Source organism: Marmota marmota, unplaced genomic scaffold, assembly GCF_001458135.2.
Source record: "Marmota marmota marmota unplaced genomic scaffold, marMar, whole genome shotgun sequence".
Lineage (NCBI taxonomy): Eukaryota > Metazoa > Chordata > Mammalia > Rodentia > Sciuridae > Marmota > Marmota marmota.
The window spans coordinates 5,446,371-5,515,072 of NW_025999853.1; the positions used below are offsets into that span (position 1 = coordinate 5,446,371).

Here is a 68,702-nt window from a genome sequence, read left to right on the forward strand (position 1 = left end):
GTCAAGGTCTCCCAGGATCCGACTTAAGGCTTCTCTCCAATTTTCCTCTTCCCTGTCTCACCCTCCTCCAGGCACACTGGCCTCTTGCCTTCCACAAACACCATCTCCTTCTCCCCACAGGGTCTTGGCATTTACAATTCCCTCTGCTAAGGGATCGGCATGGCCTCTTCCTCCTCTACCAGGTCTCTGTTCAGAAATCTTCCCGGAGAGCCCTTTCCTGCTGTCTAGTTTCTTTCATCACTTTCACTCCTCTTTCCCCATCCTATTTTCTTCATGACACTTACTGCTCCCTGAAAGTATGATTGTTTATTTTTATTTCTGTGTTCATTTGCTATCTCCCCAGGAAAAGAAAATAAAACATAAACTCCATGAGAGTAGAGACTTTGTTCACTGCTATGTCCACATCTTCAAGAACAGCAGCTGGTATACAGTAGGTGCTCAATAAATATTTGTAGAAGGAAGAAAAAAGTTTAACACTGTCATTCTCCCTCGGGTGAGGTCCCAGCTGTCCTTGGTGGACACTGTCTCAATCATCTTAACAAAGTGTCTGCCCTTGGGAGGGGCTCGGGGAATACACATCCCATGAGTAATTGCCCATGTTCTAGCTACTTCTATGCTGTTTCTTTTTCTCTCTAGATTACAAACTCTCTGAGGCCGGGGACCCCCTACCTTCATTTTATGTCACCTGACATAGAGCTTTGTGCACCACAGACTGTGCATTTGTGGAAGTCTGGGTTTCTAAAGTGAATGGTAAGTGCTGTGCACCTACAATCCATTAAAATTTTTAAATAGCAACTTAACATTTCTACTTTCATTATTGGGTTCATTATAAAGAAGGAACACACACATTAAATAAGAGAATGACCATGTGGGGAAGATTCTGACCCTCATTCTGAATCATTGGATGATTTTATGTCTACAGTATTAGCAACCTGCTATTTGACCGTGCCGCAATAATTTTGTTGAATGCAGAATCAGATCCACTTAGAAGATGATTGGGTTCTTTTTAAAGTGCCACTTTTACCATTTTTACAGGATGCATCTTTGAGCTAGCATTTGGGGACATCTTGTTTCGGAAAGTTGCGTCTTCAGTGAAATACAATAGCTGTAATGAGAAGCACTTTTTGGAATAAGCAAGTGAAAGTGAGAAGAGACTTTATTTTTGATCCAAGGGTCACAAGAGAATGAAATCGTCAAAACACTTTTGGCCCTTGAGAGAGCTAAAGAGCTGAGCTTAAGCTGTTTCATTATAAAGGGAAGCGGAGAGGGGAAGGAAAGGAGGGACAGAATGTTAGTGTGTTATTCGGTTAATTTCCTACAGAAAACTCCAAGCATACGGCACCAGAACCCCTGCCCTGTGGTGCCCATCTGGAGCTGGGCTTCATCTCGTGGGATCAGGGGCCATGCTCGGGCACTGAGATGACCTGGGTTCCTGTTTCATCCAGACATTTGCTTGTTAGGCACAAAGCTCAGGAGAATTTGTATTCTCTCTGATTCTGGGGAAATCAGATTTAGAAACAGGACAAAGAGAGAATTTTCTGGAATCTAATGACTCCCATTATAAGCCAAAGGCAAAAAAAAAAATGTTAGCTCAGGGCCGCAGGATAATAAAGTTGGTCATTAGCAGCTAGGAAATACCATTCCTGCAAACCCTGCTCTGGTGAACCACGTGAAATTGGTTGCAAGATTACAGATTGCCAATTTATCCTGCACTCCCTGATCTGTCGCATAGCGCGAGAGCTGGGTATTGTCACCGGGTGCCTGTTTGGACGAAAACAAAAGGAAGCTGAAGAAAACTGAAAAAAAAATCTGCTAAAATCTGGAAACAATGTAGAAGCGTGGACGTTTTCAAAGGTGATCAGATTCTCAGGGATGGAGCAGGATTTCTCATCCATGAAGGAGTCCCCTCCCCCACTGGAAGGAAGAAAATATTACCCCGCTCAACCAAAGGATCATTTACTATGAGAAACTAAAGCCTTTTTGATAAATGACGATGAATGGCAAAGTATCATGCACAAAGAGAAGTTTCTATCTTTATCTTTCTTGCTGATAATGTTTTTAAGATTAGCATGAAAATACGAACTAGAGTTTAAAATTTGAGAACATGCAGAGCCCAGTTTAAGAAATACTGTGTTGAAGATCTGGCTTCAGTCAACTCCAGCTTTTATCATATGGTCACTGGCTTTTAACTGACACATTTGGTATAAGCCTGAAAATATGTTAACTATTACTTAGAGGTAAAGAGGAAAACGCATGGAAATGTGGTGCATTTCTTTAATATGACTGTGTTTCTATTTCTGTGAGCCGTGAAGCATCAGGTTTTACTTGGGGGCATGCCTTCCCCTCAAGAGTGGATTATTGAGTTAGTATTACAGATAAAAGCCCTTAGTTCATCAGAACACTCAAAGATGCATGTGGTGCTAACTGGACCAAGGGTAAAAGTCTATAAAACTCCAAGGCGTCAAAGCAATGATGTGTTAGAGTTACTGTTACTGATTTATGAGAACAGAGCTTGTCTGTGTTGTTGGTTTTAAGTCATTTTACCAGCACACTCCTCTACACGGAAGGGTTTTTGGAGTCCAGGCTGAGAGGCAGGTAGTAGTTAAGAACATGGGCCTTAGAGTTGGGCAGATCACCATGTAGGATTCTGTGACCCTAGCCCAGTCACTTACCTGAAACCGAGTTTTCTTATTTATGAAGGGAGATAATGATAACCATTTCCTACATTTGCAATGATTAGGCCAAAATGTACATAAATATATATGTAATCAAAACCTCATCTAAAGATAACATGCCACATGGTAGACATGCAGGAGTTGTGTATGTGTTGAACGCTGAATGGGCACTTCCAAAGCAGACAATGTCCTTAGCTCAGTGTCCTCTGCCTCACAGACCTCTGGGCCCATGTCACTTTTTTTTTTTTTTTTAATACCAGGATTGAACCTAGGAGTCTTAGCAACTGAGCCACACCTCCAGCCCTTTTTTATATTTTATTTAGAGACAGGGTCTCACCAAGTTGCTTAGGGCCTCACTAAATTGCTGAGGCTAGCTAGAGATCCTCCTGGGTCAGCCTGCCAAGCCACAGCCCAAGTCACTTCTCATCCAAGGCTGACACTCCTGAGGTCCTGAGGTCTCTAAGCTCTTGGTTGCCTATTTGTGCTGTGCTATTTGATTTTCCGTCTCTCTTCCTCTCCCTCTCTGCTTCCCTCTCTCTTTCTCCTCCATCTCTCTGGTCCTGAACTCTGAGGCCACAGAGGGTCGGGATCGGGAGAGGCAGTTGAGTTCATCTGTAACCTGGGTACATATGGCACAGGCACAACTTGTGACAAAATCAAAACACAGTTTTCTATTTGTCTAACCCTTTTAAAGTGATTCCATGAACAGACTGGTAGTTCCTCAAAAGGTTACACAAATAGTTATCATAAGACCCAGCGATGCCACTCCTAGGTATGTATCAAAGAGAAGTGAAAATACATGACCAAACAAAACCTATATGCCCGAGTTCACAGCAGCCTTGTTCAGAACAGGCAAAAAGTGAAACAATCCAATTGTCCATCAACTGGTAAATAAAAGATAGTATAGCCTTATAACGGAATAGCATTTGGCTAGAAGAAGAAACGAAGCACTGATTCGTGATATAACATGGATAAACCTCGAAAACATTATGATAAGTGAAAAAGCCAGTCACAAAATACCAGATAATGTTCTATTTGTATGAAATGCCCAGAATAAACAAATAGAGACAGGAAGTAGGTTGGTGGTTGCCTAGGGTTGGTCAGTTTGGAGGGAAATTGGAGTGGTACTAATAGGCATGGGATTTATTTGGGGGTGTGTATTGATTGTGACAATGGTTGTACTGGACTTGGGATGAAGAGGAAAAACTCCTTCTTTTCCTCCTGAAGGGACAGAGGGGATTCACACAGCACCTCCCAAAGGAACTCTCCCCCCAGATCTTCTCTGGCATGCTGGCCCCTTTTTATATCTTGGATCTGGATAAGGGATTCAAGGGCTGCCAAGTTGTTCTTAAAGATTTACTTTGTAAATTCTGTGACTGGAATGGGACCCCCTTGGTCCTGAGGCATTTGAATGTCTGGGCACACTAAATATAAGTGCTGTACTTACTTGTCACCTGGCCAGGTCCCTGGCCATCTCTGCTCTCAGGGGACAGTCCTACTCAGCAACCTCTCTTCAAGACCAGTGAGAGACCTAGGAGACCCTGCTACCACCTTCTTGAAGGTTAGTCACAGGGGCACCTGGGCTAACCTGTGTTTTTCACCTGGAGCAATGGTCGGGTGTGAGCAGGCAGATTTACTCCTTGGCTCAGTTGCTAACAGTTAAGAACAGAAGTCCAGCAGGCAAAGATTAGTTCTCAAATCCAGGGTACAACATATGACACAGTATTTCTTTTTTTTTTTTTTAAGAGAGAGAGAGAGAGAGAGAGAGAGAGAGAGAGAGAGAGAGAATATGAATCTTTTTTGTAGATGGACACAACACAATGCCTTTATTTTTATGTGGTGCTGAGAATCAAACCCGGGTCCCGCCCATGCTAGGCGAGCGTTCTACCGCTGAGCCACAATCCCAGCCCAGTAGTTCATTTTTTAAAACCACCAAGCTGTCCAACTTTCTCCAGGCTGATGGGAGACATCTTGAGGATTCAGTAACTAGGACTGGAGAAGGAGACTCTTTTCTCCTCCATTAGGTAGTTTAAGAATTCTGGAATTCATGAGGCCAGAAAACTGGGGTAAGAGGCAACTCCTTCCATCTCAGTGGTTTCTAATTTTATCACTGTTCCTCTATGTGTAGCTACTGAGCATGCGTGTCCACCATCCATCTCATGGATGCTGCTTACAGGTGGGTCCAGAAACACCGTGAGAAAATGGTCCCTATGGCAACCTGCAGCCATTCCCCCCCCCCGGGGGTGCTCTTCAGGGCATCAGTCTCTGGCATCCCATCCCCACACTTCTCCGGGTCTTGGGGGACCACTTCCACTTCCCTGAACAAAATCTCATCCCTTCAACAGTTTCTTTCAGTAGATCTTTAGAAATCCAGTGCTGGTCTGGGAAATCAGATTCTGACTTAGCTATTCCTTTATGGGTTGGTTGGTTTGCCTGCTTGCTTGCTTAACAGTTGACCCTGTTATAGAATCTTGGCCAACCATAAGGCTGGGAACACATGTTCAGGACCCTTCAACAGAATAATTCTGGGCATATGGATTCCCGGGTGGCCACCATTGTAGATTAAACCACAAATGATGGGAAAGCTGGTAGAGGAGACATATCAGGGATGATTCACCTTCAAGCCAAATTCCCAAGCACGGGGCTGGGGTTGTAGCTCAGCGGTAGAGCGCTCACCTCGCACCTGCGAGAACCTGGGTTCGGTCCTCAGCACCACATAAAAAGATATGAATAAAATAAAGATATTGTGTCCAACTACAACTAAAATATATTTTTTAAAAAATTCCAAGCACCCTCGGGACCTTTAGGGCTAGACAGCTGGCATGGCTCTTGTGCTTGTGAGTACAGTCACTGTCTCCCTGTCCCCAGCTACTCCAGGGTCCGTCACAAGCTCCCTGCCATGGAGGATTCAGGTATCTGATAGCACTCCAGCTACACCCACCTATTCCCAGAACCAAGCCAGCCCTTCACTAAAGTAAATTTCAGATTTAGGATTTTGTGTGGAAGGAAAACAATAAGTATGGATTTGTACTCCCTGGGAAAGAAACTAGACAGGCCCTTGCCCCACTTCTATTTTATTAAAAATCCTCTGCTCCCTCAAAGATGCCTGTGTTCCAACCTCTGAAATCCTGGAAACCTCACCGTCTCCCTTCCTGCCACCCAGACAGAGCAAGGCCCAGTTCCTCTCCCCCCACCTCTGGGGAGTCTCTGGTGACCACGTCAATCTGAGATGGGCCCCCAAGCCCCTCTGAATCCTGATATTGCTTGTCATCCAATTCACATCAGCTTTTCTCATTCTCATGTTTTATACATTTTATCCCCTTGAAGTCAGGGGCCGTGTCCCCTGCTCTGGGTTTCCCATCTCTTCCCTGCCCTCCACCCCCAAATATTGTTTTGATGATAATAATTAATTTAAAGGTAGCTCATGCCCATGACACAGTACATGTCAAGTATCAAACTAAGTGTCCGCCTGCACCCCTTCACAAATCCTCACAGCTGCCTATAAAGTGGGGGCCATGATTACCCCCATTTTTTTAGAGAAGAAATAGGAACTTCCAGAGGCTGAGTCTTCTACGGGAAGTAACAAGACTGAGTCTTAAAACTCGAGTCCATCCGACTCCCAAGTGTGCGCTCTCAGTTTCTAAGAGTTGCTCTCAGTGAGATCACGAAGCAGAAAATGGAAAACAAGGGTGACTTCTTAAATATTCCTTTATAGACAAGTGGTAATCCCAGGAAAGACTCCAAGACTCAAAAAGGGCCTCGTCCCCGTCTGACAACTTGCTCAAGGCAGAGAAGGATTTAAATGTGGGATTCTTGACCCTCAAGCCGGTGCCCCTTCTTCCACACCCTGCTGCTCTATCTATGACAAAAATACTCCTTTTGAAAACTTAGTCCCTTTGTACTTCTCTACTGCAGAACAAACCACCCTTTAGCAAAAACCCAAAACAGTAATTTTCTGTGGAGTGGATAATCACTCACTCCAGCAAACTGAAACGACAGACTGTGGTGAGGGCAGGGAACATGTGAAAAACTGTTTGTTTCCCTCTGTAAATAAAACGTTAGTGGGTATCTGTGTGTACACAGTGTGTCCTCACTTCCCAGTTCACCCACCTGCTCCTGGTCCAGCCACCTGCTGCCCTGTTGAATGCTTTTTACAGACTAGGGCAGAACCAAAGAGAATCTAAGTCACTTATAAGCTCTCCTCATTTTAAAAAATGCACGTCCTGGAGAACTTTCAGGCAGCGCTGCATTGACAAAGCGTGGGAAAAGCTGACTGGGAGAAAGGGGAGACAGAGAAAGCGCCGTGGCCACACTTCCCAGAATGCCCCTCCCAGCCTTGACCAGGTTTTAATCGAGGTCAGATCAACAGGCACTGAAGGTTTCACACGCGCCAGACAGTTCCGTGGTGGAGATGCCAAGAGAAGTGAGACTTGATCTCCAATTTCAAAGGCTCCCAGTGATGGGGTAAACGGAATGTCGGAAGGAACACTCTTTAAAAGAAAATTAAAAAGCCTTCAAGTATCAAAGGAGCTTTCTTCAAGAAGAACTTTCTAGGGACAGTATAGCACACATAGCAGTGAGACAGTCAGACAGCTGGGGTTCGAGTCCTGGCTCCATTACCAATTAAGGCGCAGCCCTGCACCTTAATTTCAGCATCTGAAAAATAGTGCAGAAATCCATATTTATATCCTGGAGCTGTCGGGATTGGAGAAGATGCTGCTCGTCAGATACCTGTTGTTGAAGTACTTGGTATGCTTAGTAAATCGAGGTAAAGTAAAGCAGGATAAGGAGTGATAGTGAGATGGGTTTGGGGATTTTATTTGGGGAAAAGATATCTGGGAAGTAACGGGGAAGGCCTTCCTGAGGAGCTAGAACTTAAATGAGGTGAAGGAGAGAACTATGCAGAAAGTGTCCCCCAGGCCGAATGACAGGAAGTGTGAAGACAGGCTCAAGAATGAACAAGACAGCCAGTGTGGCTGGACTGCAGAGAAGAGGCGAGAAGACCCCAGGGAGGTCCAGACCAATGGCAGGATCTGCGTTTTGGTTTCAGGTGTGCTTGGAAGCCATTTGTGGACTTTGAGGGAGTGATGTAAGAGCCACATGTTGCTGGGTGACAATAGACATGACGGTACTAGGAGTGAACACAAGGCCACCCATTAGGAAGCTGGATCACTTAACCAAAGCCAGAAACAACGGGGTGTTGTCCCATAGTAGCAGAGAAGGCAGAGGGATGGTCAAATTTGAGCTGTATTTTTGAAGACCCAGCTCCCAGGACTTGATGACATCATGGCATTCATTTGCTGGCTTGTTTACTGGCCATTTCTGGCAGTAGAAATTCAGCTCCAAAAGGGCCGAGATGGGCTTTTGTTTTCTCTGATTTTTTTTTCTTTTTATTGCTGTAGCGTAGTTTTTAAAATAATGCCTGGAGTATAACCAGCGCTCACTACCTATTTGCTATATATGTATTTAATGGGATGTAAGGTAAAGAGGTATCAAAATGGCTTCGTCATGGATGAACATTCCCACACACCCTGAGGCTGATTCATTATCATTTGCTCCTATGTTTTTCTTAAGACAAGTGAATGGGAAAAGCACACACATACAGAGAGACAGACAGACAGACAGACAGGCAAACAGAGATTGATTCATTCATACATTCATTTAAGAATCACAGCACATGACCTTGGGAGGTCATCTAATACAGCCCCATGCCCTCAAATGATAAAAATAGTCATGTTCCTTTTGACACAACTGAGAGCTGAAATGACTTACCTAATACAATCAAACCTCAGGATAATAATGGATACATTTATTTTGCATTTACCATATGTCGGGTCCATTGCAAAGTGCTTCCTCACAGAAGTACTAACTGCTGGTATACCCACTCTACAAGTGAGGAAAATGTGACACCATGGGGCCATACAGACAGGAAATTATGGAGCTGGGATTTAAATCCAGTCTCATTTTGATATTAAAGCCACAACATATACAGTGCCAATAGTCACATGACCCATGTGTTATACCCACCCATGTTGATCCCTACCTTCCTGGGTTAAGTAGATAAGAATAAGTGGCTTCTGTGGGTTCCTCCGCTGACTTTCATCCTGTCTTTTTGGACTTGGCTCCTATTGAGCTAAGGAAGTAAGGTGAGAGTCAATCTATTACTCCCTCTATCCCTGGTTTTAATCTCCCTCTCCCACCATAGAGCAGAATGTGTGGCAGGTTAGCTGGAACATGTGATATTTGGTGTTGTTGGAACAAATTGTGAAAAGCTAAGGGATTGATTTCTAGGGTCTATTCAAAAGACTCAGAAAGCAACTGTAGTTTATCTTTCTTTTATGTCTAAATCAGTTATAAATGGCCCAGAAAAGGAAAACCTTTCCATAGGCTACATAAGTCACTGGTTATCTTTGATTACCTTTTCAAAGTTTCCATGCATTTCAATGCCATATTGATCAAGACTGTTTTCCCATTTCCAGTACTTATTTATGAAATGTTTTATATTAGCCAATAGCTAACGTTGAACCACCAACTCAGTATAGCGTCAGTTATAGAGAAGTAAAAACTCCAGGTATCTCCCACTATGTTAAACTTTCAAAGATAACAAGTTGTTTATTCCTCAAGCTTTATAAGAATGTAGCTTTTTATTGAAATAAGTATTAGAATTATTAGAAGTTTTTAGAAATTATTTAACACTTTTGAATACTAGAATTTAGGAGATAGTCACAAAATCAGGTGTTTCATATTAAATATGAAATGTACATAGATGTATACACATATGTGTGCATGTTAAATCAGGAAGGGTATGGAATTTTCATCTATTTTAATTTTAATCTATTTGATTGATTATGAACCTATAGTTTGGACCAAGCACTAGACAGAGAGCTATGATACATGGAGGAATAAATTGCATGTAGAAAACCAGTACAGAAAGATTTTCCATTTTCTAACACGTAGAGATCAAAAGTTTCACTTGCATTTGGCCTATATCAAGTCATGAAGGCTATTTACTGCCACATTGTCTCATCTGAGAAAGAGATATAATAGGGCCAAAGGAAACTACAACTACCACACCAACAGCGAACATCTTGGGAAGTTTATGCCAGGTCCTGTCCTAAGCATTTTAAATGCCTTAACTCAGCCCTCACAACAACTGTGTGAAGCAGGTAGGATTATTATTGTCATTTTGCAGATGAGGACAATGTACAATGTAAAACTGAGTGACTTACACAAATGATGTGACAAGTGAGTGGCTGAGCAGGGATTTTAAGGCAGGAAGTCTGGCTCCAAAGTCCAGATTCTTAACCCCTGCATCCCAGTGTCTTCTCACCAACCACAAGATTGTCATTTAAATAACATCAGTTTGAAAGCTGTTAGGACATGCTTAGCCTTACTGTCAAAATAGTTCATCTTTTTTTTTTTTCTTTCCTCTTTGACTCCTTGAAACCACCCAATGAAGTCGGGTTTGCTATCTCAATTTTATAAATGAGGAGTTTAGAACTTCAAAAAGCTTTGCTTTATTTTATTGTTTCAACTTTCTTCTCCCATAGTGTTATTGGTGTCAGGGAGGCAGAAATAGGATGAATACTTGAGAACACAGATTCCCAATACTAAAAAGGAAGGGAATTAAAAAGAACTAAGCTCAACTTCAAAAAAAAAAAAAGAAAAGAAAAAATACTGAGTCCAACCCTCGTATAAGGCTTAACGTTTTCCTCCATTATCTCTGGTAAGAACTGAACCAGGTTGTTACCTCTAGACCTGGATGGAAAAGCTGAATTCTGTTTCAGACTAAAAGAAGAAAACGTCTCTTCATTTTAAAGAAGTTGAAGTAGAACAAGATGAAGTCATTTATTGGGAAAAAAAAATCCATGGGAAAGAGTTTAAAAAGCTATAAGAATTCAAGACTACTTCCAAAGCTATTAATTTTCTAAACCATAAATTTCTGAAGGAGAGTAAAGATGGAGAAACTATAGGAAAACTGACTAGTGGAGATGACCCTGCCTCCTATCAAGAGCATAAACGGTTTCATAGCCAGACCTGGAAATGGCATATATTATTTCTGCCCAGGTCCCATCGGCCAGATGTCAGTCATATGGGCCCTCCTAACTGCAAAGGAGGCTAGGAACTGAGTCTTTATGTAACTAGGAAGAAGAAAATAAAACAGATTTGAGAATATTATTTCTGCCCTCAATTATAATAATTTCTACAATTCTATCCTCAGGTTTCCACTTAATATTTGAGACGACAATTATATAAATGAACCAAATGAACTTTATCCCTAACATCGAACACTTTTCTTCAACTATTATAGGGAGGACATTAAATATTTATTGAATGAATGAATAAATTAACCTCATAAGTATGGACGTGACAAATGAATTAACCTCACAATATGGACATGACAAGTTTACCATCCTAGAAGTCTGGGATGTGGAAACCAGAAAAGGAATTCCCTTTGACTATTCTTCCCACTGACTTTCACTTTCTCCCCAGAAATTAAATGGCTATAGGTTACTTTGAAGAGCATAGAATGATAGAATAAATTCTAGAACATAAGATCAAGGGTTGAGTTTTGGCTTTAACACTTTCTAGATGTGTAGTCTTTAGCAGAGCCCTTAACCTTAATGGGCAGCAGATTCCTCATCTATAAAGCATGGTGGGAGTGTGTATATGGAGACTATCCTGGGACCCATCCAATAGTCCTTTCACATCTTCTTGGATAACAGAACCCCAGATTTTTTTGTAAGTGGCAGTGTGCTCAGCCCCAGGGGATTGGTCATGATGGCTTAAGTCAAGGGAGGCAATTCTTTTCAATGCCAAGTAGTCTAAAGGTAGAATTGTGAACAGGTTATGGACAATGAGATTAAGGGGAGACCTGCTAGAAGTTTTCAGGGAGAGTTTGTCTTCCCTTATGGAAGAGAGTGTGCATGAGGAAAAGGCCCCGTTGGCCCCATCCACTTCCTTCTCCTTGGGATGCAGCAGTGTCAGACTGTGACACTTAGTCTGCTGCAGCTTGCCCAGGACCAGTGTGTATTGCACAAACACTGAAGATCCACAGGAAGATCAGAAGAGCCCGGATCCTCACTTGACATTGTTGAGCTTTTGAAACAACCCTGGGACAACCTATGTCCGACCTTAGTGTTCCATGAAAAAATGTGCACTCATGGTTTAAAACCACTTTATTTGCATATCCTGTTACTTGCAACCAAGAGCATTCCAAACTGAAAAAAAGTAGATGACTTTGCTGAGGTCTTTCTACTCCAACACTGTCAGTCTTAAACAATATGTTGAAAGAAAAGAGGCAATTATCCAAGAATCTATTAAGGGATAGGAAACATTTAAACAAGGGAGGTGGGAGGAACAATTGAAGGTGGCTAAACCCAGATCTGGCAACCAGGTGACAAGAATGGCATAAAAGCTGATATGCAAATTGGAATGCCCATAGAAACAGAAAATTGGGCCAGGTCCCTATGGAGGATAGAAAAGAGCTGGTAGAAGTCCATGGGAATAAAATTAGTAAATATAATCCAAACAAATGTGCAACTTTATCAAGAAACAAATGACCATTTAAAAAGTCTTTTGAAATGACATTCATTCAAAGCAGGCACTGTCTTTTGATAAGTAAAAGAGAACTAAAAACCAGTAGCTTTAAAATGATCTCTTTCTATCTAAATTTTATGTGTCTCTGGTTGTTTTTTTTGTAACTGTCATCTTTCTAGAAAAGACCACCTATGGTCAGATGATTAGAACAAATTGAAAGTCAAACCAGAATAGGGAATGAAAGAGCTGAAGGTTGTTTACAACTCTCATACAGAAAAAAAGAAGTTATTCACTGCCTGTGCCTGATTCTGTAATTGACATTCTTGTAGAAAACCTGTGAGCATTGTCTGGCACTGTATCTGGTATTTATAAGGCTCTCCATAAATATTGGTTGAATCTTGATTTTTGTGTACTTAACTGTTCTATTTAGAGCAGTAACCAGAACAAATTGAAGGGCATCAGTTAACAATGAACAAGCAAGAACACTTCCAAGATCTACCAGAGGGACATAAAAACCTCGGGTACCACTTGGAACAGCAGATCAAATCTAGAAGCCTGGTATTTGGGTAACATCTTTTAATATAAAAATGACCAATATGTATTGAAAGTGCTGTGTTCCATACATTGTACATTCATTATCTCCTTTTGTGCTCAAAATATTCCTCTGAACCAGAAATCTTTATTTATCTTTATTCTCTTCATTTTACAAGCAAAGGAACTAAGAATTAGGTTCCGTCCCCTCACAAAGGTCATTCAGCAGAGAAAGTACCGGAACCAGGACTCATGCAGCCGCATTCTATCTGACTCTAAAATCCACTCTCTACCACTGTACTACACTACCTCTCAGGAAAAGAAAAATAAGAGGAATATGAAAAGGAAGAGAGGGTTCTGTCGTAGTCAGGGTGAGAAGGAAGTTGCTTCTCCGGGGAGGCAGGATCAAAGAAATGCAGGCTCAGAGAAGGAAGTGGAAATCGAACAAAAATCTTCCTTGAAGAGTTGAGAGCGTTGGGGAAGGGAGATGACTCAGTGTGGAACAGGTAAAACTAAAGAAATAAAATGAAATGCTGACTTCTTAAATAATCTGGGAGGGGAAAGAACTGGGCAAAGAACAGTTAAATTCAGTTATCAGTGCATCTGGACTTCTCTGCTAACAGAAAATCTCGAAAACAAGTTTTTACCTCCTCTACTGGATTCTTCCTAATTCAGCTTTTTTGATATCTGATGGAGCTCTCATTCTGCAAAAAGCAAAACATTTGATGAATCCTCCTCTTGCCTTGTTAGCAATTTCTTCTTTTAGAAGATCCAGGGAGCAATGAGGAGGGGCATGTGACTGGGGGTGGGGGGACTTTGCTGATGAGATCAGATTTTTCAAAGGGCATGTACAAGAGGGAATGAGGGACACATAATCAAGAACGAATGCACAGAACTAGCAAAGCCCTGTAAGAATAAAGTCAAAGAGGCTAAAGCCCAAATCTCAGAGGCTGGTAAAAAATACTAAGAACAATAAAACAAAAAAAAAAAAAGAATTCTTTTAGTTCATATAGAGAATGGATTGACTGCTTGGGGTTGAAAAACAATGCTAACCAATTTTTTTTTGGCAAAAATCAAATTAGAATAATTATTAATAAAGAGGTTAAATAAAAAATGTGAATGAGATCTAGAGGGACCATCAGAGATGGTTCAGAAACCGTGGTTGGGCAATAGCAGAGTTGTTACCACCCCTAGGTTTCAAGGATCCAGAGAGAGAAAATTTACCAGAACCTGAAACAAGAGGGTTATTTAAAGCACAGAGGGTTGAGAGAAGCAGTCTCCTTCCAAAGAAGGACACAGCAGACCTAAGGTTACCCGGCAAGAGGGGAACTAGGGGCACAAATCCCTGACCTTCTCTCCTCCCTTCCTCCATTCTCCCACCAGAGCTCCCCACCAGCCAAATCCAGCTGTGATCTGGAGGGTTTGATGAAGGACAGGCAGGGGAGCCTCCTAGAGCAGGAAGCAGATTGGAAAAGGCTAAGAATGAATCTTGGAGATCCACAGAAGATAGCCTGCAACTGCTTCAAGGCCTTTCTTTGTACTTCTAAACCTACCACACACAGTGGGCACAAATAGTAACCAGAACACATCTTTCAAGCTTTCTCTGGCTCTAACCACTTCTGTTTGCTTTATCTATACTTATTTCTGAGCTGCTGTTAATGGGGCAACTCTTCTCCCATGCTACAAATATTCTTGCTGCAAAATGCCTCCTTTCTAACATTGCTGCAAAGGATCAAGTTCTGTAGGGCTGTCCAGGTTTTGTGGGATGAGAAGAACCACATGTCTAATTGCTTTTAGGCCTACAGCAGAGATAACTGGTGCCAAAGAGTCATGTTTCCCTTCTATTGTTTAGTCTTGACTCTAAGAAGCAGCCACTCAATGAGGGAACTACATATCCCAGCCTCACATTCTTCATTTTTTGCTTTTTTTATGATTTTATTTTGGGGGTACCAGGGATTGATCTCAGGGGCATTCGACCACTGAGCCACATCCCCAGCCCTATTTTGTATTTTATTTAGAGACAGGGTCTCACTGAGTTGCTTGGCACTTGCCATTGCTGAGGCTGGCTTTGAATACTTGATGCTCCTGCCTCAGCCTCCTGGGATTACAGATGTGCACCGTCATGCTGTCTGTCACTTTCTTCTTGATGGAGATCAGGTGATTCATTCTGGCCAATGGAATAAGAGTAAAAATGATGAGCATCTCCATAAAGCCAAGGCATATGTCAAGTCTCTGGTATGACCTCTGCTCACTCTCCCTTCCATAGCAACCCAGGTCATGTGTAAGAATGGTAGTGAATATCCTAATCCTCAAATGACCACTTACATGAAAGCCACTCAGGAGACTCACCTGATCAGGATGCTACATATTTATAGTGAGAAGTAACTTTCACCTTGTTGGTAGTTAGCTTATCCTGACCAACGTAAGACCCTTTGCCCTATAGTTACTTCCTATAATCCCCTTTCAACTCCCCCCCCAGGGTGCAAATTATAGTAATTGGAATAAAACATCGGGGTAGAAAATCACCTACTAGCTAGATATCCGAATTACTTTCTTTTGGTGAGATTGCAGTTTGAGGCAGTTCTGGAAGCAGAAAGAATATGGTATTTGGAGTATTTGAGTCCAAGTTCTACCACTTATTTATGCAGCCTAACCTTGAGAGATCCCATCAGCTCTTGTCTCTGTCAAACAAGGATATTAATAAAGCTTCCCTGTCAAGTTGTTGTGAGGATCAAATAAGATAAGGGACATGGAAACATTCTGTTCACTGTAAAGCTGTGGGCAAAATTAGTTCTCTTCTCCATTAAGAGGGAGTCAAGTTGCATTTGCCTTTCAAGATCATTCTCTCTGGACATGGTGTTGTCAAATTAATTCCCAGCCCCTTCTTTTCTCTCATGGTCAGGTTCACTGCCTTCCACTCTCACCTCTATTAACAAGAAAGTAGCTCTCTTTATTGTTTGGAACTTTTGTAATTTGAGTTTTGCCCAAGGAAGAATGATTTTTTTTAAAAAAATGGGTCCAAAAACAAATTAATAGAAATAACTTCTGTAGATTTGGAGGCCATGGTTTACAGTAAAGCTCGTTCTTTGCCCTGGGCATGTTGAAGTTGTTGGATTTCTCCTGTGCACACATACACACAAAAACGTGTATCCAAATGCCCTGCTTTTTTATTCCAAGTAGAATATGGCTTTTTGCTATTTTAAATTCCCTCTACCTTTATACATAAGTGTTTAAATTGCTGAGGTTTTTTTTTAAACTCAAGATATAAAAAATAGATGTAATACAGTCCTTTTGCTTTATAAATGAGAAAACAGAAACTCAGGAATATTTCATGACCCAGTTTAAGCATTACTTCCTCCAATAAATTTTCCATTTTCTCTTCCTCATGAGCTGAGTGGGTACCCTTTCTCTATCCTAGAACTGGTTGGTGAGGGGCTGCGGGTGTAGCTCAGTGGCAGAGCACTTGCCTAGCACATATGAGGTACTGAATTCTATCTTCAGCACCACATAAAAATAAATTAATTAAATAAAGGTATTATGTCCATCTATAACTAAAAAATATTTTTTAAAGCAAAAAAGAACTGGTTGATGATAAAACCAGATTCTGAACTACTTTTAGGTAGGAACCAAATCTTTTCTGAATCTGAGGGCCATCTGCCCTCCATCTACAATGACTTCTTCATGGCCACCTCTAGCTGCTAGGGAGATTGGGAAAGAGAGTACAGTTGTTTCTTGGTATTTGGGGGAAGTAATTCCAGGGCCCCTTGCATCCCAAAATCTATAGATCCTCATATAAAATGGTATAGTATTTTCATACAACCCATCCACACCTTCCTGTATAGTTTTAATTATGTCTAAACTGCTTTTAATATCTAATACAAATGCTATAAATGCTAACACAATATAAACAACTATTTATAAAAGTATTGTTTAGAGAACAATGACCAGTGGGAGGAAATGCCTGTAGATGTTCAATACAGGTACAGCCATTGTGGGCCCAGCTACATAGTATCTAGACAAAGCCTGAGGCACATGCTCAAATAATGAGGGATGAGGGGAGAACCAAGACCTGTGAGATAGTGCAGAGTATGCTTACACTACACATCACTTCATTTGCCTGGATTCAGCATAATGTTTGGTATATGACAAATTCAAATTTTGCTTTTGGGAACTTTCTGGAATGTTTTTCATGTATGTTTTAAACCCACCATTGGTTGAATTCACTGATATGGAATCATGGATATGGAAGGCTGGTTGTATTTAGCTGAGCACATTGTCTCCACAAACAAAATCAGGATCAATGAGCAAGGAAGAGGGTGAGTTGGCTACTCAAGTGTCTGCTACAGCCTGTGACATGATTAGAGCTCAATAAATATTTGTAGACTGAATGTCAGCATCAGACATACAAAGTTGAATGAGTAGATGAAGTTCACCTGAATGACAGAACAGGAGCTAGGAATCAGCTCCTCCTAATACCCGATGCTGCCTCCATATCATAAATCCACTGTCATGAGTACCTGGTTCTGTACTCTTTTTAAGAGTTACCATCTTCTCTCTGCAGTATATTAATTTCCTTAAAAGATATTCAACCAATTCTATCAGGGGTTTTCTCTCCAATTCCTCTGAAGTATTTACCCAAATACTTCAGTAAAAGGAATATGACACTGATGGGAATCTAATAAATATAAATCTTGTGGGGGGGGGGGTTGTAAGGTTTTCCCAGTTTTTGACTTTACTTACTTCCAGACTTAAATTTATCATGACATGTAACTTTATCTCACCCAATACTACAGAGTTATTAATAACTTGCCCTGCTGAATAAATCAGAGACCCTGAAAAATTGTGGAGTAAGCATTTGTTATGCACATATGGGATTTACCAAGTTTCCACATTTGAAGATCTAATATTAGGATTCACATGTTGTGCAAGGCTTTGCAGAAGAAAAGACATTTCACATCTTCTTGACTTTGAAAATAGGATATACTTTGCATGCAAAAAAAAAAAAAAGTCTGTGAGAGTATAGTGATTTTGAATAAATCACCAAGAAACAAGGTTTCAGTAAACTATAAGAAACACATTACCAAAATAAATTAAAATGCAGTGGGAGGGGGGAATTAAATACAAAGATTTACATGCACAAATGGATCAGGAGTTAGCAGCCTGCACTTGAGGTTGGAATCTGCTTGTAATTAGCAGGGTGACCTTGCAGAACCCCTTTAACATTTGAGGACTTCAGTTCTGTCACCTGTGAGAGGTGATCTTTACCCTCCCTGCCACATGCATGTTTAAACTGTAATTTTATTTCTTAAGCACGGAGACAGAAATAATTCATTTGTGAAATTATGTCGTGGCAAAAAAAAAAAATGCTCTCCTGTTACGAGTGTTACCTTGGATTTAAGGCTGCTGATTTAAAATTTTTTATTTAGCATGGATTATTATTATTTGGACATTTTGTTATTATTTGCAATTTATAGGTTTATAATCATTGGGCACATGCCTTTTTAAATTCTATTCTTTCACTTAATATTTTATCTTCCATATTTGTCCGCACATCCACAAAGTCTTCATAATGATGGTTTGGGCAGTGCCATGTTATCCCATTTGGATGGAAAGTCACAATTTTGGAGTCATCTTCCCTCCCTCTCACCCTCCACATAAGTTCCTCAGCACATCCTGTCAGCTCTGTCCTCAGATTACATCCAGGATTGACATGTCCCCACTCCATTACAACCCTCCTTATCCAAACCACCACAATCCTCTGGCTAGATGGTCTTCATGCCTTTCCAGCCGGCATCTTCTCTTCCACACTTGCCTGCTACAGTGAATTTCACATGCTGCATTGGGAAAGGCCTTTGCAAAACATTAAGTTGTGTCTTGATCCCTCTCTTCTCAAAACTCCCCAATAACTGTCCGTCTTGGAGTAATCCACACCCTTCCCATGGCCTAAGGAGTCTTCACTGTCTGGTTTCCCTTCTCCTTCCCTGATCTCATCTTGGACCCCTCTCCCCTGGTTCATTCTACACCAGCCCTCCTGGCTCCCCTATTGTTAGAGTCTGTAAACAAGTCAGGATGGCGCCTGGCAAAATGCCAGAGGGAGTGGTTTGTGAAGGAACACCAGAGAGCCATTAAGTGTGGAGATTCCTGATTGGTTGACTGATGTATCTAGTTTATGCTAATTAGATAAGCTGTGTGGAATGTATAAATACTGCTCCTGTCCTGCAATAGACGGCTCCCACTCCTGCTGTATCAATCTACACAAGTTCTTCGTCACCCCCCGGTTATTTTGCTGCAGCCGGACTGCGGCACCCTATTGCTCTTTCCAGGGTCACTCCTGTCACAGAACTTTGCAGTCACTGTCATCTCTGCTCAGAAAGCTGTTCTCCCACAGATCCTCCTGGTTTACTTAATATTTTCAGGTTCAAAAGTCACCTCTATTAGAGAGCTCTTTTCTCATCACCCTATCTAATATAGCAGCTGACCCAGCATTGTTTATGACTACCTGAAATATTATGTGTTTGTTTGTAAACTTCTATCCAAACCACCAGCACCCAACAAAATGGAAAATGCACAAGAACAGCGACTTTGGTTCAATGCTGTAACCCCGCACTCAGAGCAGGGTGATCTGTAAACAATTGTTTTAATGAATTGATTACATCATTTCATAGGTGTAAAATGTCAGGTTAGGAGTCTGGCTGATAGAACAATTAGGAGACAAGACAAAACAAGCAAAGGGATTATCTCATGAAGATTCCTGTACACTGTGCTAAACCTTGAACTTCATCATTGCCTAATCAGAAGCCATAGAAAAACTTTAATGACAGAGATGAAAAAATCCTATTGTGTTAAAAAAAAAACAACCTCTTCCAATAGTGGAGAGAATACAGTTGACATGAAGGAGACAGAAAGCAGTGATAGATACAGTATAGGCAGGCCTTTGTAAAAGTCCATTGAGGAAAACACTAGAATTCCCAGTCTGAGGATATGGCTCAGTGGTAGAGCTCAGTGGCATATTCAGCATGTGTGAGGCCCTGGGTTCAATCCCCAGCACCAAAAAGGAAACACACACACACACACACACACACACAAATAGAATTATAATGTGATCCATCAATTCTACTTCTGAGTGTATAACCCAAAATATTGTGAGCAGAGACACAAAGAGATGTGTATATACCCATGTTTGTAGCAGCATTTTTTTACAACAGCCAAAAAGGGGAGACAACTTAAGTGTCCATCCATGGATGAATGGAAAACCAAAGGAGGTATATACATAAATTCAGCCTCAGGAAGGCAGGAAACTCTGATACTACTGCAATATGGATTGCTCTTGAAGACACTGTGCTGAGTGAAATAAGCCAACCACAAAAGGGCACTTCCTGTATGCCATCAAATCCACAGATAGTAAATGGAATGATGGCTAACCAGCTGGAGAGAGGTGGGGAAAGGAAAGTTATCATTTAATGGGTACCGAGTTTTGGTTTTTCAAGATGAATATAAATTCCATGGACAGATGGTGGAAATGGTTGCACAACAGTGTGATTGTTAATGCCCCTATGCTGAACACTTAAACATGGTTCAAGTGACACATTTTATATTGCATATATTTTATAATAACTTAGAAAAGCTCATGAGAAAGGCAATGTGAGTCAGAGCCTGGGTGATGGAAGGAAAAATGGTCAGGAGGGGACAGATAGAAATGACATAAACTTGCATCCTCAGGATTGAGAATCATGGCCTGTGGGAAGTGAGAACAAGGAAAAGGATGACTCTCAACTTTCCAGGTGTGGATCCGGAGTGAGTAGAGGGCACCTCTGGAGGAGAGAGGGGTGGATCTGAGAAGAAAGACAAGGAGCTTGGGCTTACACTCAGTTGGAATTCTCTGTGGGTCTTCTGAAGGGAGGTGCCCAATAAGCTTTGGACATATGATGCGGGACCTCAAGGGAGAATTGGGGGCTGGAAATAACAGATTTGGCATCTTTAACCATCGTCATTGGAATGACTGGCCTCCCTCAGAAAATATGTTGAAGAAAGACGAGAAGGGTTAAGGGGCAGAGATCTTGAGCCAGAAAAGGAAGAAGGTACTAGAAAAAAAAAAAAAACATTGAAGAATGAGTTCACAGACCCAGGAACCCCAGGGAGTTAATCAACAGAGTGGTCAAGGGTGCCAAAAGCTCTTAACATGTTCCAAAAAGTTAAGTACTAAAGTGGATCCCTTGAATCGAGCAACCAGGGAGATCACTGGAGGCCGTGGTAGGAGTAACTTGAAGAGTAGAAGATTTTAATGCCAAATTGCAGTGAAACTACCAAGGAGGAAACAGAAAGTAAAGAGATGAATAGAAATTCACAGACAAAATTACAGTATACATATAAATTATAATATAGATATTTATATTATACAGATAGACATGTAGATGTATGTATAATCTCCTTCGACACAGATAGTCTATCTTGCTAAGAAAAAAAAGAAACCAAAACTACTCAACTGGGGTTGGGGACACCATTTTTTTTTTTTTTTTTTTTTTTTTGGTGAGGACAACTGTGCCAAGTAACTTGCCCTAGGTCCCACCTACTCAGCCCTGAAAAGACAAAACCAATAACACAGCTAGCTTACAAGAAATCGTATCTGTGGTAGATGTGAGAGCTCTCAACCCATCTTCCATTCTCCTTTCCATCAGGAACAGATTTTATTCTGGGCATCAATGTGTCGAGCTAAGTCTATTTCCCAGCCTCCCTGGCAGCTGTGAGTGGAAATCTTCAGGCAGGGTTTTCAGGAGATCTGAAGAAGGCTAATTCAGCAGGGTAGTGCCCCCTTTTATCTCATGCCCTTTCAATTCTCCCTTTTTGGAAAGAGGACATGATGGCTGGGATAGCACCTGTCCAATCAGGCTTCACATTAGGCCCATGGAGCTATTCTGAGGAGGAAAGTTGGAAGCTGAGGGTGATGGAGCAGAAAATCCACCTAGGCCCCTAATGCCACCACAAAGACAGCAGAGCTTTCAAAAGTGTTTACCTAAGGGCTTCTCGCAGGTGAGAGAATAAACCCTCCACCCCCTTGATTGTCGCTGGGTCTCTGCTGTCAGGAGCTGAACACAATTCCCAACCATCATCTTATACACCTGACTTTGAATTACCATTCTGTTCAGTCCTGATATTCTCCAAGAGCAGCCACTAAATCACTGCAATATTAAGAGCCCTGAAAAAGATGGCTGCTTGGGAAATACCCTTACCTAGTTTCTGGGACCTAAAATTCCTGGCATAAGCTGGGCATGGTGGCGCATGCCAGCAGTTCAGGAGGCTGAGACAGGAGATGGTGAGTTCAAAGCCAGCCTCGGCAAAAATGAGGGGCTAAGCAACTCAGTGAGACCCTGTCTCTAAATAAAATACAAAATAGGGCTGGGAATGTGGCTTAGTGGTCAAGTACCCTTGAGTTCAAACCCCGGTATCCCCCCCCCCAAAAAAAATTCTAAAATTCCTGGCATAGGGGCCTGAGTCTTATTTTACCACTCAAGATAAGGTTTAAATCACAAACATGTTTGAAAGAATTGTCTCACAGACATGATGTCTCACAGCCTTTTTTCAGAGGCTGGTCTGGGTTCTGATCAGGGCAGGGAAGAAACATGATATGGTTGAACACCTGGGGAGGAACAGGTGGTAAAGAAGAGGAGCTCAGGGAAGAGCCAGGCAGTCTGGCCCTAGAGCCCAAATGGCACATCCACAGCCTCAGAAGTTTGCATTAGGGTTTACCCAGGGGAGGGGCCAATAAACAACTGCTGTATATAGACCATTCCAAGCAAAATGTCATGCATTCTACTTACATTATTTCATTTACTCTTTACAATACCCTTGTGAAGATAGGTGATAACTGTTCTCACCTCCCATTGACAGATGAAAAAGCTAAGGCACAGAGACATTAAGTAGACAGGATACTTGAAAGGTGGCCCAAGATCTCTCTCAGGCCAGAGCTTCAACCCTAACCAATGATGTTTTTAAATACTAATAAAGTCAACCCATAGCAAGCACTTAGGTGCCAAGCAAGCATTCTACACACACTAAATTTAACAACCTCATGAGGTGAGTACAGCTCATGTCCCCATTTTGTTGAAGAGAAAACTGAGGCAAAGAGTGGTTAACAAACTCACCCGCATGCAGCTCGACAGTGGGATTTGAACCCTAGTTTATCTTACTAGTAATATTGAGGGGAGACATTTTTTCTAAACTTTTTAAAAGCCCCCTCAATTTTTATCCCACAAAACAGCTATAAAATAAAAGATGCTGTGAAGTACATTTTAGTTTTCTAATGCTTTATTTCTGTTAAAAGCAAATACTGTACACATCCACTCACATGGGTGTTAATGACATCCAAGAGATAATAATATCCGTTATTTTATAAATTTGGAAGCATAGAGGTCATGTGACTTCTCAAATACAATAAAGAGATCAAAATATTGGCGTGGTGGTGAGGGGGGAGAAGCAGCCCCCTTCCCTGATCATGGTGGGCCTTAGTAGTGAGATGAAGAAGAGAGGTCTTCTACCAAATCTGGAGCATGTAAAAGGACTCATAGGCCTTGGAATGAAAGAAATTTTTAAGATAAAATTTCATTTCTCACCTCCTCTCCTGCATTTGAAGCAAAGGTTCATTTTTCACTCCTGAAGAATTCAGTCATCCCAGCGAATAGCCTGGGAAGGATGTCCATGCGTTAAAGACTCAGGACCTGGGGCTATAGATGCCTGGTGGGAAGGAGGCACCATGGATCATACTGACACCCAAACAGCACCTTGGAAGAAGGCGGAGACCAGCAGTGCTCCTACCCTCAGCTGCTGCTCTCTGGCCTTGGGCCTGTTCCCTCTCCATGTCAAGCTAAGTCACAGAGAGCAGTAGAGGACACCAAAAATCTTCCCAGACTAAGGCTGGAATTGGCATCTTGGTGCATGGGGCCAGCCTCCCTGAGAAGGTCTTGGCCTCTTCTGTTTGTGGAGGCCCTGAAATGGATGAATGGGGTCTCCCCTGCTATGCTCTCCAACAATTCGAGCTGGAGGGTTCTAAAAGGAGACAGGCCTCTGAGGCTGTTTAGACGAATTCTGCCAGCATGCTGCTGCAAAGGAGACATAGCCGCAGACCAGGCCTCTGTCACTTGGCACTCAGCCATCTTAGTTCCACCATGTTAAATTTTCCCCGTGGAGCGCTACAAATGCATTTTTGGTTAACACCAATTTTTGTTTGGATTCAAACTTGCTGACTGTGATTTTTTGTTAATAAAATTAAAGCAACAATGAGAAACCATTTACTATTTTCACTTGAATTTTTATGGTAGCAAATGCTGAGAATGCATGCAATGATTTTCTAATTCTCAGTAGGCAGAAATAAAGATTGGCAAACAGCTCAGCAAGAGCTTTAAAAAAATATTCATATTATTTAACCTACTAATTTTACTTGGGAATTTATCCTAAGAAATAGGTAGAAAGCCAGGCACATTTATGCATGCCTATAATCCCAGTAACTTGGGTAGCAAAGGCAGGAGGATTTCAAGGTCAAGGCCAGCCTGGGCAACTTAGTGAGACCCTGTCACAAAATTAAAAAGGCTAGGGATGGAACTCAGTGGTAAAGCACCCCTGGATTCTGTCCCCAGTACCAGGAAAGGAAGGAAAGAGAGAGAGGAAGGGAGGGAGGGGAAATTAAAACCATGGTTGGCATTTAAGAATATTATAGCAAACACCTTTTCAAAATCTGCCAAGAATAACTCCAAACACCCTCACTGTTGAAGAAATTCCCATCTCCCTGTAGTTCAAATGATATCATCTCTCCCACTGCAGTCCCCTGGCCACCAGTGATTGGAGGCAGTGGGCTGGGCCCGTGACAGTTCCCACCCCTTGGTCAATCATTTTTGGGGACAGAGTTGGACAGCTACTTGGACAGTGATTCTAACACTTGCACCTGAAATACTGCAGATGTTCACTGTAGCATTATTTATAATAGCACAAGTTTGAGACAGAGATGTCTTCTAATGCAGGATTTGTTAAATAAACTATAATACCCCTAGAAAGCATTACAATTACATTATTGGCATCAAATGTGCTGGGTAATATCTCCCATTAAAATACCCTCCCTTCAACCACCATGTCCTCTATCGGGAGCTGCCCTGGATGTCTATGATCTTCAGGTCCTGATTCAGGGGGCTCTGACCAATTACTACATTTTGTAGTGACTTGGGCATTGTCCCAGTTCAGATAGCAAGGTGTGGCTTCAGGTGTAGGCATACCCGCTGGGGTGAGTTACACTCACCGATTCCTTTGTAGTCCTACCCCTTGCCTCATTTGAATGGCTTCTCCCCAATAAAAGGGTTCAGCACGTGCTCCTCTCTCTCTTTCTTGCCTGCTTTGCCGCCTATGTGGGAGCTGGGTCAGAGAAGCCGTCAATAGAACCCAAAGAAAAAGGTATTTCTCTATCTCTGTGATTATTTTGTGCCAGCCCCGTTCACCTGGAGTGACCCTGACTGGTTTAGTCATGCGACATGACAGTCCTCCTCCTCTTATACCCATTTCTCTCCCCTGTTTCTGTAAAACTCCAGGAAAGACTTATCCAGACTCACTCCTCTCCTCCCCTTCTTTCCAGAATCCCCTTAATCAGTCTGTTTTCCAATCCTCAGTCTCTGTCCTTCTAGGCCTATCGTCAGCATTTGACATAGCCGATGGCCTACATGTTCTTGACATTCTTCTATCCTTCCCCAGAGCTCAGCCCTCCTGTACGGATGACTCCAAGTTCCCTTCTCCAGCCTGGGTTTCTCTCTGAACTTCACTCCCACTTCAAACTACTTATTCTACTTTCACATTTGGGATGTCTAAGATGCCTCTCAAGTTTTAAATCTTATTCCCCCACACCCCCAACCCATTCCTGAACCCCACTGTTCCCCGGGGCGTCCAGTCTAAGTAAATGACACAATTCACTTTGTTAACTCAAATCCATATATGAATAGCCATTGTCCCTGGGTAGTAGAATTACAGGAGATTTATGTCTTTCTTTTGCATTATTGAATGAGCAGCATTGATCAGAGGAGGAAGCAATCAATCATATTGCAGAGAGAAAGAATTGAGAAATAAAGGGTAAATGGGACTCCGTGCATTTAAGGCAATGGGTGCTCGAAACAAAGATCTTCTGGAGGAAAATAGAACAGGTAAAATTAGGAAGTAGAAACTTCCAAGTGTGACTGTTTGCATCCTTATGACTAAGAAGGTAAGGAAGCCAAGAACATCTGGAGTTTGACCAAGTAGAGCAAGAAGGAAGCCAAGAACATCTGCAGTTTGACCCAATAGAGTAGCAGATCTATGCAAACGAATGAGGATTGCAATCCTGGGCATTGCCACGTGGGCGTAGCTAGACCATGAAGTTCAGGCTGGGTCCTAGGCTACATGAGAATGTCATCTGAGACTTAGCTCAAAGTTCCTTCTCTTTAGGCTTATACGTGAAGTAACACAAAGAGGATTATTAAGACAGGGTGCAGAGGAGAGGGCTTACCCCTGCTGTCTTCTCTTATCTCAGAGAGGTGCAACTAAGCTTAAACCACCCCACAGGAAGTGTAGCCCAGGAGCATGGAATCGCAGCCTCAATGCCTCCTGCACCCCCAGCTGGGTCAGTGGCTAGAAATAACCAATGTGACTCTATGAGGCAATTGCTCTGCTTCTTAACCAGTCAGGTCATCTAAGCTTAAGGTGCTAGTTCCAAGCCTTGAAATTCTGCATGGGAATAATCTTCCATTGTCGGTACCTGCAATTCAGGGTTTCCTGTTTCTGTTGAAGGGCTTTCTTTGGGAAGACCAGCCATGGAGATCTGACCTAGCAGGGCTCTCCAGAGAAAAAGAGCCAACAAGATATATAAAGAAGCAGGGAAGAAGGAAGGGGGCATGGGACGTATTTTAAGGAATTAGCTCACATCATTATGGAGGCCTGAAGAGTACACAGTCTGTTGGGACAGGCAAGCAGGCTGGCCTCCAGAAAGAGTGGCAGTCTGAGTCCAAAGGCCATCAGCTAGATCTCCTGTTAGCTCAGGGGAGTTCAGTCTTTGCTCTATTAAGGCTTTCAACTGATTGGATGGGTCTATCCACATTATGGAGAGTAATCTGCTTTAGTCTAAATCTATCGATTTAAATCTCATCCAAAAAAACACCTCCAAAGAAACATCCAGAATAATGTTTGACCAAATATCTGTGCCCCATGACAGATAAAATTAATCACCTCACTTCTGTCATGGGATCTCTACTGCATGGTGGAAAATCAGCATGCAAATGAAATTCAAAGAGCCACACATGGCCTAATGGGCCCCATCCTGGGAGAAGGTCAAAGAGAGGTCTGGGAAGTGTTAGTGGCGTTGAGGGATTGCATGTGAGTTATTATGAACAGCTTAGATTGAGCCTGTGCACGTCAGAGCTTCCAGGTTCCAAATGATGTTCTCAGGTCTGTTGACTTCAGATGAAGTCCATGTAGATAACAAATCACATGGCTGCATATCCGTGTTCCTCCACCTACTCTTCCCATTGGCTTTGCCTATAAGGAACCTTAGACTAGAGAGTGTCAGGAGCTCACTCACCTGTGGATGGACAGACACTGGGCTACAGCAACCACAGTTACCTGCTGAGTACTTTGCTGAGCATACCTGAGTATGATTAGAGGGGAGGAAAAAGAAAGCAACACATACTTTGCTATTTCATAAATTTTCTAGGAAAAAAAAATACTTTTACAGAACCTAACAAAATATTTTAGAATAATAATATAAAAAATGTACTTGTTGGAGGAAAGCAGGGTACACAGATGGGGACAGGTCAGGAAACAAGTGAATACAAAGAGAACTAGGAAAGACACAAAAACAAATTTCACCTCTTAGAAGCGTCCCCCGTGCTTTGCCCAAGTCACTGGCTGAACTTGATTCCTTTGTTCTTCGATCCATGCCATCAATCTAGCCCAGAATCCTTTATTCCTGACATTACCTATTATTTGATCCTTACTATTTTTCTGAGCTTGACCTCTGAGGTGGAATCTGATTAATTTTATTTTTAAAAAAATGTTTATAGGGATAGTCTTAGCCTTTTTCCCAGAGAGATGAGTGAGGTTGCCTTTGTAGTATTGATTTTTTAAAGTTCTTTTGCCATTTCTTATTTATAAAACCATAATTTACAGAGCCAGATGATATCTGAGGGTCCACCAAGTTCAACTGTCCGGGGAATAGGAAATTGAGGTCCAAAGGAGGTCAGCGACTTCCTCAAGACGTTGAGCAGAGACAAGCTGAGGCTCCGACTCATTTCCAAGCTCTGTCTGCTGCACCACAGGCAGAAAAAGCAAGTGTATATCAGAAGGAAGAAGCAGAATCCCTTCCTGCCGGCAGAGGAGGCACGTGACCCCTTCCACATATTGCACGTTCGTTACTCTGGGAATTAATGGTTCAATTTGGTATTAAGCAAAATGGCTCACATGGCTGATCTGGCCCTAGTGAAGGATCAGCAAAACGGAGACCTGAGTTTCTCTGGGTGATCATCGGAAGCAGTCCCTGAAGGGGGAAGACAAACGCATCAAGCCTGTCTGCAAAGGCAATTTTGGGCAATGGTCTGATTGCTGGATAAATCACACCGGGAAATTGAAATGAGTGGGGAGGATGGCACAGAGCAGGGTGCATGCTAGGGTAGCACATATTTCTCTTTTCCTTAGAGAAATCACTGGATCAGGAGTGGGAGAGAGGAATCGTGCAGAATGTCCAGGGAAATAAGGAGAGACAGGGAAGAAAAGAGCATATATGAGATTCATAAATCAAAAGGATAAATTGATCTAGAGGTGCTATATAATTAAAAGAAAGGAAGAAACTGATGGCTGAAGACTAGGCTGAAAGGGGACAGAAGACTTAAGGCAAACAGAAACCCCAAAGTATACTTTACCTCTCACGGTTCCTTGGCTGGGTGATTTATTCATAGAGCATTTTTTAATGCCACACTAGACTGACATGACCACAAAACACAGAACTCCTATCCTTTCTCCTTGCTAACCTGCACACAGAGAATGAAAATTAGTGTGATAAATAAACCATGAACAGGAGATTACATTTATTTCCGTCCTTGCTATCAATCATTTATTGACTTGCTCACTAATTCAAAACATTTATTGAGCATCTAATATGCACCAAGCCCTGTGCTAAGATACAGTAATACACAAGACAGCTGTGTCCTCTGACTTTGCTAAGCTAACACTGTAAGGGGGAGAAGGGCAGGCTACAAAGCCACGTAAAAGTGACCAAGGTTATTAGCTATGCTACAGCTTGGGTATCAGGACTGTATTCTGCTACATGTAGCAGAAAATGAGACTGGAAGAAATTTAAACAAATAAGAGTTTGGGTTTTCTCATGTAATAAATACACGAGCAAATAGGCATATTTTTCATACATAGAAATACAAAAATGTAGGCAAGTCCAGAGAGCACACAACTCCTCAAAAATGACATCAGGACTCACACTGGGTCAACTGAACTAGACAGACAGTATGGTGCAGTGTTCAAGGGCAGGGATGTCCACCCAGGCTGCCTGGATTGGTGCTACTTACCAGCTCTTATTAAATCTTATTATTAAATCTTGGCTCTGCTACTTTTCGGTTCTGTGACATTGGGAAAGTTACTCAATCTCTTTCCACTTCTCCAGTTTTCTTATCTGTAAAGTGGAATAGAAAGGACAGCCCCTCCCTCCTAGGTGGATGGAAAGGACTAATGGTGTAACACGCGCAAACCAGAGGAATGGCGCATTGGGCAATACACACTGTGGAAGTTACTACTATTTGGGCCCTGGAGGCCTTAGTAAGTAGGATTTTATCCTCATGCTTGGCGCCTTGTGGTCTGTCTCTAGAAGACTTTGCATCTTTAGGCATCAGAAAGAAAAACAGGGAAAGAACTGAAAGTGACGGGTGGGCTCTATCCGGCCCTTTTAGCATCAGGAATACAAAAGTTTCTCTGAAAGTCCCGCCCAACGGACTTTGCTTTTCTCTCATTGGACAGAACTGTGCCGCATGGCCACGCCTCCCTGGAAGGGAAGGACCCTGGTTGTAGCCCAGTTAATCGGCTCATGGGTGGGGCGCTGGGGACGGGGATGTGGGCATAGACACAGGCTGGTTAACAGTTAATAAATTCCCTTTACACGAATCAAGCAGGTTGAATTTAAAGGTCCCCACCAGATTCTCAATTCCTCCACCCAAGATAAGGTGCCCCAAGTTATTCAATTCCAACCTTTCCAAACAACTCAATTATCTACTGCGTTTCTAATACGTACACAGAGCTATGCTATGTGCTCCAAGAGGCCCTGGAAATTTAGAAATGATTCCTGACCTTATAGACCAAAACCCCCCTTTGACAAGAGGTGGCCTAAATGATGACTTTCATGAACACCATAGGAAGAAATCCAGCCATAAGAACCAAAAGTCTTAGAAATGCTCATACCTTTAGCCCAGCAATTTTATTGCAAAACTAAACAGTTGAAAAGCTGGAAAAAAAAATTACATCCACAAAGATGTTGACCCTGTGCTCTTTTTGATAGCCAACAAGTCCCACAACTGATTATTAAGCAATCATGAAACTACGGCTATAAGGAGTTTATAGTGTTATAAGAAACATTATGGGAATTTTTTGTTTTTATCTTTAATGTTGGGAAATATAATATTATGAGAAAATGTTCATTATATACCACTCCATTTGGAGATAGAGTTTACGAATGTGTGCAGCCACTGTCCACTCCAGTGGTTAGCATATGGACGTTCCATGTTCCATCTCTGCAACCCACCCGTCACTTATCTAACCTCTCCAATCCTCTAAATACAGCAGGGAAAGCCAGAAGGGAGGGAAATGTTTTTGAGAGGAAAGAAATGCCTTAGCAAGCCCCAAGTGGGGATGGGGATGGAGAACATAAAAGAGACCATCCCCATTAGAATAGATCTCTATCATGTGCACTCTGCTTCCTTACACCAAAACCCCTCCATCAATCACCTCAGCAAGACTTCTGTGCCCACCCACCCCAGAGAACAGAACAGAAAATGCTCTTCCTGTGGTCACTAGTGACTTCTATGTGCTGCTCTAGTTTGGATCCTGAATGTCCTCTAAAGGTCCACATGTTAAAGGCTTGGTCCCCAACTGGGTACCATTGGGAGGTTGTGGAATATTTTTTTTCTTTTTGGTGGGGGCAGGGTGGGTACTGGGGAATGATCTCAGTGGTACTCAGCCACAGAGCCATATCCCCAGCCCTATTTGTATTTATTTATCTCACTGAGTTGCTTAGTACCTCAGTTTTGCTGAGGCTGGCCTTGAACTTGGGATCCTCCTGCCTCAGCCTCTCAAGCTGCTGGGATTATATGCGTGCACCACGGTAGGTACCAGCTGGGGTTGTGGAAGTTTTAAGAGGTGGAGCCCAGTGGGAGGTCTTTGGGTCATAGGGGGCAGGATCTTGAATGGGGACTGTGGGACCCTCTCCTCGTTTTCTTTGGCTTCTTTGCCACAATGTGAGCAGCTGTGCTTCACCATGCACCCCTACCATGCTGTGCGGCCTTATCACAGGCCCAAATCTATAGGCCAATCAATCATGGACTGGAACCTCCAGAACTATTAGCCGAGATTAAGCTTTTCTCTCTCTAAGTTAATTATCTCAGGTTTTTATTACAGTGGTAGAGAACTGATTAAAATAGGTGCCAAATCTGATATTGCTGGGGTGTAGCTGAGGGACAGTACTTGCCTAGCATGCACTAGACCCTGGCTTCAGTCCTCAGCAAAAAGAGATTAATAAATCCAGTCTTTGTCAGTTGCCAATGAGTCATCAATTTTATCTCTTGAAAACTCTTCTTTCTTTCCTTCCTTCTTTCCTTCCTTCCTTTCTTTCTTGTCTTCTCACTCTCTCCTAATTTTCTCTTTGACCCTATTGGCCACTTTTCAGTTTCCTCTGTTAGCTTCTACTCATCTGCTCCATCCCTAAATGTTGGGGTATTGTCAATCTGGGTCTGGATATTAGATAGCTGTCCAAGGCTCTCCAAGATAGTATTGAATAGCCTTCCAATATTATGCATATTTTAAGAATGACTCCTAAATTTTCATCTCTAGCCATGACATCTCCAATCAAACTCCAATCTCATTTACCCAACTCCCTACCCGACATCTGAGATGTAGCAAGTTCAAAGGAGAACTCACGATTTTCCAACTGAAAAATCTGGTCCTTTCCTCGTCACCTCCTAAGAACTCATCCACTGAGTTACTCAAGCCCCAACTTAGAATCCATCTTTAAGTCTCCCATTCTTCAAACCACCCCCTTCCCCCACCACAATCTCTTGCCTTGGTCAGTTTCTAAACTGGTTTCTTAATCAGTCCCTGTTCCTATTCTTTCCTCCCGTATTAGTTTCCCAGGGATTCTGTAAGCCATTTATCACAAACTTGGTGGCTTAAAAGAACATGAATTTATTCCTATACTTCCGGAGGCCAGAAATCTAAAATACTCTGTCCGAAGGCACTAAGGAAGAATTTGTGATGGTTCATTTTCTATGTTGCCTTGATTGGGCCACAAAGGGCCCAGATATTTGGTCAAACATTATTCTGAGTGTTTCTGTTCAGGGTAATTTTAGATGAGAATAACATTTAAATGGGTGAACTTTGAGTAAAGCAGACCCCCTCCCACAGATCACCCTCCATACTGAATGGGCCCCATTTGGCAACACATTTCTCTTTGGGGTGTGTGGCTCCTGCCCATTTACTGAGAGACCCAAAAAGCTGCTAATTTTGAGTGGACCCAGAACAAGAAAAGCTCTGCAATAGGCCCAGGCTGCCGTGCAAACTTCCGACCATTTGGGCCATATGATCCAGCTTTTTATAGGATAGTTCTCAGGACCCATCAGTTAACCTAGAGTGTCTTCATCTTTACATCCTTAATCATATCTTCAAATAATCTTTTTGCTAAATAAGGTCACATTCATAAGTCCTAGGAATTAGGACATGGGCCTAATTTTAGGGTCATCATTCAACCCACCATCTCTGCCTATAGTCCATTCTCCTTACTTAGGGAGACTGATCTTTTTTTTTTTTTTTTAATGTAAATCAGTCAATGTCACATGACCTTTTATAACATAAATCAGTCAGTGTCACTCCCTGAGTTTTTCAGTGAGCTTCCCTTGTACTTAAAAACAAACACAATTCATGATTATAGCCCACTTTGATCCTTGTTTATTTCCCTGACCTCACCTCCTGCCTCTCTCAGCTCTGGCCACATTAGTCTTCCGTTGGTTCCTGGTACGAACACTTAATTCACCCTTAGAACATTGGCATTTACTGGGCTTTCTGCTAGGATACCATATTATCATAGTCTTAGCTCTGTCTTGTCATTTAAGTCACAGCTCAAACCTCACTTCCTCAGTGATAGTCTTCCCAGAGAATCCAATCTAAATTAGTCCCCCTTTCGCATACTCCCTACCTCTGCATCTTCTTTACATATTTGCTTACTAGTTTATTGCCCATATTTCAAGATTTTAGAGACTTTATCTTGTTTATTGCTATATTTTCCAGTGCTTAATCAGAGCAGAAGTTTGAAAGAATATGTATGGGATAAATAAATAGTGCATTAATAACAATACAAGTAGTGCCAAGACTAATGACTTTCATTGTAGAGTGTTGCATTGTTTACAAGGATAGATGTTGAGTAGAATTTGTGGTTGTTATCCCGCAGGCTGAATCCAAATCTTAGAACAAAAAAAAATGCTAGATAGCACCACATTCCAATGTCAAGCTTTCCAGAAAGACTAGCCATTGGGATCATCAGCCTCCCTGCAGGGCTTGCTGGAGTGGTCGCAGAGATGGTGCAAATACTCCATCTGCTACATAAGATTCAATGGCCATGAGAAGTGGGAAGAAAAAAAAAATCATTGACTTTAAGGGAAGTGCAATATTTATGGTAAAAGGATAATGCTTCCCCTAAGCCAGAAAAACTTCTTGTAATGTTAAGTGCTATGGACTGAATTATATTTCCCCAGAATTCATGTGTTGAAGCCCTGTCTTCTAATGCAATGATATTTAGAGATGAAGCCTTTAGGAGATTATTAGATTTAGATGAGGTCATGAGGGTGGGCCCCTAATGATGGGATTCGTGCCCTTATAAGAAGAGGAAAATATGCCAGAGACCTTGATCACACACTTTCTCTGCCATACGCAAAACAGAAGGTAGTTATTTGCAAGCAAGAAAGATGGCTCTCACTAGACCTTGAACTGGCAGGCACCCTTCCCTCAGACTTCCACCCTCCATTGCTGTGAGATTTAAATTCCTGCTGTTTAAACTGCCCAGTCTATGGCATTTTGTCATGGCATCCCAAACTGACTAAGACATTGGTGGCACTTGCAAAAAGAAGAACTTTCCTTCTCTAGTGACTTGTTTGCTGATTTCTGGTTGCCTGCTGGTTCTACCGTCAAGCTGTCCCCAAGCTAAGTGTGATGAGACAGCTCTTGAAGGGTGCTCTAGAAGCCCAGGAGTGGCCCATTAGCCTCTTTTTTCCTCTCCCCACTTTGGAAAAGGATAATGGCTACTGGGTGAAGTACTTAGATTTGGGGGCCTTTGGAAACAGAATGGTGTTTATTTTACTTGACATTATTAAAGATAGATGCCTTGGTGGTAGGGAACAAAACATTCATGGTGCAGTGTGATATGACTGGGAGGAGATAGGGTAAGACCCACTATATCTCAGCTCCCTGTAGCCTTTGGAGGGTGCAGAAGACCTTTGAAATTTCTGAGGCTCCTAACAATAACAAGGTAAGTATAAAAGCAGGAGTCTGAGGAGAGCTGGTGACTTTGAGGGCAAGTGCTGGGACGCCAGCTGAGGAAAGTGGTCCTTGAGAACAGAGGAAGAGCATGACCAGCCCAAGAAAATAACATGCACATCATCTGCAGGAAGACCACCACACCAGCAGAGGGTGCTAGCACTAGATAGAACTGAAGGGAAGCCAGGGGCCTCCACTTTACAATGCCCTCCTGGTGGACAATTGCAGAATGCCCCTCTCTGCCCCACCTTTCCTCCAGATACTCTGCTACAAAAAAATCTCAAAGAGGGGCACTAGTGGATGGTCTTAGGTCATTGGTGTTGTGCCCCTTTTCTCCCATGTCCCAGCCATGAGGTGCAGAGCTTTGCTCTTCGTGTGTTCCCACCATGATGTGCTGCTTCGCCACAGGCACAAAAGCAATAGGGCAAACTGATTATGAACTGAAACTTCCAAAGCCATGAGTAGAATAAACCACTCTTCTTTATAAGTTGATTGTCTCAGGTATTTTATTACAACAGAAAGCTGACTAACACAGTATCTCATAGAATCCTTGCAGCTCTTCACTGAGAGAGCATTTTGCGGATGAGGGAGCTGCTGGTGCCCAGTAAATATCAATCTTAGACATTGTGTGCAAAGGTGCGTAAGACACAGCTCCTGCTTTCTGTGACTCATAATACAGCACAGAGCCAGGTCAAAGATAAGTAACAAACCAAAGTCGAGGATTATTAAATAGCAATGAGAGACGTTGCTATATGAGTCTACAATGTGATAAAAGACTGCATGTAGGGAATGAATCACCTGGAGGTGCGGTGATTGCCTAAGCCTCCAAGCAGAAAGGAGCATTTTTGCTGCATCTTAAGATTGTTCAGGTGTGGAAGGCTAAGAATGGAAATCGTGAGAGAGGACCCCAAGAGGTGGAGTGCAGAAGTAATCAGCAAGACCACACATGTGGATTTCAAGTCTTCTAGTCTGACTCCAGATGAGTCTTCAGATCAGCAGACCTTTCCTGCATGCTGGGACCTTCTCCTGCCTCTTCTCTCCACCCCTCCAAAGCCCCTCCCTGGATTACACTTGCTCAACTGTTCAGTTGCAGCTTAGACGTCACTTCCACCAGGGTGCCTTCCCTAACTCTCTTGTGGGTTCCCATTGCATATTTGTGCAATCTCTCTCCACTCTTTTGGTACCCATTGCCTTATAATTGAATTGCTTATATACTTGCCAGAGTCCCTCGCCAGCCTATTAGCTGGGGAATACAGTGCCATTCGCTATTCAGGGTCTGGCTGTATCTGGAACACTGTACATAATTTTTAAAATATCTGCTGAATGCATCTCTATCTATAAGTCTCCTTCTAGGCTAGGCTAAAAAGTTATTTTCCTTATCCCCAAAGCATGAGGGAATCATTCAAGATTCCAAAGCAGATGACCAACGCGTCAATTATATTTTTAAAAAAAATAAACTCCTTTTGGAATAACTAAATCTGTAGAAATGTTGCAAAAGATAGTACAGAGCTTGGTCCCTCTTGTGAACATCTTACATCCGTACAACTAAAGAGATCAACATTGCTGTTACTATGAACCCAGCTGCACACATTATCCAGATTTCAGTCGATTTTTCATTAATGTCCTATATCTTTTCCAAGATCCAGTCTAGGGTGGTACATTGCATTTAGATGTTCTATTTCGAAAGCTACACTTTTATTTTAGACATCTGATCAGAGTGGGCAGCTTGGGAAAGAGGCTGAAGGTAGAGGAGCCAGTTCAGTGAGAATTGTTAAAATCCCAGGCTCAGAAACTCAGCCTGAGGAGGTGACAAAAGGAACGACAGAGGGAGCAGCAGGACATATCGACAGGGAATAAAAACTCTGTAGTTGGGAAGAAATTGGAAATGATCTATGGGTCTCCTTGCTTTCCTGAAACTCAAAGCCAACTCCTGATTCCAGGGCTTTCCCTGACCCAGTTTCTGTTCTGTCCCTGACATTTTTGTGTCCCTCATTCCTGCTCTTATTTATTTATTTTTTCTCCTTAAGCACTCATCACTAATGTGCTAAATAATTGATGTATTTATTTTCCGTTTCCTTTACGAGAACAAGGATTTTTTTCATTTCTATACTCTGCAGCCTAGAACATTTCCAAGCCCACAGGAATCCATGCTAAAGGGTCTAGCCATGAGGAACCTGGGGGCGGGGGGAGAGGCGGTGGGGGGGGGGCGTGGAAGAAATGACATCTGAGAAAATCCGCTGGAAGAGAGAGACTCAGTACTTGTGTGAAGTCATGCTAGGGCAGCAGTCATAAACATGGGGAACAAGGGAAGAAAATCCCAGATGTTAACTGTCTCCTCATCCACAATCCATGAGTTCTGCCTGAACCCAGTGCCCCCCAGACAGGCCACTGTCTCCCGACACACTGTTGATATCATTTCACTTCCACAAAGCCCCTGTGACATAACCCAAAACACTGGGATGTCCTGGACCTAGAGCAAGCCCAAAAAGAGCTAGCTAGGTGATGTGGAGTCCTCCATTTTTATCTCAATTTCCTTATTAAAGCAAGAGAAGGTTTGCAGATCCTGTGGTTCCAGGACCAGAGACTGAAAGCCAAGCCCTTCCTTGCCTTCATATTCTGTGATCCCAAGAAGGGTACAGTTGAGGGCACCCTTATGCTCAAACAGCAGTACAGAGCTGGACAGCCAGGGCGGCCAGAAGTGAGGCCTTCTAAGGGTGCAGAAGAAATCTGTTTGTTTCAAGAAGATGCCAGAGAAAGGGTGCAATTTTGCTTTCAAGCCCAAATCCATTGTCCCTACCCTACCCTACGGTCATCTCGTTCTTCAAGCGCCACCTACTGGTGAATGGCTTTCCAGCAGCAGACAAAAGACTCGATTTGGTATTTCTAACTAATCTTGTTTTAATAAATGTGTTTCAGGACAAAGTATTTAAAAAGAAAAAAAATCACGTCTCCCATAGAAGAGCGTCTATATCAGGTTTACCACTTAGAAGGGAAATGGAGCTTTCCAGGCTTAGTCAGTAGTTATAAGAACCAAAACTTTTCATTTGCCCTTCTCCTTTACAAGGGATCCCTTGCTTAAGAAAGCAGGCATTCTCCTGAAAGGTCCTGCCTGTTCACCACATTTGAATGACGGGATTTACATTTTAATTACAGTAAAGGACATCGCTGCTTTAAAGAGTCCCAAGAGTAATCCTTTCCTAAAGAAAATAATCACTCCAGAATGTTGGCCTCTCATTTAATGTGTTTCGAATCTGGGCCCACCTGTTCTTGTGACGTGGGCCCTGGGCAATTTTAAATGACAGCCGTTAGCTCACACTCTCTCTAAAAACAAGCTAAATACACTCAAAGCCCATTCTAAGCTGGCAGCAAGGCCTATGTAAGAGGTTATTTATGAGGTGCTATGCCTGCCTGGATCTGGTGGGCAGCCCAGATGGGCTCCATACCCTTGTCTCTCCCAGAGGCCTCTGCCCAGTCATCCCTGGCCAGTGGCCATCCGTATCAACTTCCATGCTAGGATACTTGAAATCATGGTTTTGCTCCTAGCCCATCCCCCAAAGAGAAGAATCTAATGTAAAAGAGAGAGAAAAAAAAAAGACGTAAGGTTAGTTACTACAAGACAAAAAGAGTCTATTTTAAAAGAATTATATTCTGGCTTTATTGTGGGCAAGGAGCTGAGAGAACATTATCGTGAGATCAGAGGGCCTGATATCAATGCTGTTCCTATCAAGTAGGATAATTTAAGACCAAGAGTCTTCAAATGATGGTTTTATACTTTTTTTGCCAAGCAAGGCAGGTCTTGGGAAATCTAGGGATGGTGACCCTATTTCTCTCCTCCTTGAATTCTGTGTTCAGAAAGATCTGTATTTAGATCTCAGTCCTGCCTTTTTCTCATTGTCACTTAAAATGCTGAGTGAATTATTTCTCCTATCTGTGACTCAATTTTATTAGCTATAAAATGGAATAATAAGAGCATTTATCCTGCTAGGCTGCTGTCAGAATGGAGTGTGATACTCAGCACAATAAATGGGCTCAATAAATGGCAGTGACCGCCACCAGTAATGATACTGAATGTGACGGTTCATTTGTCAATACTGATAAGGGGATTTGAAGGTCAGAATGAGGAGTGGAAAAGGCCCTGGGTTGGAAATCAGAAGACCTAAGGCCATTGTCCGAAGCTACACGTGTGACTCAGGGCAAGTCTAATGGGTTCCCTTTGGGCTTCAGTTTCTTCACTTACTAGATAAAATCACTAGTGTCCCTGGTCCTTTTCAGCTCTAAGTTAAATCAAGGGGCTCTCTTGCTTTCAAAGTAGTTTTAAAGTTCTCAGTACTGGAAATATGCTGTTGTGATTTAAAAAATGAGTATTCTGGGAGCCAGAAAAATATGTCATTCCAATCTTTAGGTTGCTCCCCATTAAAACACACACACACACACACACACACACACACGCACACACACACACACTAGAGCTCTCATAAATTCACAGACATTTTGAAGCACAAAGACTTCCTTGTAGATTGTTATGAAAGGTTTGGCTTGAAATGAGATGGGGGAAAGCAGAGCAGGAGCGCCAATGGCTTGGTGGAGGGATGCTCATGTGGGCTTTGTCAGGGCCTCTCTCCACAGGGCTGGGGCCGCTCCAAGGGTTTAGCACATCGGCTTCCCCGAGGAGCAACTGCCCGTTGGACTGAGTTATATCCAATGGAGGAGCAGCTTGTAAAATGAGCAAATACTCCCCAAGGATCAGATTTTAGCCAACACCTTGTACCTTTCAAACTGCGGAGTACCACATGTGGGGAAATGACCTTGTAATCAAATCCGACTGCCAATGTGAGGTCATCCCAGAATGGAAATGATTCTGGATCTAGAAATCAAGTTTACGACTTGTCTGATTCCAACAGCTTTTATTGACTCTTTGGCTAGATTGGGGGTAGGTACAGTTAACATAGGCAATTTGGAGGCAGCTCACTTGCTGAGCAGCTGAATTCTCTTTTCCAGAAAATTTGACTCCATCTCTGTAATGAATCAATCCAAGGACAAGACCCTTAAATGGACCGTAAAAAGCCAAACTGAAGACATTGTATATTAACTCTTGACAAGCTAAGCAGGAATACAGGAATTTTCCAATAAAATCAAATATTTCCCTTAACAGGTAACTTTTTTGATTTGACTCTGTTTTGTTTTACAAATAAGTGAACAATATTCCAGTGGAATTGCTTAGGGAACGATTGCTGAGAACTATTTTCTTGGTCCACTTAGGAAACCACCAGCCCACATTTTTAATTCAAAACTAAAATAATATACTAGAAAACTATAACAACAGAAACAAAGGCTTCCCTTTCTCTCAGAACCCAAAGAAAATCATGAGTACTATCTTATGGTATTCTTACATATTTGTATGCAGACATTGATAAAATGGGGATAGAATCCACAACTTCATTTAAAAATTGCTATAAAGAATGTTCACATATTTAAAAAAAAAAAAAGAGTCCTGTGAAGTGAACAATGGGCAAGTCAGAAAACTGAAACAGCAATACTAAGGCTTAGTGGGCATTTGATTGTGTTGGGGCTCATAATCTGCTGCCCCAAAGTCCTTGGAACTGAAGGAGGTTGAGGGGGCCTCAGAGCCAAGAAGGCCACTGTGTGAAGCTGGGGGTGAAGAAACTCTCTGACCTGCCTTGTCTGAAAGTAGGTCACAAGGCCTTAGATCTAGTGGGGTCCTGCCCTACATCGAGGGGAATCAAAGCCATACAGAGAGAAGAATCCTACAGGCAGGCCTTGTTGGGTTCCCCGACTAAATTCTATTAACATTATGTTACTCCACAGGCAGGGGTCTCCCGGGGGTCCCAGGTTCTTGGCCTCAGGAGCAAAGAACTGAGCTAAACGTGAGAGGCTGGCAAACAAAACAAAGGTTCATTAAAAGCCAAAGAGCCATGGGGGCGAGGGGGACGACAGAATGGGTTGAGCTGCAAAGCCACACAAGGTCTGGTCTTTACAGTGGAGCTTGCTTTAATTGGATGGAGCTAGTTCTTCCCCGTTCTGTCCTGGGAAGATCTGGGATTGACAGGCATCTTGATTGACAGCTGATTGGACATCATTTCTTCTCTGCTGATCTTCCCCCAGAAAATGAACGTGGTTGGGAGGGGGTGTTGCAATGCTAATGATTTGGTATTAGCATTGCATTGAGTTTACTTGAGATCAGTCAGTGCCCCAGACTTTTAGGGGCTTGCATCCCCCTTGTGGTGCCTAGCTTCCTCTCTCTGACTGCAAGGTGGCCCATTTTCCCCTCACAGGAAGGGGCGTCTCGGGCAGAGGTTAGGTGGGCTAGGGGTGTTCCCCTCTCTTCCTCCCTACTTAGCCCGTCCCCATTCCCTATCTCTTAACTAACAATTAGGTCGTACCCTTTTTGTCCACTCACATTTCTACCGAACTGTCTGTTCTTAATTAAATCTAAGCATAAAAACAGACACTTTGGGGCTGTGGAGGTAGCTCAGTGGTAGAGTGCTTGTTTAGCACACTGAAGCCCTGGGCTCAATCTCCAAGTATCATACACACAAAAATTAAAGATAAAGAAAAGAAATTAGTTTTCCTTGGGTCTTTGAATATGCCTTTCTGAAGGCTCCTATTCCATGCAAATTAAGTAAATTCGTTAGACTCTTTTCTTATTAACCTGTCTTTTGATACAGGGCTTTTGGTCACAACCCTCATGAGGGGTGAGGAAAGGTAATATCTTTCCATCTCTACAGTTGATATTCTGGAGTATAATTTCAGAAAACAAAAATAACTTGTAATTTAAGAGGTGTTATTTCTTTACGGAGGTCCCCCGCCCCACACACCAACTCAGGCTATTTTTATATTTTGCAGGGGTTTTGTTTTGTTTTCTCGGATGTTTTTTCTTTTAATCTCTACAACAGCCCGAGACCTTTTTAATTATGTCCTGTACATTATTTTTAGTGCTCCCATTATTGGAAAGATACTTCAAATCACCCCCCAAAAATGTAACCATAAAGATCCTCATTAAACAGTCAAGGGAAGTGAGTGATTAGAGCTGCTGTATGGCCCCGGATGGAAAGGATTATAGTATCCAGTGAGAATAAAAGATGACAATTAAAACTGATTGAAGTAAGGAGACCTCAAAGATCTGTGCATCAAATAGTGTTCAAATGAGTCTGCAGTTGGCTCTCTTGGGGTTCAAGGACTTGGTTTCTATCAAAGTAGCATGTTTTCAATGGAAACTCTTATGGGATTAGGAAAACACATTTCATTAAATGACTCACTAAGGGTCAATTTCAGGCTCTCCCCCGGTTCTTGGTCTTCTTGTCTCAGACAGCCTTCGGAATTCACTAAACGCTGTGCTTCCCTAGAGAACTGCCCCTGTTCCTTAGTCTCCATTTAGTCCATTTTCTTTATTCACCCTTCTAGCATCATGTACTTTAACCAACATGACCCAATCATAACTTTGGGAAAGTACTCACTGAATTAACATTCCTCCCCACTAGAATTCTCCAAGAGGGCAGGGACTGGGATTGTGTCGCTCACCTCTGCATTCTCAGTACCAGGCACAGAGTGGAAACATGATCAATTTTTATTAAATAAGCACATCATATCCGTCCTTGATCATGGGAGATGATGGGGGACCTGTGCCCTGTGTAGAACTCCACACATGGAAAATCACTGTGTGATGAAAACAGTCAACAAAAAGCAGTCAGCAGGCTCACAACAGCAATCAGACAGGACATCTGCTGGTGGTTTTGTGTAAGGAGGAGAGGCTGGTTTGCAGACAGAAAGCTCTTGGCATGGCCCACTCCTTCTCTGTTAACACCTAGCTGTTCACTCATGCAGGCTGACCGCTTTACTGAGCTCTCCCAAGGTGCTACCTGTAGAAAGGTGTGACACCAAGTGGAAACACCATTACCAGCCTGGCAAGTTCTGGTTGCAAAGGGAAGGAAGGCAAAACCAACCTACTCGCATACAGCCACGAAGACACTGGCTTCAACCCACTTGGGATTTTTATTTTCATGGAGCTTTACCAAAAAAAAGGTAGAGAAATCTCCAAAGACTTTGTTGATTTATTATAGATTGCATCTCTATTTTATCATGGGCTTCTAATGAGTACAGTTTATCTTTACTAATTTGACTGTGTTCATTCTATTTGGGACCTTGGACTTGTATGATAATTTCAACTTTGTTTACTCATTTAGCTTTCTTTTTATTTCTTTCCTTTGTTTTTTTTTTTTTTTGTTGTTGTTGTTGTTGTTTTGTTTTGGGGGGGTTTTTTTGAGGCAGCGTCTTGCCATGTTACCCAGCTGATCTTGAACTCCTGGGTTCAATTGATCCTTGGGACTCCTTCCAAGAAGCTGAGACTACAGGTGTGCATCATCAGGCCCATCCATTTGACATATTTCACATATCTTTTTTTTTTTTAGTTGTGGATGGACACAATATCTTTATTTATTTATTTTTATGTGGTGCTGAGGATCAAACCCAGTGCTTCACACGTGTGAGGCAAGTGCTCTACCATTGAGCTACAGCCCCAGCCCCATTTGACATATTTTTATCAAAGGCATATGATGCCAGTGTATTCACCCATGGGACACAAGACTGAACAAGACAGATACAAACCCACCTCACAGAGTAGTCTAGTGGACAATGTGGACATTTTTATAGGCAATTGCAAAAGTAGAGGGTCTAGGCTCCCACATGAAATTTAGGGAGTTTTAAAAATACCTTAATTGGTAAGCAAAACTGGATATACATGTTTATGTGCATTTTTCATTGTTTTCAGCAGATTCTTAATCATCCCCAATCTAATGGTTGAGGGGAGACAAAACTACCTGCAAAAGTCACAACCAAAGCATAAATATCTGCAACTCAGCTATTTTGAACTAGATGTACCGTGCAACTGGGGCCAGGTTGAGGGAATCTATGAATTAATTACCAAAATATCCAGCTTAGAAATTCTGTGTGTGGACTATCCAAAGGGAACAAAAAGTCAGTTATACTGAGTTGTGGTTTTGTGCCCTATCATTCCCTTCTCCCTCCCTGTGAGATGATGACACACCCCCAACCCCTGACATCAGGCTTGGCCACCTAGCTTCCCTCACCTAATGAAATGTGCATGGAAACATTGTATGCCTCCTCCAAGCAGAAGCTTTAACAGCTTCCCAACAGCTCTGCTTTGCTCTTTTTCCTTCTCCCACAAGATGGGCCCCAAGTGTGGGACTCTGCTCCCGCCTACCTCCCAGAATGGGAAAGACAGGGAGCAGAGCTGACCAGGGAGTTAACATGTGATGTGTGGTGGTAAGGCATTGAGATGTGGGGCATTATTTGTTATCACACACAATCTAGCTAAAATACACTAGATCAGCATGCTTTGGCACACCAAATAGGATTGAAATAGAGGACTTGGGGACATAGAATAACCACGCTGTCCTATAGCAAGGCAAGAAATCCCACATCAGGGAAGTTTATGGTCACATGGACAAATAAGTCACTGAGACGGGAGAGATGTTTTGAATAACCTTTAACAAGCTTGTGGAGATCTCTGATTCTAACACACTGAACCCAAGAATAGGACATTCCAAGAACATTCTTTTCAAGTTTCACAGAATAATTTATGAAAAATGACTTGTGTACTAACCATGAAATAGATTAAAAAAAAAAAAACCTCTGACTACAATGCAATTAATTTAGAAATCGATTTTTAAGACAGAAATAATCACACACTTGGAAATTGAAAAACAGACTTCTAAATAGTTCATGGGACAAAGAAATTATAATATAAATTAGAAGATATTTAGAACTGAACAATTCTGTCAAAATGACCTTAAATATATATACTATAAATGAAAATTAAGCATTCAACTGTATAAGGTAGAAAAAGAACAAAATAAACTCAAAGAAAGTAGAAATAAATAAAATATGAGATCACAAATTTTCGTGAACAACAAACACAAAACAGAGACTAAGTGAAACTAAAAGTTGGGTTTTTCAAAAGGACTAATAACATTGACAAATCTGCAATAAGATCAATTAAGAAAAAAGAGAAAGTTTAAATAAACACTGTTAGGATGATAAAAGGTTAAATTTTAGAGAGAAAATAAGATGATATTGTAAACAATTTAAAATGATGAATACCAGAAAAATATAACTTATCAAAACCTGACTCCAGATGAAATAAAAAAAAAACCTTGTCAGATAAACTGAAATGAGGTTGAATAATTAATCAAAAATCTTTCCACAAAAATTACCATGCTCATATGGTTTCATGGGGAGATTTCATCAAATATTTAAGGAACAAATAAAATCCAGTGTTAGACAAATTCTTCTAGGATATAGAAAAAGAGAAAAATCTGTTCCAACTTATTTTTATAATGCCAGCATAAGCATGACATACATCAAAGAAGATACTTGGGAATCAATTTAACCTCTATAATGAAAACTACAGAACACTAAAGAAAAAGCTGAAAAAGACCTTGAAAAATGAAAAGGCCATGTTCTTGGATCTTGCAGGATTAATATTGTCAAAATGGTCAACTACCAAGTGCTATGCAGATTCAATACAATTCCCTTCAAAATTTCAATGACATTTTCATAAAATAGAAAAATCTGTCATAAAATTAACTTGTAAAAAATTAGAAACCAGAATAGCCAAAACATAGTGAGAAAAGCAAAGTAGGAAGCATCACGATATTGGGCCTCAAATTATACTACAAAGCTATAGTAACAAAATAGCATGGTACTGGCATCAAAACAGGCATGAAGACCAATAGAATATAATGGAAGACATAGAAACAAACCCACATAAATACAGTTATCTGATACTAAACAAAAGTGCCAAAAACATAAGTTGTAGAAAAGAGCATTTTTAACAAATGATGCTGGGAAAACTGGAAATCCATATGTAGTAGAATGAAATTTAATTCCTGTCTCTCATCCTGCACAAAACTCAACTCAAAGTGGATCAAAGACCTAGGCATTATACCAGAGACCCTGCAACTGCTAGAAGAAAATGTAGGCCCAATGCTCCAACACGTTGGCTCAGGAATTGACTTCCTTAGTAAGACTCCGAAAGCACAAGAAGTAAAATCAAAAATCAATAAGAGAGGGGCTGGGGATGTGGCTCATGTGGTAGTGCGCTCGCCTGGCATGCGTGTGGCCTGGGTTCGATCCTCAGCACCACATACAAACAAAGATGTTGTGTCCGCGGAAAACTAAAAAATAAATAATAAAATTCTCAAAAAAAAAAAAAATCAATAAGAGAGATGGCATCGAATCAAAAAATCTTCTTCACAGTAGAGGAAAAAAGCATGAAAAGAGAGCCAACAGAATGGAAAAAAATCTTTGTTGCCTGCTCCTCATACAGAGCATTAATATCCAGGATATACAATGAACTAAAAAATTTAACACCAAAATAATAATAATAATAACAACAACAACCACCCATAACCCAATGGCCAAAGGAACTAAATGACACTTCTTAAAAGAAGAAATACAAGTGGTTGCCAGACACAGTGGCATATGCGTATAATCACAGCAGCTTTGGAGGCAGAGGCAGGAGGATGGCAAGTTCAAAGCCAGCTTCAGCAAAAGCAAGGTGCTAAGCAACTCAGTGAGGCCCTGTCTATAAATAAAATTCAAAATAGGGCTAGGGATGTGGCTCAGTGGTCAAGTACCCCTAAGTTCAATCCCTGGTTACCCACCCCCCCCAAAAAAAGAAATACAAGTGGTCAAAAAAAATACAAAAATGTTCAACATCTCCAGCAATTAGAGAAATGCAAATTAAAACTACATTGATATTTCATGTCGCTCCAATCAGAATGGCAATGATCAGTTATACACGTAACAATAAATGTAGGTGAGGGTATGGGGGAAAAGTACACTCACACATTGCTGGTGGGACTGCAATTTAGCACAACCACTCTGGAAAACAGTATGGAAATTCCTCAAAAAAATAGGAATGGAACCACCATATGACCCAGTATCCTACTCTTTGGTATATATCCAAGAGAATTTAAATCAGCATACTACAATGACACACCCACATTGATCCTTATAGCAGCTCAAATTCACAGTAGCCAAGCTATAGAGCCAACCTAAGTGGTGCCTTCAACAGATGAATGGATAAAGAAAATATGGCATATATACACCATGGAGAATTACTCAGCCATAAAGAAGAATGACTTTATTCAGCTAGTAAATGGATGGAACTGGAGAGTATGATGCTAAGTGAAATAAGCCAATCCCCAAAAGTCCAAGGTCAAATGTTTTCTCTGATAGGCAGAAGTTAATCCAACATAGGGGGGGCAGGGATAAAAAATTAATAGAAGAAAGATCAGTGGAGTATACAAAGGGGAATGAAGAGGACGGGGGAGGGATGGGATAGGGAAACACAGTGGAATGAATCTGACCTAACTTTCCTATGGATGTAAATGAATATACCACAGTGAATCTCATCATCATGTACATTTACAAGATACTCGTTTTTGTTTTTTTTTTTAATGATAAGTAAATAGCAGAAAGATCAGTAGAAAGAAGGAAACAGGGGCAAGGAGGAGGAAAGGGAAAGTACTAGGAACTGAATTTGAACAAATGTACTCCATTCTTTCATGATTATGTCAAAATGAATTCTATTGTTATAAATAACATAAAAGAACCAATAAAAAGAGAAGAAGAACCAGGTAGAAATTCTTGCCTTATCAGACAGTCATGGCAATAAATTGACAAATGAAACAGAATAAACCATATCCTGAAACAGACGCCAACGTCCCTGGGAATTTGATTTGATACAGAGAAATTACCCAGTGCATGCCAAAAATCACCCCCAAACAGAAAACATTCTGTAATGTCTTATAATTCTGTGGATGGACGAGCCAGGTCTTTTGTTTCCCTGGGACTCAGTCATGCAGCCCCATCCCGCTACTCGCTATGCTGACTGCAGGGTCCAAAAGGACTGCTCTGGCATGGTGGGGGCCCTGGTGCCACTGCTGGCTGGTTTGCCTACATTCCCTCTGACGGGACCTCCCTATTTGTTAAAGCAAGTTGCAGGACCAGCCCAGATTCAAGAAGAAGAAAATTATATATTACCTTTTGATGGGTAGAGGAGGATACATACAGAAAGAGGATGAATGATCATAGCCAACTTTGGAAACTAGCAAGATGGGTTACAGAGTATAGTGAGAAATGGAGAGCCTCTACAACAGGTTGTCCATATTGAATAAACGTAACTAGACCTTCATCTCACATCTCAAGTTCAAGGCTTAAATATAGAGGGTCAAACTATAAACCTCTAAGAAAACAAGCAGAACATGCTTAAAACCTTGGAGGAGGAAAAGATTTCTAAAGTAACACACAAACAAGTCCAAACCATAAAAAAAATAATAATAATTAAATTTACCTACATTAAAATGCAGAATTTCTGCTCGTCAGAACACCACAAGAAAAAATGAAAAGATTGTATTACATACTGGGGGAAAAAAATTACAAGATATGCAACCAACAAAGGACTATTATCCAAAATATGTGAGGAATTCCAAAATATCAATAAAGGAAAAACAAAACACAATTTTGAAATGGGGAAAAGACTTGAACAAGAACATCATAGAGGAAAATACATGACCAATAGCCACTAAACATGAAAATATTCTCATCTTTATTCTCACCAAGACTATAGTGAGATTATCACATCAAATTTGTTTGGAGTTGAGGAACAAGAGGTACTTACATACTTTTCTAGTGGAAGCGGAAAGGAGCGCTACCAGTTTGAAAAATAATTTGACGTTGATTAATAAGTTTGAAGATGCACAGGCCCCATAACCCAGCAAAACTACTTCTCAGCATATTTCCTGAAGAAACTCTTATACATAAATATTAGAAGAAAAAAAATGTTTAAAGCAGCAATGTTTATAATAACTTTTTTAATTTATTCTAATTTTTCTACATTACAGCAGAATTCATTTCAATTCATAGTTCACAAATAGAGCACAATTTTTCATATCTCTGGTTGTACACAAAGTGCCCCCTCTCTTCCCCTCCCTCCCCTTTACCCTATCTAAAGTTCCTCCATTCCTCCCACGCTCCCCCTCCCCATCCCCATTATGGATCAGCATCCTCATATCAGAGAAAATATTCGGCATTTGGTTTTTTGGGATTGGCTTACTTCACTTAGCATAATATTCTCCAACTTCATCCATTTACCTGCAAATTCCATGATTTATTCTCTTTTAATGCTGAGTAATATTCCTTTGTGTGTATGTATGTGTGTGTGTATATATATATATATATATATATATATATATATCACATTTTCTTTATTCATTCACCTACTGAAGGACATCTAGGTTGGTTCCATAATTTAGCTATTGTGAATTGTGCTGCTATAAACATTGATGTGACTGTGTTACTATAATAACTTTAAGAAGAAATTTACAAAAAAAAAAAAAGAAATCAAAAAAAGAAGAAATTTATCATTGATAAAATAATGCATAAGTAGATGGCGGCCTGTTATTCAAAAAATTTATTTTTTAATGGACATTGATAAATTGTATACATTTATGAAGTACAAAGCGATGCTTTGAGAAATGCATACAACGTGGAATGACTGAATCAGCTAGATGGCATCTTTGTCGCCTCAAGGACTTATCATGCCTGTTTAACTGAAGGGCTAAAGGCGTTGACCAAGAACATCTCCCCCATCCCCAGCCTCTAGCAACCACATTCTGATCTCTGCTTTTATGAATTTAATTCTTTTTAGCTTCCACATATAAATGAGAACATGCAGTACTTGGCCTTTCTGTGTGTGGCTTGCTCTTTAAATAGGTACGAATCCAACAATGAAAATGAGGGAACTCAGCTGGATTTCAAAAGCATAAGGTGCGCAATAAAACCCCGTGACACAACTGTATTCAGTGTCATTCGACTTACATGAAATTGAAAAATACCAGAAACGCAGCCATAGGTGGATTAGAGAGTAATATATAATAAAATCTTAAGGAAAAATAAGGGCATGATAAACATAAAATTCAGGCATTTGTTATCTTTGGGAAGGAAGAAGGAGAAAGGAATCAGAGGCACAGAGTGGCTTCAAGGCTACTGGTAATAGTCTGTCTTTAAACCAGGTACTGCATATATGGGTGTTCATGGTATTATTATTCTTTAAACTCACATGCACATTATAGTTATTACTTCATAGATATTAAGTGTCCAATGAAAGCAATAAAAATTTAAATCTTTTAAAAATGTCCAGAATATAGCAAATGATAAATGACATAGTAGTCAAAATAATAAAATTTTAAACTGAGAGATTTAATTCCTTCTTCCTTGTTTCCCAAAATACTGTTGTCATGAGCAAGCTATGCCATTAGTATAGAACCAACTTGTTTGTGTCTTTCTATAATGTCAGAATTTATTGAGTAACAATAAATTCATAGGCTGTACCATTTTCACTGAATATTTATGGCTCACCTGATAGTCATAAGCTGAGCAATCACAAGTTTTTATTCCAGTCTTAACTATTAATATCTATAACACTCAAGTGACACATCAATCACACATCGTACTTTACACACACACACACACACACAAATATATATATATAACTGAAAAGCTAAGAAAGGGTTAAGGCAACCAACCACAGGGCTTAGGAGACTGAAATAAGATTAAAGGCAGAGAGTAGATACAATTGCAAAGGCCTGCAGAGCCAAAGCTAAGGAACTTATTCTAGGCCAGGGTCCTGACTGATGGCTATTTCAGAGTATCAGCTGGGAGTGGGCCCTGTGTGATCATCAGGGGCTGGAAAAACCACACTGTGCTGAAGCTCTAGGAGAGAGATTCAAAGACTCATCTTTGTGTGACTTTCCTGGGCATGGATCTCGATGAGTAACCAGATGATGGGGGATCAGTGTACCAGTGTGTCCAGTCTTGGTGTGCTCCTCCTTTTATGGGTCTCAGATAAGCGGGTTGCTTCATTCAGTGCTCTTGTGTGTTGGATAAAACTCATGGGCATGTTTTTTCCTGATACAAGTCTAATACGGCCATGAATACATGTGCTTCTGATTAATTCATTCAGAGGTGGGCTCATTTTCATTAGCATAATTAATTTACCATTTTGTGCCTTATGGTTTTGCTGGACGGATAGTGGTTGCTTTGTATCAACAAGGAGTAGAGTAATTCCACCTAATCACTTAAACTCAAAATGGAGTAATTCAGGCTGGGGTTGTGGCTCAGTGGTAGAGCCCTTGCCAGCATGTGCGAGGCACTGAGTTTGATTCTCAGAACAACATACAATAAATAAATAAAGATATTGTGTCCATCTACCCCTAAAAATATTTTTTTAAATGGAGTAATTCATGGCAAACTCATGCTTTATAAACTGGAGTAACTTGGGGTAAGGATCAGCCTGAAAACTTCTGTTCTGCACCTCATGGGGTAGCTCAGCAGGGTATGGCCTGCTCTCCACAACTGTGCAAAGGAGCAAGTCCTGGTTTTCACCAGTAATTCTTCCTCTCCATCTTCAGCAGGAAACCTAAGGAAATGAGAAAGCAAGCCATGTGGCTACTTGGGAGAAGCTTCTGGAGACAACAGGAGAATGGAGAGAGAGAACTAAATTGATCTTTGTCCCAGAATATCTAAAGTGAATCAGAGCCACAAGCAGGGTGATGGTAAATCACCATCCGTGGCTTGTGACCTGTGCAGGACATCAGCCCCACCTCACCTCCTTCCACTGCCCCTCAACCCTCCTCTCATCTTAATTTAATATTACTGTGATAGAGATCCTGGTTTGCATTACAAAGCTCTTAACTTGACACCAAAAGGCTCTGTGTCTAACTACTATTTCTTAATCCCCAGCATCCCCACCCAGGCTCTGCAGGGCTGCATATGGTGGGAGGAGTCCCACAGTCCCATCGCTTTTCAAACTTGTTACTTTCTTTTTCTCGTTGCCTCCCCTCATCTCATTATTTCTTGCTTAGGGTGGTCTCACTGCCTGGTCTAGCCATCTTGAGTCAATATTCCATTCCTACCAAAGAGATGTCTCTCTTCTTTTAAAATATAAATGGGATCAGTCCCGTGCTAAAAGAGTCATCAACTCCCTTTAAACTCTCAGAAGTGTCCACAGTCCTGACATTGTAATAGTTTTTGAATTTTGCCAAGTATTCATCTGTTTCTCCACATAAAATTTTTCCTAGGAACTCCACCAACATGGATAAACCCAAACCTCATGTTCAAATATTTTTCTTGCTCAAAGAAATTCAGTAATATTTTCAAAATAATTAAAGAGTAAAAGACTTGCAATAAAATATGTTCAATTGACCTAAACAAAGATAACCAGATAAAGACATATGAAGTAAATGAAATCTAACTTTGTCCAAGAGAAATTAAATTTTACTACTATTGAGCATGTCTATCAGTATTCTCAATTTGGGATTCCTGCCCATTACCCTAGTCCTACTAAGTACAAGTCTTCCTGATGGGCTCTCAGAAAACTCTCAGTCCTTTTCTTCATATTAATTCATTTCTAAAAGTAAGAGACCATGCAGTTTTGCAAAACTTACTTCCTTGAATTTTAAGCTTAGCTTCTCCAAACATACCATGAGGTCTTGCAAAGTTGCTTAGTCTCTTTGTATTTAAGTTTCATCACCTTTAAAATGAAAAAAACCCAATATTTATGTGAAAGTTATTATAAGGATAAAACATGACATAGTACAGATCTTTTGGGGCTATTCATCTCCCCATCTACCTTGGAATCACACTGAGGGCTTGTGAAAGAGATTCCTCAGCTCTGTTCAGCATTGCTAAACCCAAATCTCAAAGAGGAAAGACGAATCAAATTCTATATTCTGACCTGAATGTGTGGTAGGCAGAATTTTAAGATTGACTTCTATTATTGTTTAGATAGAAAGTGATCCCCCACCACCAAAAAAAAAGTTCACATGTTAATGCAGGAGATGAAATGATTAGATTTTGAGCACTGTTACTTAATCAGTGGATTGATAATTTGAATGGATTTCTGGGTGGTGACTCCAGGCATGGCTAGAGGAAGTGGGTCATTGTGGACATGCATTGAGGATTCTCTATTTTATGCCTGGCTCTCCTCATGCACTCGTGATGCCAACCCCCACCTCACCCCTTCCTGGCTGCCACGAGCAGAAGAACTTTCCCTCTCCATGTCCCCCTTCCACTCCATGTCCCCTTCCACCATGTTCTGCCCCCCTCAGGCCAGAGGAATGGAGTTAGCCAACCATGAACTGAACCTCTGAAACCATGAGCCAAAATAACTTTCCTGCACTAAGCTGTTCTGGTCAGGTATTTTTGGTCACAGAGATGAAAAACTGACTAACACAACCCCCAATGACCCTCGCTCTTGCATAATGGGGGCCCTTTGAGCATGAGGGAGTTTGTGATCATGTGAGCCAGGCTACCTATAGGAGGGCTCCTATGGGTGGGCTTCATTTGAGCACATGAGTATGTATGTATTCTACCCTTTAAAGGCTGAGAGTTTTCTCCTGTTGATAGCAGAAGAAAAAAATAAAAATCCTCCGAGAACCCAGTGGAGCTGGCTTGGACTTCTGACTTAAGAGAAATATGAGATAATAAAATGGAGGTTGCCTTCGGACACGACACCTGTGCTAATTTGTCAGGCAGCAGTAGAAAATGAATTCAATATCCAAACTTGGGAATGACTAGTGACAAGATCCTCTTTCTGTCCCTCATCCTGTACACCCACTGGTTTTGATGATCTCTGTCTACATCTGGAGGTGGGGTTTTGGGTTGGTTGGTTGGTTGGTTCATTGGCTGGTTGGTTGGTTGGTTGGTTGAACTGGAAAAAAGTGAAGAGAGGTATTTTCATGAGGAGAAGAACTGAATGGAGAAAAGGGTGAAAGAAAACCCCAGAAAGGTGATGAAGTGGTGTCTAGTTTTCAGCCCTCAAGGAGAAAGAAACTGAGTTTAAAGGCAAATGGGGCTATTCAAGTAGAATTTGAGGGGCTCTGAGTATAAGCAAAGCTTCTTTAGAAGAAATCATGAGTGGGCTGATATGTAGGTCAGTGGTAGAGTGCTTGCCTAGCATGTGCAAGGCCCTGGGTTCAATAGGCTGCACTTAAAAAAGAGAGAGAGGGAGAGAAGGAGGAGGGGGGAAAGGAGGAATCAAAGAAGAATACACTGTGAAGGAAACCATATCCACCATCTACCCAAATCCTTGGAACACATTGTGCAGACACTCCAGGATTTGAAATCTAACAGAATAATTGCAAGCAAACCTTTTAGTGTAGTCTTTGTCTGGATCCCGGTCCCTCCCATGCTGGGTGGAAGCAGGGATGGGTCTTCTCCGATCTGCTGCATGGACAGCGTTACAGACACATGACCCTCAGGGCCAAAATGAAGATTGAAGTCACATCTTGGAACATCTTCTGGAAACAACTAGGGTTACTGATGGGGATGGGAGGCAGATGGAGGTATAACTACCGGCTAGCAGAACCCATCAATGAGCTTCCTTTAGCTGACAATAGAGTTCTACAGCCCCAATCCCCAAATGCTCTTCCTGGCCTAACTCTGTATCCCCTCTTAATTTGAGCAATAAATAGTGTCTGCCTGTTGTAGTTGGCCTTTCTCTCTCAAAGCTGCCCTTTGCCTCCTGCCTAAAGGCCTGCACTTGCTTTTGATCACTATTTCCTGGGCATGAAGATTGTACCAAAGTTTGGTGTCAGCCACAATATTTGCCAGAATCTGTTTTGGTATTGGCTTTGACCTTGAAAAGGCTAAGTAACAGAATGCCAGCTTGAATGTCACTTCTGGCCTCTGCGAATGTGCATATTATCAATGAGTAAGTAACTGCATAGTTGTTATTGAATCCAACCAGCAGAACAGTGTCAATAATTGTTAGAGTCTGTAAACAAGTCTGGATGGCGCCTGGCATTTTGCCAGAGGGAGTGGTTTGTGAAGTAACGCCAGCGAGCCATTAAGTGTGGAGATTCCTTATTGGTTGACTGCTGTATCTAGTTTATATTAATTAGATAAGCTGTGTGGAATGTATAAATACCTCTGTTGTCCTACAATAAACGGCTTCCACTCCTGCTGTATCAACGTACACAAGTTGTTCGTCACCCCCCGGTTATTTTGCTGCAGCCGGACTGCAGCAAATAATAGAAGAAGATTATCATTCAAAGTCATTATTAATATCTGATTATATACTTTCAAGTATAGGTGAGCATTTTAAATATAACTTATAGTAAAAAAAAATTGTGTACTTTGAATTTTCGAATTCTATGACTCTATTGAAGTATACCTGTATTTTCAACTTGTGAGAGTATGCTAGAATAGCTAATGATGATTGTGAAAGCTTTTGTTTTATAAAAAAACATTATTGGTAAATCTCTAATATATAAAAAAAGAGAACATTAACAACTAGAAATTTTTAGGAAGAATACCATACCCTTTTTAAATCAATAAAGCTTTATAAGAATGTAAATAATATAAAGCAGAACAACAGAGATTAAACTATGTCAAAATTCTAATCATTATTAAAGTGTTTGGTGGTTTTGTGTTTGTTTGTTTGTTCACTTTGTGTGTGTGTGTGTGTGGTGCTGGGGTTTGAACCTAGGGCCTTGTGCATGTGAGATAAGCACTGTACCAACCAAGCTATGTCCCCGGTTCAATGTTTGGTGTTTTAACACTCATAACATTAAATAAAATCATCTCTAAAACTATTTGGCTTTCGGTTATTTCATTCCATTTACACTGTGCATTTTCAGTTGTCTCTGTGTTTGTGCGTATGTGTGTGTGTATGTGTGTGTGTGTGTGTTGTTGTTGTTGTTGGTATGTTTGTTTGGTTTTGGTACCAGGGATTGAACCCAGGGCTGGGTGCTCCACATCCCAGCCTTTCAGCTCTTTTTTTCAGAAGGTAATTAGCATACAGCCTAATGAAGCTGGATTACTGACTGTAAACAGAAAGATAAGAGGCCACTTTCATCATTTTTCTTCAGTCAAAGAGAAACCACAAGGCAGACAAGGGATTTTGGAATTGCCTTGTCATGTACTTATCCAAGATGTTCAAACAAGATGAAATAGCAGCTATTACATTTTTAAAAGGCTGCTTGAATAAGAGAGAGCCTTTTAGGCAGCACTTTGCAGATTAAAATACCAATATAGCAGGGCTTGCTAACCACCGAAAACTGCCTGCAGAGAGAGTAGTCCATAGGCCAGAACCTGCTGAAAAAGTAACCACAGCAATGTTCCTTATGAGAGCAAGTGCTTCTTATCGGTAATGATGTGCCTATCATACTTTGCCAGGGAAGATGCTAAAATTGGTGCGCATGCCATAAAAGCCAAATTGTAGATGAAAATGCAGAGAACTGTTACCTTAGAAGCCAATTTAATGGATCCATGGCCACATTTCTGGACCTGAGATCTAAGAACAAATTTTTCTCAAGTGGTAGTGTAAAGAAGCAACTACCTACAGAAATAATAGGAATAAAACGCGAAGTAATTTGATGTCTGCTTCAGAAAAAAATAAAAAGACAGAGAGAGAGAGAGAGAGTATCTTCTTCAGGTAGTGCACAGAGGTTTTCTTTGTGAAATTGGCTCAAAAATTTTGTCCTTGCTATTAAACAAATCTTCAGTCTATGAATCAAGAATCTTTGTCAGTTTCTACCAAAGGAAAAGGAAAGCTTACCAATTCAGTGGTGACTTTACCGTCGCCTCCCACGGTTTAAAGCTAATCAATCAGGCTGGCTGGGTCAGCTGGGAGAACTGGGCCTTCTCCAGGTGGTTTCTCAATGGCACACAGGCCAGCCTGGGACTGGTGGCATGGTACTAGTCACAGGGATTCAAAACAAGAAAGCCAGCCTAGCCTTCCCCTAAAATGGCTCCCATCAAGGTCTCCTTTGATCTTTCCAGTGGCTAGGTTCAGGGAAACCACTTTAGTTTGTACTTACTTTTCCTGAACATGCTACAGCTCTTGATACCAATCACCACTCGTTTGGTCTTAAAACCAGTGACTTCTAGTTCAAATGAATCTCTTCCAGTTTCTTTATCAATTAAACTGATAGCTATGGTCCCCAGCAGCCACCAGAGACCCTCCCATGGGGGCAGCCTTGCCATCAGGGGTCAGACTGCATCGCAATTTCAATGACACAACTACAATGTGAAATCGCAAGACTGTGTAGTACTCACAGTCCTGGGGGAGGGGGTGTTCCATGGCACACCTGGATGCCACACCTGGAGGTCAGGAAACACGGGTGGGGGCAGGGGGTGGGGAGCACCTAGGCCAACATCTTTATTTGTTTCCAGGAGTTATCCAAATAAGTTTCCCGCCTAAAAATAGAACACAGTCTGAATATTTTTAGGTTTTCTCAGTCAGTAGAGGATTTTCTCAGCCACCTTGGGTTTCTATTCGGTTGATTTTGAATTTTCCCCTGGGTCCTCTTTGTTCCCTCTTCCCAAGAATTGATCTAAATTCCAAGCAGGTTGGAAGCAAAATAGGGAAATGTCTGCTTTGGAGTGGTCCTGGGCACTACACTGCCGTTGGTTAAAAGGTAAGTGGCAGCTGAGCTTTGGCTGTGGACCTACTTCCACACTGCCACCTGTTGAGGTCCTCCTACCCCTCTGGCATGGTCTCTGCTGCTTTCTACAGCCACCTGCACTGGAACTGAGAGCTCTTCTGCAGTTTCTAAGACTTTGGTGGGGCCTTTGGAAATTGTACTTTTTCTTTCTTGCAAACTGACCTAAGTTTATTTATTTGTCCTGTAATTGCCAGGTTCTTTGGGTAAGGATCAGGAATGTCGCATGATTAGAGAGAATGATGTGTCTTCTCTGCATAACATCACTACCTGATGGTATTGTACAATGAGAGGAACCCACACAGCCACTAGCAAGCAGGCATGGAAACTCACACAACTTGTTTCTGCGCTTCGTCTTAGAGCTGACAAACATCTTCCATGAAAGCTTCAATCAAAATGCAACAATGTTCTGACACTGGAAGCTTCTAAGGCTAAGCGTTACAAAGAAAGAAAGAAATATATATAGCAAGTTACATACCTAATTTAAAAATTTCTAATACCTATATTTTTTAAGGTGAAAAGAAGAAGTTAATCTTCTGGTTCCTTTGTTTTTAACTTTTTTTGTCCTAAAAATAAATAAATAAGAGCACAGATACTGATTACCTCGGAAAACAAATGAATAGCTTAATGAGATATTTTAAGATCGAGCCCCTGGGTAACTACCATCCAAGTCAAGAAATCAGATTTTGCTGACTGCCTCAGAAGTCTCTGCAAGTGTTCCTGACCAATCTCAACCTACACCTGCCTTCAAAATGTTACCAATTTTTTATTTTTTTTCTGTTTAGTAAACTTTAGTTTTTAAAACAGTTGAAGTTTACAGAGAAAAAGATTATTTAGTACAGGGACTGTCTGTACCGTACATATACCTTCACACACACACTCTGTTCCCCCAAGATGAACATCTTAAACATCAATGTGGTACATTCTCTATAGTGAATGAGTTGATATTGATACATTATCAACATTCATCCACTGAAGTCTACAGTTCATTCCCATTTCCTTAGCTTTTACATGACTTTTTTTTCCCATCCCAGGATCCCATCTAGGATACAACATTACGTTTAATTGTCATGTGTCCTTGGGCTCCTCTCAGCTGTGACAAATCTCAGACTTTTCTATGTTTTTGATGATCTTGGCTATTTTGGAAGATTATTAGATATATTGCAAAGTGTTCATCTACGGGAATTTGATATTTTCCTCATGATTAGATTGGGGCTGTGGGCTGTTATGATGATCACAGAGGTAAAGTACCGTTTTTGTTATGTCATATCAAGGATGTTGGACCTTGACCTTGTTGAGTCAAGGTGAAACTAATTGTAGGAACATATTTTACTTGTGCAAAAATATCTAAAATACCATCATCTGCATATGCACTCTATATTAAGATTGTTAATGAATAGATTACTTTCTCCTTTTATACTAAGCTTTACATTTTCAGCACATCTCGGTTGGGGTCAGACATATTGCAGTGCTCGATAGCTGTAAGTGGTAGTGGCCACCATCCTAAATAGTGCAGTTCTAAGAGGCTTCTGCCTCCCAGAGTTCCAAGCTGAAAATGGAGCCCAAGCTCCCTCCTTCTGAGTGCTCCAAGTGTATCTAACTTTAGTTCCTTATCTAACCTTCTCCTCTCTGTGTGGGACCCCTCACTTCCCTGTGTCCACGGGATCTTTGCATCACTGAAGGGACAGGTGTCACATGTGACTCAACAGAAATTATCCAAACACCTGTTTGGGCTGTGTGTAGTGTGTGTGTGTGTGTGTGTGTGTGTGTGTCTATTTGTTTATTTCGTTTTACCTAAAAACCAAGAATTTGGGGTCTGGACTCTACTGGTCTTGGTGTACCTGCTTCCCACTGGGGCAATTTAAGTGGCTAAGCCTCCTAATAAACATGAAGATATTCAAATGATATTTTGGAGCAGTTAGGAAACACTTTAGTTAATATTTTACAATACCACTTTGTCACACTCATTAATAACCATTAAAATTACACTTCTTCATAAGCTAAGATGAAAGAAAAAACATAAGCATACCTTCATCATTGTATTAATCAGTCTTGCATTACTGTAACAAAATACCTGAAATAATCAGCATATTGAGGGGAAAGGTTTATTTGGGCTCATGGTTTCAGAGGTTTAAATCCATGGTCACTCGGTCCTGTTGTTTTGGGCCTGTGGCAGCACAGTATATCATGGAGGAAGAGGTAATATGTGGTGAAGGAGGCCTGATCACCTCATGATGGCCAGGAAGCAAAGAAAGAGGGGAAGGGGCTGGGGGTCTGAGTATCTCCTTTAAGTGCCATCCTCAGTGACGTAACTTCTTCCCATTAAGCCCCACCTTTTACAGATTCCACCACCTCCCCATAAGCGCCACAGGCTGGAGCCCAACCTTTAACTCACGGGCCTTGGGGAACGTATGTCCAAACCACAGCGACCATCAAATGCTCTAAAATGAGCTATACACAAAAGTATGCATCATTACCTTTCCAGGAAGGTCATTTGTAACTAATTCATGATGACCACCCTTGGGTGATCTTGCATTTTTCTCTCATTTATAAGAGTCAATATTTGACTTCGAACTCACCGATGAAGTTTTGCTTTTCAAAAGCCTCTCAAATGCTATTGAATTTCATTCCAATCTATACAATTCTGTGGATGGTTCATTTCTATGCCAGTTCCCCACAACTATTTAATTCCTACTTTCCTGAAATAAATTACATTTGAGCTGAACATTGTCGGAAACAATGCTTTGACATTATTCACAGGCCCCTCAGCATAGAAGGCTATATAACAAAAGTGTGTTTCTCATACACGAGTGACCCCTTAGGAGGAGATGATCCTTCGGGAATATTTCCTGACCTCAGGCACTCTCCATCTTCCTCCACGCGCCCAATTTACTTCTCTTGAATTCTTCGATTTTATCACAGCCGGAAACTCTTTGCCAATCTTGCTAATAGTAAAAGCTCTGACAGAGAAAAGGAGAAGAGTGTTCTTTTAGCTCATATTCTGTGGAGCAGGGGAGATGGTGATGTGTACACAAAAGATTATTCTTAAACTTATATTCAGTGTGCTAAAAGATTAAATTTAAAGCCTAGTTTCAACTTTAGATAGGGCAAAGGGGAGGGAGGAGAAGGGAGGGCAGTGGAGAGGTAGGAAAGACAGTGGAATGAGATGGACATCATTACCCAAGTACTTGTATGAAGACACGAATGGTGTGACTCTACTTCGTGTACAACCAGAGACATGAAAAATTGTGCTCTATATGTGTACTATGAAGTCAATTGCATTCTGCTGTCATATATAACAAATTAGAATAAATAAATAAATTTAAAAATAACCCCCCAAAAGCCTAGTTTCCCTTGAGTTCAATATGTAAATTCAACATATGAATCTTATTATTCTATTGATAAGTTTAGTACATTTTAATAAGGAACTTTGATTAATATTCTCAAGTTGAACAAACCAAACTCCCTCCAACCAGTTCTGTTTACAACCTTAGTTTAATTGAATTTCCCTTAAAACATTCTAAATTGCATTCATAAATTTAACATTTTCAATTTTCTATTTTAAGCACATTAATTACCTACTCTGACAAGCAAAACATTCCCAAATACTTATAGACTAAATTAAATTTATAAATATAATGAATCTCTTAAATTAACATTCTAATACTCTACTCTTGGCAAACCATAAAATCCTCTTACATCTTTCAGCAATAAACTCCAAATCTAAACTCAGTTTCTCCACTACATATTTCAAGTTGAAATCAGAAGATGAATCTCTCCTATGGCCTCATGCACCCAGTTATTTTAAACATTATAAATACTGAAAATGTGAAATATAGTTTGTCCCTAAATTTAAATACACAAGTGTTAGTGCTATGTATTTCATCTCTTGATCTTTCTATATTTAATTCTACATCTTCCCAAAGCTAGAATATATTAATTCATTCCCATCTCAAGAAAATTGTGTTTATTTCTTGGCCCAAGGCAGGATGTGAGTCCCAGGGTGATTTTTCCAGCATCAAAAATGGATGCACTCAACATTTTAGAAAATTAGTCACTTTTTCCAGTTGAGGATTTCAAGTATAAATCTTTCCAGTTGCAAAGGTTGGTTTTGTGGACCCGCCTCCTGGGTTTAAGCAACACCATTATCTAGTTCTTTGCTCCTATTTGTGTTAGAAAACCAACCCCATTCCCCAGGTTGCTTCACCCGCTTGACTGGATTCAACTAATCATCGTCCTGTTTGATTATATTGAGCATATTTTCCAATTTTTGTCTTTGTCTGCTGTCCATACAAGTATGACGTATTTCCCATGGCTTGTACTGTACTGTCTTTAAAGAAGACACAGAGTCCCAGGAACTCTGTGGGACTACATTCTGTTTGAAGTGGGAATGGAGAAGGACAGAGCCATCTGTGTGTGATGGGAGAGGATAAGGAGCAGGCAGGACACAGCAAAGGTCATGCTTGGGAGGAGGGAAGTAATGGCCACCAAAACCCAGGCAGGGACTCACTGCTTCCTCCTTCCAAGCCCTGTCCTCATTTGTTACCGCCCATGCCCCATGACAGTGGTGGTGACGGATTTGGGTGCCATCTCACCTCGCTGCTACATGCAAAGATATACTACGTATTTCCAACACCCTGATGTCCCATAGGGAACCACTGAGTGCAGATCTTGCTCCCCAATGGGTAGCCTGAGAGCCATTGGTAACACTAACAACATTTTCCTACCAGAAAATTCTTCACTGAAAAGTGCCCTTGGCGGGACTGCTCTCTGACTGCTGTTCCTCCAGCCTTCTTTTCTAGCATTCCCTGTTTTCTTTCCTTTCCTCAATGGACTTTCACTCTCCCCTTTGTCTCCACACAGGACCTCTACCTTGCCTATCTCCCCTTTCTCCCTCACCTTTAGTTTGCAGTTTCAGTTCCCCTTTAGGCTGAGTTAGCTCCTTCCTGTATAAGCTCCCACCGTCTAATGGATGTCCTCTTGAGTAGGATCCACACCCAGGTTCCTATACCCTTCAATGCTGTCTTCCCCACGGGGCTGCCCCATTGCAAGGGCCGTGTTTGTGCTTACTGTTAGATTCCCAACACCCATACGTGTCCGGCATCTTCCACAGAACCAGCATATTGAATTGAATTTAGATTGGAACTCTAATCTTCTAAATTAAAGAACACATAATATATCTTGAAAGCTGGTGTTGGAGGAAAACAGGTTTAATGAGGAGTTCAAGGAAGATTTCTGAAGATTTCAAAGTTGACATAGAGAATAAGCTTTTTATTGAAGTCTCATATAAGGGTGACAAAAATTTTCCCTCTTCCTCTGAAGCATCAAGTCTTCTGAAACAAACTGATAATAGGCTGATTAATAGGAGAAACAGCATGCAAAGTCATTATTATACAATCTGCACAGAAGCACACAAAGTATGGAACTCCAAGAAGGGCCAAATGGTTGAAACTTAAATACCCTCTTCATAGGGGACAGGGAAGGGGCGGGGTGGAGGCAATTTTAGAGGGGTAGTCAATGCTTTTTAGGGGGAATGAATGATCCCAAAGCACAGATGAAGATTGTGAATAATTCTCTTTGGAAACCAACAATAACCTGAGACAATGTTTGTGTAGTGATGTTCCTCAGGCGTCTTCCTGTGATGTGAGTTTAATCTTCTCTGGTTGATAAAGTTTCAAGAGGGGATTGGAATTAAATTGTTCTCCTTATTGGTGGACCCTGACTTTAGGTGGCTAAGAGAACTTCAGAGAAAAGCTGACCCCTGCACTTGGGTGAGTAGATAGATGGGGACAAGGGAAGGTCAGAGGGACCTTGGTCCTGAGACAGGTTCCACGCCCTTCCAGTTTCCTCTCAGGCAAAGTCCTCAGCATGTCAAGGGCCATGCTTTGGTATAATGTTTTCTAAGTCCCAAACTAGCATATATAAAAGTGCCCAGTTCCTCAGTGTACAGTCTGGTGGATGTTCACAAAGGAAACGCTCCCGTGAACCAGCGCCAAATCCAGGAACAGAACACTCCCAGCTCTCAGGTGGCCTCTTCGTGTCCTCTACCAGCGACTTCCCTATTTATTCAACTTTAAAAGCATCATTTTTTTTTTCTGGTGCTACTTCATTGCTTACAGACATTAGCAGCAGTGAGAACAAATGTGGAGTGTTAGGCAGCTTGCTGTTTTAGTTTCCTCATCTGGAAAATGGATTTGACAATAGTAGCTTCCTAATGGGTTTTAATACTAAAACATACAACAAGGGTTTGCAATTGAATCAGTTAAGGGCTATCTTGGAAACAGGAACCTCTTTAAGTCTTTCAAACAAAGGCAGTTGGTATCAGGAGAGCTAAGAAGCCCAACAGTCTAGTGAGACAACCCAGAGCTCACTAGCAGCAGCGAAGCCTACCGTCCCCAGGCCCGGAGGAACAAATAGAAGGAGCTGTCCTGTCAGAGCCACTGTCTTGTCTAGTAGTCAGGAGCTGGGATCCCTACAAGGGCTGAGCTGCAGTCTCCAATGACCATGGAGGAATCAAAACCACTGCCAGAAAGGATGTCCCAGAAATAGCAGTGGAGAGAGGGGAGCGGGTGGACATAACCTCTCCTTCTGCTTTCCTATCCAATGTCAGTCCTCCCTCCAGCCAAATGTATCTGGAAGCCAAAGAGCAAGGAGCTTGGGGGAAGGGAGGTTCACTGGGATTAAGAGAAAGGCAGATATTATTATCTTTATCTAATGGTAAGCTATATGTATACCTGTTCTTATCACTGATAGAAATATTTCAATAGCATTAATCTTACATGTGTCCATAAACATCAGGATTCTTTTAGGGTCACAAGTAATATTCCATGACCATTGCTCTATTAAAAAAAAAACCACTACAAAATTGAATCACTCAAAATAACAACAATTGCTAAGTTGCTCATGAACATGTACTTTGGAGAGTGTTAGGAGGGACAGCTTGTTTCTTTAGCATGTGAATAGACTGGAGTACAGAGGATATACTTTCTCACCGCTATATTCTCAGTGTTCAGAATGTGACCTGGAATATAGGAATATATTACAATAAAAAGCATTTGATTGGCCAAATCAATCCCAGCTGAAACAAGTCCTATTTCTAAATTGGTTTTTTTTTTCAGTCATTTGGAGCCAATATATTTTATTTTTAAAATTTTATTGATGCATTATAATTATACATAACAGTGATATTTTCATTTTAGTCAGTTAGCACTGTGTTTCCTTAACTTACCACTGAAAGATTCTTAACTATTAGGAGGGAGATTAAGAAGTGAAGGCAGAGTAAAGTATCTCAGAAAAACAAGAAGTGGGGTTCAGAGTACCAGAGATTGAAAACTATCTCCAGTAATGGAAGAGGAGCAGGGTCCCACACATTTCTTGGTGGCAGTGGCCCAAAGAGCTGTCAGGTCCCTGGAGAGATGGAATAATAGCCTTGGCAGGTGGCAACATGACCAGGATTATGGGACACCTGAGCAGCAAAAACAAGGAAAATCCAAGCAAGCTATTATTGTGTGTTGTGTCGCACACAAAATCAGTAGATAGCACCCAGAACTGAAAGGGCCACATGGGAGACAATGATCTCTGCAGATGACCCCCAAAATGAAGCCATATCACCTTGATATGGCCCCCAGAAAGTAAGAAGAAAGCTCTAAAAATGACTGAGTTAAATGTCTTGCCAACTTGGCAAAAGAGGCATGGTGTGAGAAATTAAGTTGATTTGTAGAAAATAATTTTCCTCCAGAGCCGGCTTTGCAGCCTGAGATTCCTATCAGCTAAATAAGAGTGATAAAGAGGTCGGCTAAGGTGGAATTAAATTGCAGACTGCAGAAAATGTGTGTATGGGGCGGCGGCCGCTGGAAGGTGGATTGGTGGGGATTGCATACAGAAGGCTCCCTAGGTCAGGATCCCCCTGGAGTGTTGGGAGGGAAAGTGATTTTGCAAGCTCTTCCACTACGTGGTGTTTCTGTATGCAAATTAGCTTCTAGCTGATTGGCTAATTCTGGAATGACGTCAGTGAAAGGAAAAGCTGTGGTGATTCATGCACATTTTCCCCAGTACATTGTTTTGCTCCACAAAGTTTGTTCTACTTTCTTCCTCTAAGTAAGAACATCTGAATGGCAAAGTAGACCAACACGGCTGAACAGAGCGAGCCATCCATGATTCATCCATGTTTTTCTCCTGTCGATTCAGTTAATATATCTTAGAGGTGGAGTTCTATCTTTCTTTTTGAATTCTTGTCTCCATAAATCAATAGCCTCAGCTTGTTTTTATACCCTTTACATCAAACTGGGTTTGCTTTTTTAAAAGTCCTACGTTTAATTTCTTATTTCTTTAAAGGAAACTAAACTTTTAGAATGCCATTTTACTAAAAATTATATTTGGAATGCTATTGTTATCAAGTTGCAAACATTTTAAGTGATATGTTCCAACTAAATGTGTTCATAAACCTTATTGTTTAACTGTGCATCTTTACAGAAAAGAGGTTTTCTGAACGCACACCCAGATTCCTGTGGAATTTCATGTAGTTCCTTTACTAGCCTCCAGGTGGCAACACCGGCACCAGGCAACTTGCTCTCCTGGGATTCTGAAAGATTATGGGCCAGGGGAAAGACGGGCCGGGCGTGCCTGTTCTCAGAACCAGCACGTATGAATAACCTTGCCTTCTCTGAATTGCCTCTTAGTTTCGTCCAATAACTGTCCTTCAAAAATCTAGCTTTGAGGACAGACGGGTTGTTCTTTCTCCTCTGCCTTGAGCTCATGACATTTGTCATTTATGTGTGTTTTCTTTTAAGAGCTCCTACCAATTCTTTTGTGGCTTTAACATACAAAGCAACTCTCAAATCTGTTTCTCTTCCATGACCTCTCTTCAAGTGCTACCATCTCTTACAACAGCCCCGAGAGTGGCTGGTTTGTTTATCACCTGAGGTTCAAGTACCATGAACTAGAGCACTTGAGAAGCACTTTGATAGCTCTAAGTAACATGCAGTTCAATTTGGGGCCATCTTTCCATTGCTTCCATGACTTCTGTCCTTCCTACTAACAGACTGTGTTAATATCACAGTTGTACAGAATACTCTACCACACACCCCCCCAGGTTTCTACCACTGTTCACTAGATTTTCAATTTATATTTTAAAATATAGCCACGTACGTCATACATGAAGATTTTAAATAGATATGCTGTGCAACCATCTAATCTGCTGGAATCTTTTCTTTTTTAAAAGTTTTTATTTTTTATTTGTCCAGTGTGAATGCGATTTTCTACCAAAAAAAAGCCTTTCTAAGTGTTTTTAACCAGAATTCTTCTGCCTTCTACCATCCTCTGATCATCCTGAGTTTGTGCCTACACTGTAGCTCCTAAATGCTGGTTTCGTGGAGGGAATAGAGTGAAGCTGAGAGATCCTGGTTTTGTTTCGTGCCTCTTCCACTTTTGAGGGCAAGTAATCAAGTAATGAGAACTTAACTACTCTCTGGGCCTCAGTTTTCCTGTATGTAAAGTGGGAGATGTGAATAGCTAACTCACTTAGCAGTTGTGAAAATGAAATAAAAGAACCTATGTACTAAGGATTTAACTGATCTTGGATGTCATTAATAGCACTGGGGGTATTTATCCATTCACTCATTTAATAAGTATTGGGAGGGCGTTTATCCTACAGGGGAAGACACGCAACTAAATAAATAAATATGTAATATAATGTTAGGTACTGACGAATGCTAGGAAGAAGAATCAAAGAGATAAAAGGATTTGGGAATGATGAGGGCAGTAGATAGAGTGGACAAGAATGTCCTTCCTGAGGAGGGGACATTGAGGAAGACTCCCGAAGGCAATAGGAAAGGAAACCATGAGAACATCTTGGAAAAAAATATTCCAGGCAGAAGAAAAGGCAAGTGCAAAGTGCCTGAGGTAGAGCCCTCTGGACTGTTTGGGGACAGGAAGGAGTTAAACCAGAGAGAAGGACGGGGAGGTGAGAGCCTCGGGACACAGGCCAGAAAACTTATATAAAGCCTTATATAAAGTTCTATAATACTTGGCTGGATTTTTTCAGTCGGTACAATATTTCTCCATCCACAAATCCAGGATCCAAGATCAACGGATACTGTTTTTTCTAGAGCTAAACTTAGTTTCTATCTTAAAGTCTCTGGCTTTCACCGGCTGAAAACTGGTCAACTCCAGCTCTTCTCAACCATTTCAGGATTTTTTTTTTTTTAAATTTCAAGTTGAAGCTCAAGGAATTCTGAAAGAAAAAGCCCCCCCCCCAAAAAAAAAAAAAAACCCACCAACAACAAAACACCTCTTTCTCTCTGCTTCTCTTGAGGTAGCACCTGAGTTCCCAGATAAGATCACATCTTAAAGAAGGCCATCTACACTGCATGGGCCTTATGAATAATCCTATCTGGTCCGCAAGTGCTGGCATCTCTTGAGATGCCCGTGTCCCCATCTGGCCCCTGGTCACAATCTCTTGTGACATTTTGGATCACACTATCCCCTTGGCATACCCCTGTGGTTAGCTGGTTTTCTCTTCCAGCTACCTTTCACAGCCCTCAAGGAAGAGAGCCCATCAGCAAGGAAGAGAGTCTATCCGTCTCTTTAGCCAGCAGAGGGGTTGGCAGGGCTTCCAGGGTCCCCTGTGCATTGGCACTCCATGCAGGCTTTTGTGCTCGGCTGCAGAAACAGCCAAGTGACAGGACTTCCTGAGACTCCTGATTCCAGGTGGGGAGTTGACACAAGGCTCTTCTATCCTTAGATCACCCTCCGCTTATCTCAGTATCTGAAGCTGATCCTAGATAAATGTAGGTAAGATCCTATCTTCTTATTTTCGAGAACATATGTACTTAACCAATCCTGTTTTCTTTGCATTCATAAACCAGTCCAGCTTGGAGAATTTTTCACGCAATGTTGGGGAAAGAAATGGGAAGCAGCAAATCTTTCTTGATTTGCATCTGAACCAAGGTGTTGAGAGCCACAGCCGAAGGGGCCCCAGCAAACTTCCAGCTGCCAGCAAACTTCCAGCTGCCGGCTGATGATTGGCTCACAGCGGCCCCAGCAACATCTAGCTGATTGGCTCCTCTGCGGTGATGCTCATTGGGCTGTTTCCCTGCCCTTTCAGACCACAGAGCTGCTCATTGGGGGACTTTTTTGGCTCCGCCCACGTGACCCAGCCAATCGGCCTCAAGAGCAGGAGGATTGTGGGAGGTGGAGAGAAGCTTGGGTGGGAGAGAGAGGCTTGTGGAAAGCTGGTGGTGGCAGTTGGGCTCTGAGGGTTTTTCCTGAGAGGCTGTTTTGTTTGGCGTGTGTGGTTCTAAAAATAAAGTTAGTTTCTTTTGACAAGTGGCTCCTGATTGTGCCCAGCCAGACTGCGGCATTTGGTGGCTCGCACGGGGAGCGACTGAGGGTAAGTGAAACTGCTCGCCCCTGAGGGCAGGGCAAGAGGATGGGTAGCCATTTTAAGATTCTTCTTTTGTTATTTTGTTTCACTTTTGTTTTAAGTTGCCTGTCCCTGGAGATGTGTAAGATGGAAGAAAAACCCGCTCACATCTGAGGAACAGATAGGGAGAAAGGACGGATGGACATTTCAGGAGGCTATTATAATATTTTGTGTTGTTCCAATTTTGTTTCACTC

At 41.5% G+C, this 68,702-nt stretch overlaps 1 long non-coding RNA gene across 1 annotated transcript; it reads right to left on the minus strand.

The window, feature by feature from the left end:
• Nucleotides 1-14,142: 14,142 nt before the first annotated feature.
• On the minus strand, nucleotides 14,143-56,241 carry LOC107139924. Its single transcript, XR_007347362.1, has 3 exons — nucleotides 56,200-56,241; nucleotides 52,085-52,170; nucleotides 14,143-14,913 (listed from the first exon to the last, which is right to left on the minus strand). It is a non-coding gene; the product is annotated as an uncharacterized LOC107139924 (long non-coding RNA).
• Nucleotides 56,242-68,702: the final 12,461 nt, after the last annotated feature.